Raw genomic sequence first — 72089 nt, forward strand, 5'->3', positions numbered from 1 at the left:
TTTGGTTCTTTGAGCAACTTTAAGAAAGTAGATTAAAGTCTTTGTCTAGTAGATTCACCATCAGATCTTTTTAAAAGACAGTTTCTATTGATTGACTTTTTTCTACAAATGGGTTACAGTTTTGTATGTCTTTGCCTGTGATTTTGTTGTTCTTGAAAGCTGGACATTTTAATTTAGTGATGTGTTTTCTCTGGAAATCAGATTCTCCCACTTTTTCAGGGTTTTCTGAGTCTGTTGTTGTTATTATTTATTTGTATTTATTATTTGATTATTTTAAATTGCCTCTGTGCCAATGATCAACCTGAGGTGAATACTTAAGATCTTCTGAGTTATTTCTGAGCCTGTGCTCTCACTTTCAAATTTTCCCCTATATACAATTGCTTTTGACTGTCCTTGTCTTAACTATCTGACTCCCCAAAAAAGAAAACAGGGAAACTAAAGAGGGGGAAGTAAGGGAACTATCCCTTTAAATCTCTGGAAAGTCCTGTCCTTGGAGGTGAGGCTTGTACCTATAAGGGAGGTGTTTCCACACTGGCCCCACCTATTTATTTCTACCTCTGTGATCACAAACAGCAACCAGAGATCCAAGCACAGATACCCAATGTTTGGAGGAGAGGGTCCTTTATGTACCCCTTGCTCCCAAAGACTGTCCAAGCCACTTATTAAATACATGCACATGTGCCTGACATGTGTCTAACTGGTAGTAAAGGATGAGAAGCTGCTATGTGCTAAGAGCTGAAATTAATCAAATTAACCTCAGTTGACTGCCCAAGAGTTCCCTGGACGTTCCAAACTTTAAATAGAACCTGGAAGCCAAAATAGTTACATTCTCTCATCTCAACTGTTGTCTAGAAGGAAACTGATTCTGGGTGCCTCCTATTTTACTTTCTCAGAATCTACCCCCTCTATGAATGTATCTTAGTCTTTTAAGTGTTTCCTAAATTCTCCCTATAAAAGGATTAATTATGTAAAACTTAGAAATAACCAAAAAAATTACTAGTTTTAGAACAGTTTTGGCCTTAATTTTTTCTCTGGGCAATATGTATTTATGCAGGGGGAGACTTTACTTTGTAGATTTTTTTTCTGATAGAGATGCAAAGAAACACAGTGATTAGGTGTTTGGGTCTATTAGATAATAAACAATTTTGTGTCTAAGCAAGAGCCTTCTTTCTAATATTATCTTATTAAATTGCCTATATATACCTAGTTTTTCAAATGGTCGTTAGACCACTTTATTTCTTGTTTTCATTAATTAAAGAGTTAATTAAAATCTTTGAAAAATATTGATATATATATGCTTTTAATCTGTCTGAGAATTACTCTTTCATAATTTAAATCCTAAGAATATCACATATGGACATAATATGAACTGTATTTTCTGACATAAACACATAAAATCTCTGTGGATACTGATAAAGAATTCATTCTTCCAAATAACTTTTCTATTAAATAGGACACTCAGTAGTATTTTATATATCCTTCTGAAATTAAAATTACAGATTTAATGTATATAACAAGGGAAGTGATTCAAAGAATTCCCATGAAAAAATAAATCAAGTAAGTGCTCATTAAAAAATTAAAAGAAGTAAAAAGTCGATTTGGGAACCTTAAAAATAATCAGCAAAATAAAAATCAGACAAAACACACACACACACACACACACACACACACACTCATACACAGTAAAACAGAATAAAATTTTAAATGTCTGTAAATTCAGATGCTGGTTCTTCAAGAAGACTAATAGAAAAAAAAATAACAATAATCTGTGTTTAGTTATAAAATATAACAGAATAAAAAGTATTAGTTAATAATAAGACCAGGGTTATATCTGAGAAAGAATATAAACAATAGTATATTAGATTAAAAACAATGCTGATAAAGTTTAAATATTAATGGCATATATTGTTTTAATGACTATACACAGTAAAGCTGACTCCAAAATTAATGAAAAGTCTAAAAAACTATGTCTTCATGCAACAAACTGAGTAGGAGATTTGAATAAAAATAAATGAGAGTGCCACTTTAGATAAGACAGTGGTCAAGGAAAGCCTCTCTTAGTAGTAACATTAAAGCAGAGATCTTGATGATGTGAGAAAGTGAGTTATTCCAATACAGGTCGTGGTAAAATTTACAGGTAGAAGTAATTGCAATTGCAGACCATATGATCTGGAACAACTTGATTTATTTAAAAAAGAAAAAAGAGGGCATTATGGCTTAAATGAAATGAATAAAAGATAGATATCTAAATATGTCATTATAGATTTGAAATTTAGTAGTATTAATATAATTGCTACACAAATTAGTTGTTATGAAATTACCATTAGAAAAAATCCTGGGATATGCAATTACAAATCGTTTTCAGTAGCCAATTCTTAGGTTATTACAACATTTTCAGATTACAGAAAAATATTGCATCTAGATAATGCAAATCAAATGAGAAACTATAGAAAATATATTTTTAACGATGTGAATATTACATGCAACATTAGCAAAGACTAACAGAAGTATTCAAAGACAATGGAAATATGTTTTTTCAGAGATTCAGATTGCTTAAGATTAGAAGATGTAATAGTAGAATCCATAGCCCGTAATAAATATAAGAAAAAACAAACCATTTCTGTATTTCCTTAAGTATTTGATAAAATTTAGAATCCATTCATATTTAAAACTAACAACAAAAGCTAGCAAAGTAATCTTTAATAATACCAATACAAATAATAAAGTGTGCCTCAATGAGCTAGCATAATTTTTAATAGTAAATATCAAGAAGGATTTCAATTACAACTAAAAACAAAATAAATTTTCCACTAAGATGACTGGTATTTCACACTATTTGACAATTCTAATCAATATGGCATTAGATAGAAACACAGATATTACTTCTAAATAGGAAAATCATATTCCTTGAAGGTTACGCAATTGCTAATTTATTACTATCAAATGTATTGTGGAAATTTAGTGGTTAAGCATAAATAAACAAAAACATTTTTCTACTCTAAAACTTAAAAATCGTGATTTTGAGAATGTAACGGGGAAAAGAGATCCCATTTCTAACAGCAAAGAAGTCTCCATATTAAAAAAAGAAAAGTATAGAAATTCTATAAAAGTTATAAAATATATGACTAAATTAAGTATTAAATATATAGAGAAACAGATTATTATTAAGTTAGGATATTCACTGCCAAAAGTGTGTCTGTCAATTTCCTCCAAATTGTGTATGCATGAAATACAACGGTACTTTAAATCCCGTTATGAATATTTTGTAACATGGCAAAAATTCTACAATTAAGCGGGATGAACAAATCTATAACTATAACCAAGAAATGAAAACAAAAAAAAAAAAAAGAGAAGAATTTGGGGGACAGTATTTTTCTTCTTAATAAGTTTAACATGATGCTGGAAAAGACAGACAAAACAATTATATACTGAAATACAGTTATAACACAAAGTTACTATTGTGAAGATGCAGATGTGGATTTTTTTTAGTGTTTAGAAGTCCAGCTAAAACCAAGCTGTCATTGTGTTCATGTTTAGAGGCTCAAAATAAAATTTCAACCCCCTTGCGAAGAGGTAAGTATAGTGGAGGGTGCCATTTAATGGAATGGAGAAAAGCAGTTAATCAGTAAAATAGATTAATTACATAATAGATCCACACAGTCATTTCTTTGTCTAATAAATCTTAAGAGAGCAGTCAAGATACAGGAATGCCAAGTTGGTTGAGTCAGGATAAGTCACCTGCCTTTCATCCAGGTGCTTGAAACATCATATAAGGTTTCATATGTGCGATCATAGATCACTGTAACCTGGAACTCCTGGGCTCAAGCAATCTCCCACTTCAGCCCCCTGAGTAGCTGAGATTACAGATTCAGATGACCACATCTGATGTAAATTATTATCTTATGACTTTTCAGTCTGATTCATAAAAATAACAATGTTTATTGTAATTCATTAATGTTAAAGGAGATATTTATTAATATTAATATATTTTCAATGAATATTAATACTAATTTATTTGATGAATATTTATTGTTACAGATAATATTGCAAGTAATATGATATATAATTAGTGAAAGAAAAAATTTTATAAGTAGATGCATGTGAGAAACTGGTGTACAGACTACGATATTTTATACTTCACCTGCAGTAAAGAATGCCCACTGGAATGCAAATAATTAAAACCTGAGCCAGAGAAAACGTTTATTATTGTTAGTGAAAGTATTTCTTGATTTTCTCATGCCCATCATGAGGAAAAGAGATATTTCATTCAATTAAGAAAATATTTCAAGTATAGTTTTCAAACATAAAACTTTTAGGGGAGATTGACTTGAGAAAGCAATTGCTCTGATGACATGAATTATTTTGGGTTTCATTTTTTTGGATGTTTGAATAGCAAAGCTTGTTGCTGGTGGTCTGGGACATATTTCCTTGTTCTACTTTTTTTTTCATACAGTTAGATGAGATTGTTAAATAACATGATTTTTATTGTGTTGGGAAAATCTCACTAATTGCTCTTGGAAAATGGTGACTTATTCTAAGGATAAATTCTTACAAATATTCAAAGTTGTAAGACCAACTTTTAAAAATTGACATTAGTTTAGCTACTTATTTTTCTTTTCGGTTCTTATTATTTTGTGTCATATTGAGTAATTTACTAATTTACAGTTCAAAGTCAGCTTAATAAGCTCTGAAACTTTGTAACAACACCCATCATTCATTCAGTGTCAAACCATAATCTAAAACTTAGCTTCCAAAGAATATGCTTTATAAAACTTACCAAAATTTTACTTTTTTTCTGTTTTTATTATATTGTATAATAACAGTTTAGCATACCATTTTTGGATACAGATGTGAAACATTTCACTGTGAAATGTGTATAAATTAATAATTCAAAATACAAGTACAGGAAATACAAACAATAATATTAATATAAGATGAAATGTGAAAAATAAATAGCACAAAAAGTAAATGTTTAAATTATAATATTTTGTTGGAGGTTATTTATTACAATTATTTGTTTATTTGGCCATTGGAAAAGTTACTTTTTTTTTCCCAAAACATCATATTACCTGTATTTCATCTATAAATATTTTAGCACATATCTCTAAATAATAATAACTTAAAAAACATAAATATTATGTAGATAAACAATAACAATTTGTTTGGTGATAGATTGAAAATGGTAACAATTAGCTGACTCTTGCATTACATAGTAGAGTTTATGACCCCTTCCTTGAATTTGGGTAAGCTCTGTGACTACAACATGGCAGAAGTGGTGTTGTACAGGTTTTGGGGTCTACACCTTAAGACCTTCCACTTCTTGCCTCTTAGAATACTTTTTCTGGGACTCTTGATTTTTCTTTTTTTTTCCCATTCATTTATTTTATTGCATTTTAGATTTTGGGGTACATGTGAAGAACATGCAAGATTGTTGCATAGGTACACACGTGGCAGTGTGATTTGCTGCCTTCCTCCCCATCACCTACATCTGGCATTTCTCCCCTTGCTATCTCTCCCCAGCTCCCCAGTCCCCACCGTGCCTCCCCTATTTCCCCCCAACTGACCCCAATGTGTAGTGCTCCCCTCCCTGTGTCCATGTGTTCTCATTGTTCAACACCCATCTATGAGTGAGAACATGCAGTGTTTGATCTGCTCTTCTGTCAGTTTGCTGAGAATGATGGTTTCCAGGTTCATCCATGTCCCTACAAAGGACACAAACTCCTCATTTTTGATGGCTGCATAATATTCCATGGTGTATATATGCCACATTTTCCCTGTCCAGTCTATCATCGATGGGCATTTGGGTTGGTTTCAGGTCTTCGCTATTGTAAACAGTGCTGCAATGAACATTTGTGTGCACGTGCCCTTATAGTAGAACGATTTATAATCCTTTGGATATATACCCAGTAATGGGATTGCTGGGTCAAATGGAATTTCTATTTCTAGGTCCTTGAGGAATCGCCACACTGTCTTCCACAACGGTTGAACACTCCCACCAACAGTGTAAAAGTGTTCCTATTTCTCCACATCCTCTCCAGCATCTGTTGTCTCCAGATTTTTTAATGATCGCCATTCTAACTGGCGTGAGGTGGTATCTCAATGTAGTTTTGATTTGCATTTCTCTGATGACCAGTGATGATGAGCATTTTTTCATATGTTTGTTGGCCTCATGCATGTCTTCTTTTGTAAAGTATCTGCTCATATCCTTTGCCCACTTTTGAATGGGCTTGTTAGTTTTTTTCTTGTAAATCTGTTTTAGTTCTTTGTAAATTCTGGATATCAGCCCTTTGTCAGATGGGTAAACTGCAAAAATTTTTTCCCAATCTGTTGGTTTCCGATTCACTCTAATGACTGTTTCTTTTGCAGTGCAGAAACTGTGGAGTTTGATTAGGTCCCATTTGTCTATTTTGGCTTTTGCTGTCAATGCTTTTGGTGTTTTGGTCATGAAGTCCTTGCCTACACCTATGTCCTGAATGGTTTTGCCTAGGTTTTCTTCTAGGGTTTTTATGGTGTGAGGTCTTATGTTTAAGTCTTTAATCCACCTGGAGTTAATTTTAGTGTAAGGTGTCAGGAAGTGGTCCAGTTTCTGCTTTCTGCATATGGCTAGCCAGTTTTCCCAACACCATTTATTGAACAGGGAATCCTTTCCCCATTGCTTGTTTTTGTCTGGTTTGTCAAAGATCAGATGGTTGTAGATATGTTGCGTTGTGTACGAGACCTCTGTTCTGTTCCATTGGTCTATATCTCTATTTTGGTACCAGTACCATGCTGTTTTGATTCCTGTAGCCTTGTAGTATAGTTTGAAGTCTGGTAGTGTGATGCCTCCCGCTTTGTTCTTTTATTTTGATAAAAGTTCATGAAATAAAATGAGCAAAGACATACTTGGGAATTAGACAGAATCTCATTGAAATTTGATATACTTTTAAAGAGAGTGTTCCTTAGGCTGAGGCAGCATGAATGACACTGGCTGTATTGACCTGTCTCTAGGAGCCAACACACTCAGGGTTTCTTCACTCTCTTTGGCTCCATGTCTAAAAAATAGAATCTAGTATGATAAATTCCTTTTACTCTGTGCTAATCATGCAGTTGGCCAAAATAATCTAGGTCTCATCTCTTTGGGAAGATGATTTACACTATAACATTCAGAGCTAAGAACTGTGGAAATTACTCAGACCAGTCTCATAATTTATGAAATCTGTAGGCCATAGTTGGCATGACTACCTCAAGGTCACACAGTACGAACTTGAAGGAACTATAAAAAAAGTAGTATGTCTATTAGTATCTAAACACCAGAAGTAAATCATCATATAGTACACATAATATGAAATAATAAAGCAATTAATTAATAATAAGCTAAAATAAAGCACAAAGAGTGCTTATGATACAAAAAGTAATGAAGAGGGAAACATGGAAAATTTTGTTTTGGAAGGCATTGAGGCTTGGAGCTACACTTAAATGGAAAGTACTGGCCATGAGTGGGTAAGTGAGTATTTTCATTAAATCAAAATGAAGAGAATATTATATGCTTCATTTTTATGAGTAACATGCTAGTTGAGAGTACTGAACAGACAGAAGAGATAGAATATACTAGCTCTAACATACTCAAGTTGTTAGACTATGAGATTATCATAAAAATTTGCTTTGGATTGTATTTTATATTTGTAATTTATATTATGAATGTTTCTACTCTGAAACTAAAGGCAAAGTAAATGCTGGTAAGATGGGTAATTAGGATGCTCAAGTTTTTCGAAAAGCATGGGGTTATATAGGCTTTGGTGTCAATCTTTTGGTGCAAAATCCTCTCTATTACTTAGTAGGTGCATGACCTAATTACTTAATTTGTCATTATAAAATTGGAGATTTTAAGATGGCCTAGTACAGTAAGTAGTTGGAATAGTAAATGAAATAATGCATGTTGAAAGCTTGATGTTAAATGATCACTCAACAAATTTTATGTGCTATTATGTAAAAGTGAAAAATTTAAATGTGAACATAAGCTTCACTTATAATTATTTTCTTTCATTTAACTTATTTGCTTTTATAAAATATGTTCATAAAGTCACACAAGGCCCACCTCAAAGACAGTGATCTTCACTGATTTCTTCATCTGTCCAGATTTCATTGACATGTTTTTAAGACTTAATTTTAATTCCAGTGACTCTAATGTTTAAATAAATTTAATTAAAAGAGAGTAAAATATTACTAAGATATCTGAGCTGTCTTGGCCTCTGTATTCTTCTAAAAATAAAAAGTGTTCGGGCGCAGTGGCTCGTGCCTGTAATCCCAGCACCTCGGGAGGCCTAGGTGGGTGGATAATTTGAGGTCAGGAATTTGAGACTAGCCTTACCAACATGGTGAAACCCTGTCTCTACTGAAAATACAAAAATTAGCTCGGCGTGGTGGTGGGCGTTTGTAGTCCCAGATACTGGGGAGGCTGAGGCAGGAGAGCCGCTTGAACCCAGGAGGTGGAGGTTGCAGTGAGCTGAAATCACGCCACTGCACTTCAGCCTAGGCCACAGAGTGAGACTCTGTCTCAAAGAAAAAAAAAGAAAAAAAGAAATAAAAAAGATATTATGCTAAGAAAAAGAATTATGAGATAAAAGTAACTGAGAGTTTGGTGGATGAATTCTCCCCTCAAACATGTGTAGCCTAAAACTACCTAAGTCAGCCCTCATTATGCATTTATTAGCCCTGTTTTCTAGAAATTACATTTATATTGATCTGATCTCCATTGTTCATCATATATGTCCCAGCTACCTACCTAACATAGCAGCTCACAGAGTAAGCTTCCAATTACCATAGAGCATGTATTGGTTTTTCAAGAAAATCATATAATAATTTCCAAAAAGTAAGAAGTCACTGTTAATCAGTTTGATTTCTTCCCTCCTTCATTGCCAATCAGAAATCAAATTGTTTTCCCAAAAGATTTATTTTATGTAAAAAAAAGTCAAGCTTTAAGAATTTTTACTCTTGCTGTAATTTTACATAACTAGATTTAATGATCATTAATTTCACCTGCATGGCTTGTGCTTAATTATACAAATTGATTTGATTTGTGGTCTGCAGATTTTCTGACAGGAATTCAGGCCGTTGTTTTAGCTAATGTTCACTTTGAAGTTCACACTCAAAGAAGATAACTGAATATTTGACCTTGTGCTAATGAGAAAAGGAACCAGGATCATAGAGCAAAAAATTAGCTCCGCATAGTATTCATCCTCTACTGCTCCTCACCAACTATACACTATAAGATTTCCATTGCTATGAGATGTCAGAAAGAGATAGCTGAAAATTAAAAAGCTTAGTCAAATCATCCTACAGGTTAATTGAAAGCTTTCGAATTATTTTTAAAGTCAACCTTCTTTAGAATCTCTTTCCCCATGATTACTTTTGCACCAACCTAATATATATTTTACATTTAAAAAAAAAAAGGAATTTGCTCAAAGTATCTGTTCAAAGAGACATCATCAATGTGTTTACTTGTGAGAAAAGTTAGTTGCCTAAATTACCTCGGACTCCGTGTAAGAAATGTATATAACCATCCTCCTTCTTCACAGTGGCCCTGTACAAGTATGACATTTCTTTCCTTAAAGTACAACATAATAGGTGACATATTAATACTGAACCAATTTTCCAGTCAAATGAGTATGCTTAGAGGAGAGCTAATAAAAGCTTCAGTAATAACAATACAGACAATTCATAGGATACTAGGACCTATTAGTCTGTTGCATTATGGTTTTGATATATTTACTAGCCTTCAAATTAATTTGTAGCTCTGCTTATATTAATGCATTCTAAATCAAGCTAGATTTATTGTTGCTAAAGAGTATTAAGATGTAATACAAAACAATGTAATGATCAACATTGTATTTCCAGTTATATTAATATGAAGTGAGATTAAAACCACAATTAATATTCATGAAGTAAACAAGCTCTCATAACATTATGATAATAAATGCATAGGCATTAGGGCAATTCTATAAAATATATCTGCTTTCATTGAAAATTCATGGTCATAAATAGTGATTTTGCAAAAATATGAGTATGCAGATATATATTAAACAAAATGAAATTAAATAATTTTTGTTTTTCCATGACTATTTACATTAATTTATCCCTGATTTTCTTTCCTTATGAAACAAAGAATTATTTTGTTCAATAGCTTCAGTGAATTTTTCCATTTTAAAATATATTCAGCAAAATTAATTTCACTTCTGCTCTGTGCAAAATAATGGCTAGAGCTGCAAAGAAACATAAATGCATAAAAGATAGTAACTGCCACCTCTAAATCTTACATCTCTTGGACAGGAAGACAGACATTTATTTCTGCGATATGATATACTAATCCATACTGAAGAAAGGGAAGTAGAACTGGGGTCATCTATTGTACATGTTTTCTAAGGCTGCTGGCACAAAGCGCTACAAACTCGTGTCTTAAACAATACAAATTTCTTGTACCACAGTTTGACATCAAGGTGATGGCAGGGTAGGTTATTTCTGAGGGTTGTGAGAGAGCATTTTTTCCTTGACTTTCTCTTAACTTTTGGTGGTCTGCCGTCAATCTTTTTTTTGTTATATGTATTGCTACAGTCTCTGCTTCATCTTCAGGTAACCTTTCCCTGTATCTCTGCACATTATCTCCCCTCTGTGCCTGTCTCTGTGTTCGAATTTCTCCCCTATAAAAGGCAGCAGTCAGACTGGATTAGGACCCATGCTAATGACTTCATTTTAACTTGCATATGTCTCTGAACACTCTTTTTCCAAAAAAGGTCATATTCTGGGGTGCCAGGGATTAGGAATTTATCATGTCCTTTTTTGGAGGATAGAATTCAGTCTATAACATCTACCTATACATTTTTTTGTTTTCTTCCAGAATTTCAGTGTGCCTGGTACGACCTGGTCAGTTTGTAAGCTGACAATAAATTATTGACATGGGCTATGAAGAAACCTTCTGGGAATGAACTAAACACCTAGGGAAAGAAACTAGGCGTTAATGAGCTTAGTCCCTCTGATGTACTAATAAATTGCCAAACAGCTTTAGAACTAGGAGAGTTCTTATGTGTTAGCAGCAGCATAAAACGAATATTTATTGTAGGAACCAGGAAGAAGTTATGGTTGTTTCCATAAAAGGCAGATGGAGTTGTTGGGTCTAGTTAAATTTTACTCATATCTAGCAGAAAGAGCAGAGGTGTGCAAGGCACATGTCAGTACCCAGAGAAAAGGAGGGAAGAAAAATAAGAGGAAAGAAATAGTACACACCACGTGGTAGCTCACTTATCCTGAGGTTGGGGAGGAAGCTTGATAGGCATGTACATAAGTGGGACCTTACATTACTAACTTTCAAATTAATTTGTGGTTCTGCTTGTATTAGGACAAGAGGCAGAAAAATAAGGTCACATATGAAAATTAAAATAAATTATGAATATGATTATGAGTTGTACCTAAAGGTAAAGGGGCATATGGCATATGGAAGTGTTGTAGACCAGGGGATATAGCACCCTGTTTCTATTTTAAGTCCAACTTTAATTTTAATTTTAAGTCTAACTCTATCCAGGTAGGTATGAGGACAGTGTATATCAGTAGGTCACTTTGCTTACATTTTGTTGGAACTCACACTGAGGGCCATCCATTTTAACTCAGTACTTCTGGAGCTATGTCTTTATGTTGGTCAGTGCCGGGAATATGTTTTAACTTTACAATTAGAACCCTGACAGGCATGCTTGCTTAGGCTGGCATTGCCTACTCAATCTTCAAGGTCCAATTCAAATGCTTCCTTCTCTGTAAAATTGCCCTTGCCTCATCTTTTAGAGTTAAGGGCTGCCTGTTTGCTGTTGTTATAGAACTCTATTTACCATTTTTATATTTATCTTTGCCAGGAGACTATGATCTTCCTGAAGATACAGAATGTATCATATTTCTCTTTAAATGTCTAATGCCTAGAACAGGTTCTAGTAATTGCTGAATGAACGAAGACATGCATGAATCAAATTTGGCCACAAATTAGCTTGATATTGAATGACATTTTTAAAAAACTTGAACATAGTTTTGCATAAACTATTTTTCATTTATGACTACTAATGGTTGTGAGGTGAATAATATATGATACAAATTTAAGCACAACCAAACTATCAGTGTATATTAAATATACATGTATATACGGATTATACATGTGTACCTGTGTATTTATAAAATCTCAACACTTGTTTAAAATTGTACAAGCAATGCTGTTGATCATTACAGAATGTGCAACATATCATTACCATATATTGCATATGAGGACATTCACAGACCACGTTTAAATGTTTATTTCTCTTTTGGAAATAATAATTATGCTTATAATGTTCTATAGGTCCATTAATAAAGGATCCTGAAGATTTATTTTAAATATTCAGAAAAAAATAATGTTAATTCACCTAAGAAATATTGTTATATGATTATTCATGTTCTCATAATAAATAACAGGCATAATGCCCTCTCTATTACCAGATGGTGTGGGGCAGAGTATTCTGTGATGTCTCATCAACACTTTTATCTGAGAGCAGGTGAATGATATGCTAGCCATCACATTTTGCATATGCAGAGATTCTGTGATGGATACACATTTCAGCACAGGCAGGTTGGAGTAAACAGTACTCCCTTTTCAGCCTTACACATGCAATCATTAATCCAACAGAGCTTTCTTCAGAGTCTGTCATCCCTGCAGACTCTTAAACATAATTTTGTTTTAGTGATGGGAGATGTGAAGCCCTGGTTATGCAGATAACCAGATTACCATGAACATTTCTAAAGTGCTTGGAGGCTCCTTTTAGATAAGAGAAATGTTATAAATATTACTGTGATTATCTTTGTTTTTCCTTGAGATAAATATATTGTTAAATCGCAAGGTTTTACCTTTTTTTCCTATAAAATATTTATCATGTTGATGCATTCTCCAGCCACTACCAATGAAGAAAAATGTTTGCATCTCTCTCTTCACAAACTGTGGGCGGAGAAAGACATCAAATTGAATTAAGAACAAATCGGTGAGCTCTAAATAAATGATTCAGCCTGAAGGCTGAAGTGTTATCTTTTATTCTGTGTCCCATAATTGACACAAAATGTGTGTAGAGTAATTCATAAAACACAGACTATGCAATAGTGGAATATTTTATTACAATGAAGGATCATTATTTTTTACAGTCCAAAAGAAGCACAAACACCCTGATCATTAAGCAACATTCCGTATGCTAACTTGAAGAGTAAGATTATGTGCTGACAGAACGTTTTCATATGATTTGATAACTTAGTAATTTCTGTTTTTTGAATTCTGAGACTGAAAAGCTTAGCATAATGAATTACACACAATTTTTGTTGGATCTTACACTTTTAACACTAAGAAATCATGGCACTCTTTAGGAAAATTATAAAATGTCAAAAATTTTGAAAAAAGTAAAAATGATCTAATCCAACAGAAAACTTAAATGGTAATAATAATAATAATTCTTATGCACACTATGATTTGCAATGCTTACATTACTTAATTTCATAAAAAATACCTGAACAAGCGCCAAAGAGTTTATAGGCTTTGCCCAAGAGCAGCAGAACTAGGGGACAACTAGTGCTAGAATCCAGGGAAGCTGGGCCACCGTTGGAGATACTTACTCCTTTACACTTGTACACTGCAGTAGAGGCTGAAAACTTGCCAGTATAGTAATATTTGTAATAATTCAAGGCACTTGCCACTGGAAGACATTTGAATACTCTTAGCAAAAAAAACACAAAACCCCAGGATTTAATACAAACAATTCTAAAATTTCAAAGGCATGAAATATACAGAAATAAGCTGATGTTGGATGTGTAATCATCTGGCATTTTCTGTGTATCAATTATATGGTGGCTAAGGCTTAGAAGGAAAATTTCACATTGGTGTTAATAATTTAGTTTATGTATTCTTTGTTGTTTTAATGGTTAAGCTTATACGTAAAGTAAATCTGATTATGATATCATTTCAGAACATATCTTCTATTACTAGTGATATTAATTTTTAACCTATAGGGGTTTTATTTGTCACAGAATCAATTAATTGACATTATGAAGACTGCTATAGAAATTCTAGATAGAAAAAGGAGTTATCTTTGGGTTGACCTAAATAGAATTCAAAACATAAAAACAGCGTTGAACATTATCACCCCAATAAATTGTTTAATTAATCATATTTCTCTTGCTATTATCTTTGTCACTAACCAGTCATTATTCTTTTCTTAAAACTCACATATATGTTGCATTGATATTATTCATCTAACATATGAGACTTTGAGTGAGTTATGCTTTCAGTCTCAAGATTACTCTTACTATTTTCTCCAGCATTCGTGTCCTCTGGATTCTTTTCTGTTATATACATATATGTGAGTATACATATATATGTGTATATAATGTATACATATGTGTATAGATGTATGTGTATATATGCATATGTATATACATACATGTATATATGTATATGTATGCAAATGTATATAACCTATATACACACATGCATGTGTGTATACACACATATATATATATACTATATATGTATGTATGTATATACACACGTAAAACCTAAAATGATCTGATCAAATAATTTTAGGAGCTTTCTATAAGATTTTACCTTCTACAGGGTTAGCTTTACTTTGACTAACCGAGAGGGAGTGAAGGAAAGAGCAAATTGCTTTGGAAATATTGGGATCCAACACTAAACATACCATATATGAGAAATTCAGTCTTCTGCTGTCCCATTTTACATAGATATTAAAATAAATATTATTTAAAGATTATAACTTGAAAGCTATTTTTAAAATTGATCTTTAATAGTTGCATCAAATGTAAAGCATTAAAGAAAATAAAGTAACCAAGAATCTATGAAACTATTGCTTCAAATTTAGAAAATGTCTTACCTACTGTTCTCTTTCAATAAGTTTAATATAGGACCTCACTGTTAAGGCATAAATTATTTCAAAGGAAGCTACTCTAAAGGCACTCAGAATATCTCCAAAAAATGTAATAAGGAGAATAATACTTTTGGGATTTATTTTTTCTTTCAAAAGAAAATTGAACGATTAACCACAAGCTATTTTTCTCCCCTTTAGCTATAAGGTTTGTACAGACTTGTTTGTACTAGACTTTTGATACAATTACTTTTTAAAGGAATTGTTAACACTAGAATTTAGGGTATATACAGAGAAGTTGGTATCAACACCACTAAAAAATTATATTTTTTCACAAATATAAAAAAAGTTTACATAAGAACTTTAAGTATTTGCAATAAACATATGTATATAGATAGTACATGTTACTATATTCTTATTTTTCATTTTATTGTTAAAATAAAAGATCATTAAAAGTGAAAAAAAAAAAGGAAGTTTTAGGATTCAATCTGACAAACAAGAACATTTAAAGGACCCTGATCTCCAAACCAGCAGGTTTAATAGTTGGTAGAGGTGAGAGGCAGAGAGGAAAACAGGGCTGTTTGAAAGACTACATATAAAATGGGATAACTGCTCTTCACATTACACTTTCATTAAATCATCCTCACATTACATGTATCACTATCCTTATATTACTCCTTCTCCCACTCAACCTCAAGTGTTAAATTGATGAAGATAGCAGCCCCAAAGAGAAAGCTGTTTCTGTTTCTCTTTTGTAGGATTAAATTCTGATATGAAGGATAAATTATAATAGAAAGTTAACAGTTTCATATGAGAGTATTGCATTAGGGTCTCAATTTCTGATCTAAAAATTTTAATTTTGGTTCAAACAATACAGGATTTGAGCACCTTTATAATTACATTTTGTTTTACTTAATCATTCTTCTCTTATTTAAAAACACATTTTTATATTTTCTGATGTTTTCATAATTTCCTTTGTGGATTAGACATACATTGAGAAGCATATTGTTACATTAATTAATCTTGACCTCTAGTATTATAATACATTATAGAATTAAATTTTTAAAAGTATCATAAAAAAGAAAACATTTTAACCATTTTTCTTAGAAGACCTTTAGGCTCCAACGTACACATTAAAGAACCTGATGTATTTTAATAAAAATTCTAAGGAAAAGTTTTAAGTTGAAAGGCATTGACATTTTAATTATGAATAACAGCCAATTTAGGATAAACAAGTTAGAAACATCGTCAAATACAACAAGAATTTTGTGTGTTAGCCTAAAGTGTGACTGCACTGGTCCTTTATTAATACACATATATTTTATTTTTATTAATATACACATAAAGAGGTACATATACATATATAATATAATATCAAGACACAAATATGCGTACTTTAAAATTTGTATAATTCATTGTCATTTATATGCATTATATATGTAATATATTTACACACACATACATAAATACATATATATTTATTTATACTTTGCTATTATGTTTGATATACATTGGTATACTTTCCATATGTTAACACCACTGTATCTTCCCTTTCCAGCAGTAGGCTGCATGCTGGTTATTGCTAACTACCTGCTCTGTTTCCTCCCTGTGTTGTTACTTACATATATTCTCACTAATTGTACAAACATTGTTCCCACATAAAACAATAAATATCTTGGAAAATAACCACCTCTGCAAAATGATAACAGATGAATCAAATACTTTTGCAAGAATGTGAGAATTGTGCAGAGAAATATGCCAAGTGTACACCTACATTTAAGTTTAACGTTGTTACTCAGTATTGTTCCGTAGAGAAGGAAAACTGTCAGCAGAATTCTAGTAAGTAAGAAGCATGGATGACTTAAAGATATGCCATTCAAAACAAGGATTGACTCTAGTTTTATTCTCAGAAGGTAGATGGACAGAGGACTTAAGGTCTGAGCCAATTTCTAATAGCTCACCAAGCAAAGCAACATTCAGAGACTTTGCATATGACAACGTGCCATCGTGACCATCTGTATATTTTGTAAAAACTGGAGATGGTGCCTCAACCAAGATCTTAGAATGATGTTCCCTTCAGTCAAATAGGTAAGGTTAAATTTTTCCCGAGAATGACATTGTAATAGCAGGAGGAATTTTGGCTTCTACATAAAATTAGTGATCTGACAGTTGTTAGATTATGATTCATGAAGTTTAAAGGTATGTTCATACAATTTTCTTGTTTCAGGGAGATTTGTGAATGCCAAAATATGTTTTGCACTAGGAAATCTTGGAATAATATCCTGTGTCTTATTTGGTTCAATCACCTGGTCTTCCTGTAAGGACTCTGAAACAAGTCTACACACACATAGAAGATAAAACATTCATAGCAGATGGTCTAGTGTCCTGATTTCACTTTCATGGGCCTCCCTGGCTCTTAAAACCATTTCTTCTCCCCTAAATCAAATTTCTATCACTGGTAAAGGAGCTTTCAATATTCTTGGTGTTTGAAACATAGGTAGTAAGGGAAAACACAATGAATAAACTGTCTCAATGGCACTGGTACCGGATGCTCACCCAGGAGTAGTAAATGTGAGAGCTAAGGGTAGGAGAAAAGGTAAGAAAGGGCAAGTGATAAGAAGAGGGTGTAGCCAAACTCTTTCCTCCACTACATTTATATTATTCACAGTCCCTGAAACTTACATGGCTGGTTGGATTAGTGAGAGAAATGGGACTGATGCCAAAGACAGGTGTTTATTCAAAATATGACCATAAGAAATTGAACTGTTCACGTAATGATTCTATAATGAGGAACTATCAGAGTCTTCTTAGGAAGACGTCAAGAATATTTTTCTAACTTTTTCCTAACATAGAACCTTGATTTATAGGCAGTGGCCAATGCACTTACATGGAAAATGCAATTACGTGGCAAAAATAAATGGAAAGGTAAAATGATTTCTATTGACAGATATTATTTAAGAATATTTTGCAAACCCAAACAAATCAATAAAGAAAATACTACAAACAAGAAAAGATAGTCAAGTGACAGCACATCAAATTAGTGAAACCAAGAGACTCTGTGTTTTAAAAAATATTCTTTAAAAATATAACGGAATAAAAAAGTACTCATTTAAGAAGCCTCAGCAAAAACTCTCAGAATAAGCATAGAAATTATGTAAAAACAATATAACTACAAAATATTTTGTTAGGAAATAAAAGTAAACTAGACCAAATGTAAAATATACTTTGTGCTTATACTTATCATATCTCTCAGTGTATAAAGTTTGAGTAATATTACTAAAAGACAGTAATCAGTTTGTTGTTTGTTTGTTTGTTTTTGTCTAAGTACTTTGGAAGAGAAGTAGTTAGTGACAGGGAAGGGGAGGGAGGGAGAAAGAGAAAGCAACTGGTGAGTGTGGTTAATACTACCAAATAGATTTATCAGATGAAAAGGATAGGGGAAAAACCCAGAAAGCAAAAAGAATGCAAATATAGGAAAACAAAGAAGTTGTTATGCATAACACAATCATGTTTCACTTAATGAAGGTAAATACGTTGTTAGGCAACTTTGTTGTGCGAATATCTTGACTGTGCTCACAGAAACCTGGATGGTATAGCCTTCAACACACCTAGGCTGTATGGTATAGCCTGTTACTCCTAGCCTACAAACTTTTGTAGCATGTTACTGTATTAAATACAATAGGCAACTGCAACACAGTGGTAAGTATTTATGTATAAACATTAAAAAGATACAAAAATTGGTATTATAATCTTGTGGGATCACCGCCTTATATGCAATGAATTTTTGACTAAAACATAATTTTATAGTGCATTATTGTGTATAAAAATCTCCACCAACCCAAGAGAATAATGGGAAATGAATTATAAACAGGAAAAGAAAGGATGGTGGTCTTTAAACATATAAAAATATGATCAGCTTCACTCAAAGCAAATCTTATTAAAACGAAAATAAATTATTTCTCATATATGTCAAATATTCAAAAGTTTGACACCCTATCTTATTAGTGTAAAATCCAACAGGGAGGCATTTGGTGAAATTTAATATTTCATATGAATTTTTCTTTGACCCAGAATGATCATTTTAAGAATTTGTCTCAAGTAAAAATACAGGATAACCCATGCAAAAATTTTGCATAGTAACACTATTTTTAACAACAAAATATTGCAAATAACTTGTAAGTCTCTGAAGAATGAATTGGCTAAATAAACTGTAGTATAGCTATGCAATGCTGCTGAAAATTTAATGGGGAAGACCTCATAGAGTATTGTAGATATATTGTTGAACATAAAGCAATTTGTAAAATTTTTTAATAGCATTCTAACATAGGAATAAAACGTATATGTGTATTTATGCACATGTTCCTCTGTGTAGATATATTTATTTGCTTATAGTTTAAAAACAAGAAATTAAAGGGTGAAGCAAAAAAAAAAAAATGTTTCTCAGACTAGGCGTGGTTGTCACATTTGTAATCCCAGCCCTTTGGGTGGCTGAGGTAGGAGGATCACTTCAGGCCAGGAGTTTGAGACCAGCCTGGGCAGCATAATGGGACCCTGTCTTTACAAAAACAAAACAAAAGAGCCAGGTGTGGTGGTGCACACTTGCAGTCCCACCACTCAGGAATCTGAGGTGGGAGGATGGCTTGAAGCTAAGATGACAGGGCTGCAGTGAGCTATGATTTTGTCACTGCATTCCAGCTTCGGTGACAGAGCAAGGCCCTGTTTAAACAACGACAAAACATTTGCTTATAGGAGGATGAAGTGAACAGAAGTAAATGTATATATTTGGAAGCTAGATGTCTAGAAATTGATTTATAATTTAAGATTTGGAATCATTTAAATATTAACAAAAATTTTATATCTCTTATATAACTAAAATTAATAAAACTATTTTCCTCAGGCCGGGCGTGGTGGCTCACGCCTGTAATCCCAGCTATTTGGGAGGCTGAGGAAGGAGAATTGCTTGAACCCGGGAGGCAGAGGTTGCAGTGAGCCGAGATCACACCACTGCACTCCAGCCTGGCGCCTGGCAACAGAGGGAGACTTTATCTCAAAAAAAAAAAAATATGTCTATATCTATATCTATATATATATATATGTATATATATTCTTCAGATAAAATTAAAGGCAGGGTGTGGTGGCTTATGCTTGTAATCCCAACGCGTTGTTGGTAGCTTGAGTGGGGAAGATCACTTAAGGCCAAGAGTTCGAGATCAGCTTGGCCAACATGGCGAAACCTCATCTCAACTAAAAATAAAAAAATTTAGCCAGGTGTGGTGGCACATCCCTACTAATTCCAGCTTCTTGGGAGACTGAGGCATGAGACTTGCTTGAACCAGGAGGCAGAGGTTGCAGTGAGCCAATATCATGCCACTGCACAGCCTGGGTGACAGAGCAATACTCTCACAAACAAAACAAAACAAAACAAAACCCTCAAATACAAATAGATAACCTTAATTATACAAAAACGGTGACATAATCACAAAGAGAAGAAATGCTCCATATGTGTTAGCTGTTTGAGAGTACCGCATAAGTTTTTGAATAATCTTAACAAAAAGATTGCTCAATTTTATTTATTAGTTTCTATTTTTGGTGATAAAATTGATATTACTATTTTCAAATTACTACATGTATGTTGAATATAAAGTAAGTAGGTAATTATATTATTAGAACCAAGTTATTCCATGAAAGCAAAGAAAAATATATATAAATTTACACTAATAAAATCCCTACAATTTTAATTTTCATTTGAAAATCATGATACAAACATACAATTTTTTCTTTTCATTGAGTGCACACTTGCTACTGTCTGAAAACCTAATATTCAATATGACGGCATTCGAAATGAGCTCTTTTAGAAGTGATTAAGTCATCCTGAATGGTATTAGTGACTTTATAGAATAAGACAAAAAAGATCCCTTGCTCTTTACACCACGTGAGGACCCAGTGAAAAGGTACCCTCTATGAATCAGGAAGCAGGCCCTCAGAAGACATTTTGATCTTGGCTTTTTCAGGCTTCAGAAATATGACAAATAAATTGTTGTTTATTGTAAGTTACCTCTTCTATGGCACTTCATTGTAACAGCCCAATTGCTAAGACAATGCTGTACTGTATTTATTTTATATAAATAAAAAAATTTATATAAAATATTAAACTATATATGACTATATATGTTTATATGCTATACAAACATGTCTATATGTTTATATGCTAAAATGTATAAACATATAAACACGTTTATATATTATATGTTTATATATGTTTATATGTTCCCTTGCCCTTGAATCTAACTGGTTTTAAAATCCTCTCATGTGTACATATTTATATATAGTATATATAAACATATATATCTTTATATAGCACAAAACATATGTTTACATAGCACAAAACGTATATACATAGCATAAACATATATGTACATATGTTTGTATGCTATGTGTTAACATTCTATAAAGGACTATATGTATACGTTTATGTGGATGTCATATACATTTACATCACCACTAAGAAGGATACTAAGGAACATATTTAATAAATCTGTTATAAGTTATTACTCATTCAGAAAACTCTATTTTCTCCTTTCCACTACTCAAGGTTTCAGGTTTTTCTTTCAAAACCAACCTGCTCTGATGCACTTTCCACTTTAAATTGTTTTTATTATTTATTTTCCATGAGTTTGTGGAATTTGTCTAGCAGAAGATCCTTTTATTCCTTTAAATCAGCAAGCCAAAGCTAAACTCACCAATCTTGCCGCCGCCCAAAAGCCCACTCTGCATGGTACCTGTTTTTGGTAACTGTATCATTGTCCTGTCACTCAAACATAACATACTTTTCCTTGCTCTTGAATCTAACTGGCTTCAAAATCCTCACATTGTTTTCCAAAACATATCTTATGTTTTCTTATTGGCTCCATGTTTGTAGCCACATGGCTAATTCTGTTTTCTTCATCACTGCTTCAATGTTTCTCTGTCTGCCTCAAGCTCTCCTTGCCTTACCAACTCCATTGTGTAACCTATGGCTACACTAAAATCTTGGGAGTATCAAACTATTTGTTCCATTCCGTAGTATTTAAGAATACATACAACCTATTATGCTTGTTGTTTTTAATTAGCATATAATGGCTAAAAATTATGCTGAATGAAGTCAATGTTTTTGCCCTACACCTATGGAAACCTTCTTTTTCACAAAACTGCATCTTTATTTTTATTTACTTAGTAATTCTTATTTATGTATTGTTTTTTAAATTGAGACAGAGTCTCACTTTGTTGCCCAGCCTGGCATGCAGTGGCGTGATCTCAATGTGATTCTCCCGCCTCAGCCTCCTGAGTAGCTGAGATTGCAGGCACATGCCAACATGCCTGGTTAATTTTTGTATTTTTAGTAGAGACAGGTTTTGCCACGTTGGCAATGCTGGTCTCAAACCCCTAACCTCGGGTGATCCGCCTGCCTTGGCTTCCCAAAGTGGTGAGATTACAAGTGTGAGCCACCACGCCCAGCCAAAACTCCACTTTTAACCAAGTGCTTACCTTTTTCCTGTCTTCAGAGTATAGTCAAAAATCAGTGTGGGAGTACCTGTGAAACAGTGATTAGCTTTGGGAAATCAAGGGATGTATATTGGTCCAACAGGTCTAGAAAGAAAAGTTTGGTTTTTATGGTTGACTGTGGTGTTTCCCACTCATTTCTTCCAAGGATAAATAACAAATATCCCTAGGTGCTGACAGCTGCTGTCTTTAGCCATGAAGAAGCTCCACTTGAAGACAAAGCTAACATCTTGAGAAGAACAAAACTGAGAGAATTGCATAGAAATATATCTAAAACAGTAAATTCTTCTCATTGGAGTCTGCTTACCTCTGGACTTCTTGTTATATGAAATGATGTTCCCTTATTGTTTAGGCTAGTTTAAATATGGTTCTGTTACTACAGCCTGAAGTATTCTTACAGAGACCCCTTATCCATATTTGCCGATAAGCTTCTGTCTGTATTAATAGCACCTTTTTTCCTCTGGTTTTCTTGCCACCTAATTTACTTTCTCTCTACTTTAAGATGTCTTACTCCTATTGATTAAAAGCTATAGGTGGCTTTTATGGATTTCCCTAGGTAGAATTTTTTCCTAGACTCCTATAACATTAACCAGCTCTAAATCATCATGTGTACGCATCCCATTTTAATACATTATATGTTTGTAAATTAGGATATGCATCCAATTCATTTTATTTTTCTCCTTTGAAATTCAAACAAAACAATTCATTTATGTAGATTATCAAGAGCTAGTCAAAGGCTTTTTAGTAAATGAATGGTAATTCACTTGGCTTTTTTACTAATAGGAGTTGTCAGGAAATATTCAATTGGGATTATCTATCTATCATCTATCTATCTATCTATCTATCTATCTATCTATCTATCTATTTATCATGTATGGTAAAATCCTTTATCATGTCTGTTTTTAGGTATTCTTCTATATGCTCTTTATTATTGCTGCAAGTTCTCATTTTCTTCTTCCTCTATTTTAGAGATGTTCGAGCTTCTCTGACTTTTAACATTATTCTTCCAAAACAATTGCTATAGTCTCATAGACCCTTTTTCCAACATTAAATAGCATATCAAAGATAAAAGAATTTGAGCTTCTCTTTAGGAACTGCTATATGGGCAGTATATATGGTGTTTCATTTAAAAGTGGTATGTGTTTTTAACTAGAATGCTCTCTCTGGATCCTGGGCAGTAAGGACTTTTTCTTCAAAATAAATGCTTTAAAGCTCTGTTTCTTACCATAAAGTGAAGAAAACAGCTAATAAAGGCTGCTATTTTAATATAAAAGGTGACAGTCACGAAAAAGTACGAAGTAGAATTATGAATTCTGATCTTAGAAGAGAAATACAGCATTATTGTACAAAGAAACAAAAATAAAATGAGAAAAAGAAAAACGTGTTGAAGCAAAGACTGAGAAGTTTTCCAATGAATTTAATTTAAACTTTCCAAAAGCCTTATTCTGATGCAGCAAGATAAGGCAATTTTCAATACAGGACCCAGAGAAGAAAGAGTTGGCAAATTGGGAACTATTAGTGAGCCACCTCAGAAGGACTGTCATTATTTCCTTGGCCCAAAAGAACTAAACCCGGTTCATCATATGAGATAAAAATAGATGAACAAATTAACATAACAAGAGCCAAAATGTCTCGTCTCAGTCTGTATCAGTGGACTGAAAGGGATGCTGTAATTACGAATTTACCTCAACAACTTAATCTCTTCTGCTTTTATCTCTACTCTCCTGCAAAAGGTGTTTAAACCTTTGTGTTAATATTTAGTGGACAGGAAAAGCATAGAACCTGGGATAGAAAGAGATTTATAATTTTAAAAAGAGATAGTTAACATACATAGTAAATATCTAAAGGAGAGGGTAAAGCCTAACAGGTTAGAGCAGAAAGAAGTTTGTTCTGCTTTGGGGTAAACTGGTGAAAGAGAAGTTTTATAGCGTATATGATACATTCAAGTTGAAGATAATAGAAAAAAGGATGGAAGTGATTATTGGGAATCAGAACTATAAAACTGGATTTTCTTTAATAAATGATCAAAGATAGAAACAAACAGTAAAATTTTGAGTATACATTTTACATACCTAATTCATTTTTATATGTGATAACACTGTAAGGTAACACTATATAATCACATGGTCCATAGAATTTGTAAAGCTAAAATAAAATGTATTTAATGTAGACAAAATAGAACATTCGTTCATTCTAGAGTGGAGGTTATAGCATATTCAACAACTTGTTCTTGGTGTTAGAAGTGAATCGTGTATCAAATCACCTTCAGTTAATCTGCATAAACACATGTTTGACATATTCCACTGGAGAAAAAAGAATAACAGCCACCCAAAGACATCTATTAATCCCCTAGAACCAGTGAATATGTTTTCTTAGGTGACAAAGGGGATTTTTGCAGATATGAGTAAGATAAAAGACCTTTTAATGAGATTCTGAGTTACTGAGGTAGGCCTAATCATTCATCTTTAAAAAGCCTTTTCCTGTGGCAAAGAAACATGTCATAACTATTAAAATTAAAAGATAGTGATGCTGGTTTCTTTGAAGATGAAGGAAGCAGCTGAAGAGCCAAGGAATATGGGTAGCCTCTAGAGGGTGAAAAACGCAGGTAAACAAGTTCTCCCCCAGAGCCTCCAAAAAGGGGTGTAATTCTGCCAACATATTGATTTTAGCCTCATAAAACCAGTGTCAGACATTTGGCCCACATGACAGTATGAATATAAATTTGTGTTGTTTTAGGCCACTAAATGTGTGATAATTTGTTACAGCAGTGGTAGAAGACTCATTAATATCTATTTCCTATGCAAGAGTCTGTTTACATGAGTACACAAAACATGGTAGTCAATAATCTTTTATAGAATTCTCTCAGGCTGAGCTAGACTCCTAGTTCTTAACCTTTTTGCCCCACAGTAATACATATTCACATGAGTAATTCTCATGAGCCTACTCAGATTTTGACTATTAGGTTGCTATATTCCCAGTTATGTGCATTCTTGGTGAATAAAAGGTAACTTTATAAGTTTTTAGCATGTTAATGTAGCATTTTAATGTGTTATGATATTTTAGTGGAAACTAGTTGTGTAATAATTCAAAATGGCAGTTCGGAATAAACTATCTTCATTGAATTAAATCTAAATGTATTCATCTTAATATTAATAACTAACTTATATTAAATTGACTTTTGTATGGGGTACAAACCAATGAAGAAAAAGAGAGCAAACCAATAAAGATTTATGAAAAGATGATCTTGGTAGAATTAAAATTGTACTGATAACATTTAAGCTCAATTTGAAGCATAGCGTGAAGGGTAAAAAAATGAATTTCATCTCAATTAACAAAGAAACTATTTGGAAACAATTGCACTGACTGATATTTTTGTTGTTAATCTGGGAAAAAAAACACATTTTTAATAATATTTTATAAACTGAACAATAAAATACAAAAGGAAAGGAGATTAATTTACACGGATGTGAATAGGAAATTATTTTTTCAAATATCCCATACACTGGGAATGACATAATAAGGAGAATAGTCTATTTCCCTTTACCCATTCACGGGCGGGAACATAGTCTCAGAAAGAGTAAAGATCCATTTCTCTTAGATTGGCAAGAATTTACAGAGCGCCATGGTTGGGTAAAAGTATCCTAGAGGGCCGGGTGTGGTGGCTCACGCCTGTAATCCCAGCATTTTGGGAAGCCGAGGTGAGCGGATCACGAGGTCAAGAGATCGATACCATGCTGGCCAACATGGTGAAACCCTGTCTCTACTAAAAATACAAAAAAAATTAGCTGGGCGTGGTGACATGTGCCTGTGGTCCCAGCTACTCGGGAGGCTGAGGCAGAAAAATTGTTTGAACCCAGGGGGTGGAGGTTGCAGTGAGCCTAAATCATGCCACTGCACTCCAGCCTGGTGCCTGGTGACGGAGTAAGACTCTGTCTCAAAAAAAAAAAAAAAAAAAAAAAAAAAAAAAATCCAAGAGTTGGTTTTGTTATGTAGAGAAGAATGTCTACTGCTTAACTTCCATGAATCTTTAATTCATTTAAAGATTTAAGAGTGCTGGAAGTTAAAAGAACTCACTTATTTTACTTTAGAATATTTGAAATTTGTTCAGCAAAGAACAGAAATTAATAGGCAAAAATTCAGATATGAATTGGAAAATATATGTATTTATTTTTTTCTCTCAGGTGGCATATATGAATATCGATTTAACTAAAAATCATGGAGACCTGAGACCTCACTCAGATCCGAAATAGCTGTTCAAGAAATATGCCTGCCTTCGCTGCCTCTCTCATTTATTCTATTGTAATGCTTGATGCCTCCATCAATCCCACTACACAGCTGCCTCTTTTTAAATGATTTTTTTTAACAACTTACTGTCCGTCTATCTCAGTCACAGTCTTTTTACAAGGGTTGATGCACATTTTGATTTTTAATCTTTTTCCTTATTTTTTTCTCCCAACTCAGTTCACAAATCTCCCTGAAAATATCAATACAGCTTCAACTCCTACAATAATGTATGTTGATTTTATATCATATGTTATTAAAAAGAAAACAGGTTGCGTCAGATTATCAGTAATTCTGGGATGGTGGCTTTTGTCCATTGACAAAAAATAAATTAGAAGACTGCTAAATATCCAGTAGATTTTTTTGATAAAATTAACAACATACATATTTTAAGTCAATCCAAAAGAGAAAAAGTTCTGATATATCTTCTTATAAAAATTTGTATACACTTAATAAATTAGATAATTGGAAAAGCTATTATTAACTTTCTAAACTAAACTGCTTTAATAAGCATTTCAGGTTAAGTTTGATAGGTTAAGTTGATTTTCAAGTTAAATGTTTCATAGCATTTAAATAAGCAGACAATCCCTAATTTGTCTTTATGTACTTGATTTTGAAGACAACAGAAATCTTCATTCATTTTTAATAGTTTATATTCATTTCTAATGTATTAAGATTGTGACTCATTACAATTTATTTTGTTAGAGAATTTTTCAAAGGTGAAAATCAATGCAATAAAACATGGCTTCAATTATGCTCTAAACAACTTCTAAGGAATAAATTATTCACGTTTAAATTTGCTTTGTTAAGTAGTGGCACTACCTTCATGAATTGCATTTTCTTCAAACTGCAGTTCAAGCTTGGCATGTTACTATTTTGTGTGAATGTTTAAAAATCCACTGTGTACCTCATTGCATCATTCACACAGCATATCTAGCTTGTAAAACTGGTATGGATGCCAATCACATAGAAGGCATAGCTATGCTTTGCCAGCTTGTAGCATTTACTGTGATTTATTGATTGAGGATTTTATAAAAATACTTGAGAATTTATGCTTCATAGAGTGTTTGCAAATTTATCATGAAGATTCACAGACCAAAATTTTCACAATAAAGTATCTTTATTTAAAAGGATACATGGACTTTTTTGTAAATCCATATGGAAAATTAAATATAGCATCATCATCTGTGAATAATAGTAATGATTATTACTGACAGGCACACGAATTTAAATCTATAACTATGTAGGCATTCCTATGCTAAAAATCAGGAAGAACATTAAATGATAGGATTTGAGAATTTCATATTTGCTCTGGAGAAGGTACAGTTCTTATATTCACAATATGTTCTCATTGGTCTTACACAATGGAGTGTATTCTCTGTTGTCCACTCTCTCTTATTCTTTCCAGCACATACACTTTAGTCTTGCATGTTGAGCATTTCTTCCTAAATTGACTGCATTTTCCTTTAAAATGCCATTGTATATCAGGCTTACAATTTTTTAGAATATTCTACCACAAAAGAACATTAAATTTTGCTAGCAGTGGATCTTACTTATACATTACTCAACAGCTTTTCTAACAGAGGAACTAAAGAGAAGAAAAAAATGTATAAAAGAATAAAAGGTGCAGTACCAAATGCAGCACTTTAAGGAGCACCTCGACTAACTTAACAGGTTGGAAGAGTCAAGAAGCATCCATAAATTACCAGTTTTATTTATGAATCAGCATTGATTCAGTACCATGTAATTAAATAAATCACCTTTACATTTTATGTGCAGTGCAAGTCACAGAATACACATCTTAATGGCCATTTCCTTAATTGTCATATGGTGGAAACTTGCACTGAGTATCTTAATTTTTAAAAGTGGTAATTGCACAGGTATGACTACTGATGAGAAAAATGCACATTTCATGCCTCTTGAATTTTAAAGAAACCAGTTGTTGAGTTTAACACTTCATTAGTCACTTCATACATCACAACAAGCTCTTTATTACTTTTTTTTTCTTTTCATATCAAAAAAGATTTCCACAGCAAGTAAAAAGAGCATAAAAGAATATCAGGGATTTATGTCATACATGAAAGAAAAATGTACATAAAGAGAAATGGAAAAAGAAATAAACAGGATGAAAGCAACATTTCAAATGACATACCCCAGGGTGTGTTGTTCCCCTCTCTGTATTCATGAATTCTCATCATTTAGCTCCCTCTTATAAGTGAAAACATGTGGTATTTGGTATTCTATTTCCTATTCTATTCCTATGTTAGTTTGCTAAAGATAATGGTCTCCAACTCTGTCCATGTTCCTGGAAAGAACATGATACTGCTTTTTTTAATGGCTGCATAATATTCCATGGTGTATATGTACATTTCTTTATCTAGTTTATCACTGATGGGCATTTAGGTTGAGTAGATGTCTTTGCTACCATGAATAGGGCTGCAATGAACATATGCTTGCATGTGTCTTTATAATAGAATGATTTATATTGTTTGGGTATATACTCAGTAATGGGGTTGGTAGGTTGAATGGTATTCCTGTCTTTAGGTCTTTGAGGAATTGCTACACAGTGTTCCACGATGAATGAACTAATTCACCCCTCCAACAACAGTGTATAAGTGTTCCTTTTTCTTCACAACCTCACCAGCATGTTATTTTTTGATATTTTAATAATAGCTACTCTGACTTGTATGAGATGATATCTCATTGTGGTTTTGATTTGCATTTCTCTAATGATCAGTGATGTTGAATTATTTTTCATATGATTATTGGCTACATGTATGTCTTCTTCTAAAAAGTGTCTGCTCATGTCTTTTGCTAACATTTCATGGAATTATTTTTCTTGTAAATTTGTTTAACTACCTCATAGATTCTGGATATTAGATGTTTGTTGGATGCATAATATGCAAAAAATTTTCTCCCATTCTATAGAGGTTGTTTGTTTACTCTATTAATAGTTTAATTTGCTGTGTAGAAGCACTTTAATTAGATTGCATCTGTCAATTTCTGTTTTGTTGCAATTGCATTTGTTTTGGGGTCTTCATCATGAAATATTTACCCATGTCTCTGTCCTGAATAGTATTGCCTTGATTGTCTTCCAGGGTTTTATAGTTCGGGATTTTACATTTAAGTCTTTAATCCAACATAGTTTATTTTTGTATATGGTGTGAGGAAGGGGTCCAATTTCAATCTTCCGCATATGGCTAGCCAGTTATCCTAGCACCATTTACTGAATAGGGAATCTTTCCTTGTTGCTTGTTTTTGTCAGCTTTGTCAAAGATCAGATAGTTGTAGGTGTGGGGTCTTATTTCTGGGTTCTCACTGGTCTGTCTGTCAGTTTTTGTACAGGACCATACAGTTTTCATTACTATAGCCTAGACAATACTTTCAAATTGGGTAACATTATGCCTCCAGCTTTGTTATTTTTGCTTAGGATTGCCTTGGTTATTTGGGCTCTTTTTGGGTTCTATATGAATTTTTAACTATTTTTTTTATAGCTCTTTGAAGAATGTCAATGATAGTTTAATGGTGATAGCATTGCACCTATAAATTGTTTGGTGCAATATGGCCATTTTAATGATATTGATTCTTCCTATCCATGAACATGAAATTTTTAAATTATTATTTGTTTGTGTTATCTCTGATCTCCTTGAGGAGTGGTTTGTACTTCTACTTGTAGAGATCTTTTACCTCCCTAGTTAACTCTATCTCTAGGAATATTATTCTATTTGTGATAATTGCAATGGATTTTTTTCCTGATTTGTCTCTCGGCTTGACCATTGTTGGTGTATAGGAATGCTATTAATTTTTGCACATTGATTTTGTATCTTGAGACTTTGCTGAAAGTTTTGCATCTTGAGATTTTGATGATTGTTTATCCCCTTAAGAAGCTTTTGAGTTTAGACGATGGAGTTTTCTGGATATAGAATAATGTTATCTGCAAGCAGGGGTAGTTTGACTTCTTGTTTTCCTATTTGAATGCTCTTTATTTCTTTCTTTTGCCTTATTGCCCTGGCCAGAACTTCTAATACTATGCTGAATAGGAGTGGTGAGAGAGGGCATACTTGTCTTTTGCCAGTTTTCACGGGAATGCTTCCAACTTTTTCCCATTTAGCATGATGTTGGCTATGGGTTTGTCATATATGGTTCTTAATATTTTGAGGTATGTTTCTTCAATACCTCATATATTGAAAGTTTTTAACATGAATTGATGTTAATGTTACCAAAAGCCTTTTCTGTATCTATTGAGATAATCAGGTGGCTTTTGTTTTTAGTACTGTTTATGTGATGAATCACATTTATTGACATTCATATGTTGAACCAACTTTGTATCCTGGGGATGAAGCCAACTTGATTGTGGTGGATAAGCTTTATGATGTGGATTTGATTTCCCAGTATTTTGTTGAGAATTTCTTCATCAATGTTTGTCAAGGATATTGGCCTGTAGTTTTCTTTTATTTATTTATTTTTTTCATTGTATCTCTGCCAAGGTTTGTTATCAGGATAATGCTAGCCCCACAGAATGATTTAGGGAGGAGTCCCCTCAATTTTTTGAAATAGTTTCAGTAGGAAGAGTATTAGCACTCCTTTGTACATCTGGTAGAATTCAGCTGTGAATCCACCTGGTCTTAGGCTTTTTTGGTTGGTAGGCTATTTATTACTGCCTCAATTTCAGAACTCATTATCGGTCATTTAGGGAATCAGTTTCTTCCTGGTTCAGTCTGGGGAGGGCATATGTGTCCAAGAATTTATCCATTTCTTCTAGTTTATGTGCATAGAGATGTTCATAAAATTCTCTAATGGTTGTATTTCTGTGGGGTCAGTAACATTCCCCTTACTATTTCTGATTGCACTTATTTGGATCTTCTCTTTTCTCCTTTACTAGCTAGAAGCCTATCTATTTTATTAATATTGTCAAAGAAACAGGTCCTGGATTCCTTGATCATTTGAATCGTTTCCATGTCTGTACCTCTCTGTTTTTGTATCTTCTTGAAAACATTCCTAAAAATCATTGTATTGGGCTTTTGGTTTCCATTTCCTCATTACCATTGCATGTAATAGCACATACAATTGTAAAATTGATTAAAAATTATTAAATGTTGATCTTGTATTTGTAGTCTTGCTGTACTGCTTATTAATATTTGAACTTTTCTGGAGTTTCTTTGGAGTTTTTACGTGTACCAGGCTGTCATCTGCACATACAGTTATTATTCCTCTTGGGCATATATGTCTTGTATTTTCTTTCCTTATTGTGCATTTTACGACTTCGATACTTTGTTGAATAAGACTGGTAAGTGTTGACATTCTTGTTTATTTTCAATCTTTGAAGAAAAGCACTCAGCTTTAGGTCGTTAGAATGATGTTTTCAGTAGTTTTTTTTTTTCTTTAAAAGTCTACCATCATGTTGAAGAAATTCCCCTCATTCCTACAGTGTCAGAGAATTTCATCATGACTAGTGGTTTTCATCAGAAGCTTTTTTTTTGTCAATAGATATTATTATGTAGGTTTTTGCCATTTAATAGTTTACATACATTGATTTTTTAATATTGGACCAGTAGTGTAGGAATGAAAATATTAGCTCTTTACCAGGTCATCTGTGGCACTATTCCTATAAGGGGAAGAAGTGATTCATGACAGACAAGCAAGTGTGAAAGTCTCCCCGCTCTCCCATCGCTGATGGAGCTGAGTATGGAATCAGAAGAATTTTTTGATGATATTTGGTTAGAGTTTGCTGGTTTTTGTTAGGCTGTTCCTTTTTTTTTTGTATTTGGACTATTAAGAACAGGTAATTCCTGTAAACGCTTTATTTCTCTACTCATTGCTATTTCCAGTTGGGCTGATTCCCTAGCAGCTAGTGGGATATATAAAAGAAAAAATAATCCAGGACCCGGGAACTTACTTCCATGTTTTTCCTCAAGTCCTGAGGTACATAGTCAATATGTCTTCTTCTCTGTCAATTTCAGGATCTTACGTTTGTTTCGTAGATGATGTTTGGGAGTTTTAGCTGTATTTATTGCTAGGAATAGGTAGAAGTATACGTATTCCATCTTGATTAGAATTGAAAGTTGGCATGTACCTTTTAAGAGCTTAATCACATTAATTGTTGTGCTTTGCTTTGCCAGTAAATCTAGAGCATTTATTGCCACCAGATTTTTTAATCCTTTCAGAAAAAAAAAGTTCCATTAAAAGCAAGTGGTAGATAATTTATACGTAAAATAGAAGAAAGAATCAACACTTTATAAATTTATCTTAGACAAATGTCTGCCCTAGAATTTGACAGGCACTGTTAGTCACTATGGAATACAAAAATGAATAAGAAAGTGTTATTTCACCAAAAAATGGTGAAGAATTGATTAGTAGATACAGAAAAATAACCACATAATAGAAATAAAATGTGTCCAATATAACAAGCGAGGTCTGCCTATGACAATACCTAAGTACTAAAGAAGGGAAACATAATTTGAGCCAATAGTTTCCAAACAGCATTGAATATACCTACTGGATTCTAAAAATCAGAGATGCTAGACACTAAGCCAGAGTTTCTGGTTTAGTGGAGCCGAAATCTCATTTTTAACAAGTTTCCTGGTGTTGCTAATATATTAGTTCAGATACCACATTTTGAGAATTACTAGTACAGGAACTCTGTAAAAAGTTTCTGGAGAGCATAATTCCTGCTACTGCTTAGAAATGAATTATAGTTCACTAGAGAAATCAGAGTACAATGCATGTCTGTCAAAGATGTTCTAAAGATGAGCTCTTAATAAAGATGTAGGAATTAAATATTTTGCATGAAGCAGTTATTCTAAGTCTTAATTTCACAGTGCAGAAACTTTGGTTGAGGGAGAAATGTTATTAATACATATATAAATAAGAGAATATTCCAGTTTCAGACTGGGGAGCAAACAACAAAAGTCAGATATCATCAAAAGGCATCAAAAAAGTTAAAAAGAATGAAGCTGTTACTAATGTATTAGTAGAAAAGGGGTTATATGTCTTTAAGTTGAAACAAATTTTGGTTCCATTTAAGGATAATTGTCAGCTTATTCTTATCTGAACAGTCTAATTAAAAGAAGGTAAACCTGTGAAGTTAAGACCAATGCTAGATTTGCTAAGTAAAATTATCTTTCTTTCCCTGAATCATATTTTAGAAATATTTGATTGTACAATGCCTTATAATTAAAAACTTCTATCAGATGCTTCATTTCATTTTCTTCTTACTAACACCCTGAAAAGACTGTTCCTCTTTCTCTCTGATGCAAATCAGAGACAAGTACCAGTAAAGCCTGGATACATGGGAAAGTCATTTTGTTGTACTTTCATAAATTTCAGGTTCTCATGCTGTATATTTTTAGGTTAACGATACAATTTTATACAAAGTCTCTTTCTTATCTTTCATTTTATTTTACTTCTTCAGTATATAACTAATTCCAAAAATTTGTTTAACTAATATTACTTTTTAAAATCATTTTTACTTTTCAAATTTAAATTATGAAAAAGGCAAAGGTGTCCCTATCTTAATTATATTATCCTTCTATTATTTTTGTAGACATATTTGCTTGGGAAGATTATTGGCCAGAGATGCAGGCTAATGAAATATAAAACCTGCCACAAAGTAGGTATTACAGAGATATTTGTAGAAATGGATGAGATAATTTATTGTTTGATCCAGTATAGTTCACAGCCAAGCCACCTTTAGAGTTTCTGAAAAATGTTCATTAGGAAGTTAAGGTCTGTTAAATATATCCTCTGTTTATGGACAAAAATCATAATAAAGTAATTTTGGCTGTGGAATGTAGAGCCATAATTCAGTTGTGATCTCAACACCTTAACAGCTGTATGAAGTTGAATAAGTTAATTAATCTTCTGTTTCAAAATACTCATCTGTAAAGTTAAAGTAATGATTATAATAGGCCTTTTGCCACAGGCATGTTGTGATATAAGATTTAGATCAATATATGTAAAGCACTGCACTTTTTACGTGTTCAGTAATGTTACTGATTACCATAAATAAAATTATCCAAACACCACCCCACCCCATAGTGCACCATGTTAAATCACATAGAGAACTCATTTAACATAGGTCACCAATGAAACAAGAACTTACAAAACTAAGATAAGCCAAACAACCTACTCGTGACCCATCCCCCTGGGCCCTCACCTGAATCCCAAAATAACATTCGAGTGGTGTTTAAAGGTAGTTTTAATATGGGAAAGGGAGGCTAAAGCCGCAGAAGAAGCTAGAAGGAGAACAGGTATTCTTTGAAGTGTATAATAATGGAGCCCAGTGTTTCCATCTGGGACTTTGGAGGCATAGACAATTCTGAACAGGCAACATTTCTTTTGAATATGATTAGTCTTTTGAAAAACTAAAAAAATAAAACCATCTGGGAAAGCTTATGCATACAAGGGAACAACTAGATTCATAAAGGATGTTTCCTCTTCAGAATTGTGTCTGCCTCCAAAGTGCCATGTTGAAAGATAGGACTATCTTGCTCTAAACTTTAAAGAATAACAGAGCCTCATTCATGTCCTTAGATTTTTACCTGCCCACTAATTTTCATTTTCTTCTTTAGTTGAAATAAGGAAAGGGACTCATGGTAGGGGTGAGTTGAAAGGAAGCAAATGATGGCTTGTGGTCATCCTCTGAAAGCACCCGTTAGCTCCTAAGCAAGAGAAAAGGATGCTAGGCAAATTATAACTGGCAATGACTGGACTATGTCTGCCCATTCTCTGGCTACGACAATATGGGCACTGATTTTCTTCACATATTCCTCTAGAATTTACACATCATTATTAATTAGCACACTACACATGTGAGCCAACCTGCACAGTGTGACATCTTGGCATTGGCCATTGAGTACAGAGTATTATACCCTGATTACACAAAACAGTTATTATTCATTGACATAAGCATCTTGTGTCTCTACTCTCTTTTAGTTTTGGGCAAATTTGTCTCTTTCAATTTTGGACAAGTTTAGGGTGACCTGACCACTGTTGCCCCATAGTCCACAAGGCAATATTCACAAGTTATGAATGACCTCATAAATAAATCTTGAGAACACAAATTTATAGAAAAACTTGCAATAAAGATGGGGTCAGTCATGTGCATTATAGTTTTTTAAAAAACAACCTAAAAATTTGTATTGCATTTTGACAAATCAAATGGAAGGAGTTAAAGCCATTACTTGGTTAATAATTCAGAGAGGAAAGAAACTGATCTTTGGGCCTACAGGTTTCTATAAACCCATCTTCAATTATACCCAAAGGTCTAAAACTTAGATATGCATATTCTTTCCTAGAGCAGCCTGCAGTGGTCATTGGCATGAGAAGTAGTGATCTAAACACACTTTGTCATCTCTCACCACACACTTGTTCCCAAACATCTTTGCCTCTAATTTTGCATTCTTGTTCTTTCCAAAGTTTTGACCTACCAGTCAAGTTGTATGCAAAATTTCAGGCATATTGCTAAATTGGGATGCTTCTCTTTCATACCAGCTTATGACCTATATATTCCTTAAAGCCCTGCTGACTTGGGAGATTCCCCTCAACAGCATCTTCCAGCGTCTTGGCAATGTGAGGCTATAGTGCAGCAGCAGTGCCTTTTTAGCTCTCGCCATATACCAAGTTGTCCCAATCATAAACCAGGACCAGGTTTTTATTCCACCCCACTGGGAATTAGATAACATCCCAGAGGACCATAGGTATCTGTTAATAGAGGCACTTATCAGACAATAGTAGGTGACGTGAGGGATCCGTTACTACCTCTTATAAACTTACTTATGTTCTCTGAGCCATTTCAGACCTGATACTGAATGCCACTTTTATCATACTATGGTTTGCTAATATGCTCCTCTGGCTGTATGACTTGGTGGACCTAATTATATACTCATTTCTGACTATATAATCATATGATGTTTCATGTCAGGTGCTCAGTATTTACTAGAGACAAAAAACATGGCAGAAGCTGCTTTTCAGGTGGTAAATATATATCCGATGAATGTGGCACGGCATTGTTCCAGAGCCTTTAGGGATCCATGCCACAACTCCTCTAACAGGGCTCCAGAAATTCACAGAATGCCCTGTGTACCAAAAATACATGTAAGATCATGGGATCTGTCATGCCACATAGCCCAGGAAGCAAGGACAATTTGCATAACAACCTGAATCTCTCGCAAAACTCTCTCTTATGCTCTGGTGCCATTCAAAGCTATTGTCCTTTCAAGACACTCAAGAAATGATTTCTGCATTATTGTCAAGTCCGGTTTGTACTGTCTCCAAAATCTGAACAGGCCTACAAGTGATGTGTTTCTTTCTTAGTGATTAGCATGTATGTAGTCTTTACTTTGGAGCCTACGCCACAACATTCCAATGACACTTAAAAACTTCAGTGATATGGGTTGCTACTGAATTGTTGTTCTTTGGTTGTGCAAATGTTTCACTAGGGCATCCAGAGAACTTACCATTTCTACTCCCAGATCCGGTCAACATACTAGTAACAATATTATAGATCAGTGTGACCCCCCAAAAACATCCAGATAATTAAGTTCCCTTCGGAATATATTGTCAAAAGATCTATTATTTGGCCATAAAAAAAGAAGGAAGTTTGAACATATTCTACAACATGAATGAATCTTTAGGACATTATGTTAAATAAAATAAATCAGTCACCAAAAATCAAATATTATATGATTCTACTTATACGAGGTAGTCAAATTCATAGAAACACAAAATAAAATAGTGGTTGGCAGGAGCTGGAGGTAGGGGTTAATTAAGTATTGTTTTGCAAGATGAAAAGTTGTAAAGATTAGTTGCATAACAATGTAAATATATGTAACTCTCTGAACTATACATTTATACATGTTTAGAATGGTAAATTTTATAATGTGTTTTTTTTTAACCATGAGTAAACATAATTTTAAAGAAAGGATGGAAGCCCTTTCTGTCTATGACGCAAAACCTAAGGCAAAGAATAGAAGATTGAGAATTTTGACTGTATTTTTCACAATCTTCTGCGTGACAAAACACACACATATACAACTAAAGTCCACAGACAAAACATGAACTGGGAGAAATATTTTCAGTTTATATCTTAGACAAAAGACTCCTACCCCAAATATGCATATTGCTTGAAGAAAATGAGAAAAAATGACCAAGGACCCAAGAGAAGAAAAGAGTAAAAATCATGAACACTTAGGTCACAGAAAGAGAACTACAAATAGCCCCGAACATATGTAGATTCTCAACCTCCCTCATAATTAAAGAAATGCAATATTAAAGTACAACACACACCTATCTAAAGGTTAACACTCGAATGATACAAGCACTCTATGTTGCATGTAGGAATCCAAAATGGCACAACCCTTATGAAGGGAATTTGGCAATCTCTTGAAAAATTGCATATATATCATATGAGTGTATATTGCCTGCTGTGGTTGTTGTCGATGATCTTTTTGTCTTTTAAAATAAACATTAATGCATTTTTTCTAGTGTACTTGCCAACAAGTGGCTTGTGTTCCTTTATTAGCCTGTCTATTGGAGAAGTTTCCCAATTTTAAAAGGTCATTGATTTAGTTGAATGTCTAACAAAGTAAACAGCAATCTTGAGCACTCTTTCTTTGAAATAAACCCCATTTGATCTTCATCTCACATTACCAAAGCACATAATCAAGTGACTCGGGAGTGAAACTAAACTTTATATGTTAGTTATAATGACCAGTATAGCAAGCTGAATATTTTACTAAGGATAAAACTTCTGGACCTCGTAGAAGCCAGGCAAGAAATAAATATTTGAGGAAATTTTTGTCACAAACTATAGTCCGTAACACTTAGATAAATATCTACATACTCGTTCATATATGTGTTTTATCATAAGTATTGTGTGTATGTACATAAGTTTGTGTTGTTTTAATTAACATTTTCTTTTTCAGAGCTGAAAAAATGTTTAAAATATAGCACATCTACATCATTTTCAGTCACCTTATTAAAAACAATATGTTAATTTATTATTTTTAATTATCTGGCATGAAATCTGCATATTACTAAAAAAATCAAAATTGAAAAAACTCAATAGGAATTCACTTTAAATGCTTTCTAGATCTTAAAACAAATGTTAAAACACGGCACATCTTCTGGAATCAATTACTTCTGAGTAAAAAACAGTCATTTTTGTCATGTTTGCGTTTTTTTCCTTTAATTATTTTGTTCTTTAAAGTGTTCATTGAAATGAAATATGATATAAGCTTTGCCATCACTTACGACTCAAAAAAGTAAGTGTCCGCAAACCATGACTGAAGAAATGCTTCTAAAAAGCTTTTGATGATAAAACCTCTTAATAATGACATGTAAATTCTAGGGATACCTGTTAAAAAAGTTTTGTAATTCTCTCTCCAGTCCATTTTGTCTTGGCTAAGTGAAGCAATAGTGTTAAGCAATTAGTCGGGTAATGTAGGAAGAAAAACACCAGTTATGTAGGACTGTGAATTTGACTTTGGAGGTCACAGAATGAAAGGCATTGTATAGGTAATTATTTTTTTCACTCTGACGGAGTAAATGAGGAAAATAAAATGTTAAGCTTTTCTGTTTGCAAAAGGCTGAAATGAGACCAGAATGTAAGATGTTTTTCTTTCCTCCTCTTCTTCTTTTTTTAGTGGGTGGTGATAGTGTTGAAATTACCTTAATCTTTGAACATCCCCCAACTTTAGATTCTTTTTTTTCCCCCATTTATTTATTCTATTGCATTTTAGGTTTTGGGGTACATGTGAAGAACATGCAACATTGTTGCATAGGTACACACGTTCTTTAATGCACAGCTACTCAAATACTTCTAGCAGTGGCCACCATTCTTCTAATGCGGTTTCTTTTAGCATCACAGTTAGCAGTAGACAGCTGGTTGACAGTCCCAGAGAACATCCTACTCTAATTAAATATGAGATTATTCTCTTCCATGGTGCATGTTACTGTGTTTAACATCAGCAAATGACATTCATGATGTCCTTTTATACTCAGTTACAAATAGTATTCCAGAAGGACTCTGAACCACCCAAAATGTAGTAAGAGAAATGCCTTGCACATCACAATAAAATAATTGTAAAAAATATGTATTTGTCAAAATTTTTATAATTATTTCATTAAATCTGTAAATCACTAGGTATTGCGTTGCCATCTTAACAATATTAAGTCCCTCAATCCATAGATACAGGCTTTTTCATTTATTTATATCTTCTTTAATTTTTTAAACAACATTTGCAGTCTTCAGTGTATTAGTCTAACATATTTTTGGTAAAATTTAGTGTTAAGAATGTTATTATTTTTGGTGCCACTGTAAGTGAAATTGTTTTTCTAACTTCAATTTTGTCTCCTTACAGAGACACAAGTAATAAATATGTATATAACGATATACATATATTAAATACAATAATATACATACATGTATATTATTCTATGTATATAATAGTTATTACAATTATATACATATATAAATTTAATAATATATAATATATAAGGACACTGATTTTTACATTGGTTGAATTTGTCACTTAGGTGTACTGTAATATTTAGCAAGTTTTAATGTTTATCTTCCTACAGTTATCTCTTCTGCCCTAGATAAAACACTGAATCAACCTAGTCAGACGGTTTCTAGAATTGCCCTATGTCCTTAGCTTAATGTTGTTAGATAATACAGGGTTTCCAGCTGAGTTTAAATTTCAGGTATGCCACAAATAATTTTTAGCATAAAGACACCCTGTGTAATACTTGGAGATGTTTATACTAAAATATTAGTGATGGTTCATTTGAAATTTAGATTTAACTGTGTGTTTTCAATTTTTATTTACTACAACTGGGAACTCTAACTAGGTCAGACACCTAGATTTTCTGTTTTACCTTATTAAGCCAGTGTCTATCATATAGTGAGTTTTAATATCTTAGCTTTCCCTTGGATTCTGTTTCTGAGTTCTTCTGTGGTAGAAATTGGCAAACTTTTTTTGTAAACATCTAAATGGTAAATATTTTAGAGTTGAAGCACCACATGCAGTTTCTTTTGCAAATTCGTCATTGTATGTTTTTTGCCCAACTTTTTAAAAATGTGAAAAATAAAAATGTTCCTGACTTATGAGTCACACAAAAACAGACTGCAACCTCAAAACAAATTGTAATTTGCTAACTCCTAACACTGGAATTATTAGATATATTTTCAATTTCTAGAAAAGAGGTCCTGGTTTGTTCTTTCAGAAAATCACCTACCTCTTTTTGGTTTGAAGACTTGATCTTAAACAATTATTGTGAAGGCCCTTTTGAGATCTCCTATTGCCTGTAAAATGCCTGCATTCTGGAGTCCAAAGCAGTTCTCTACTAACCTTCATTCTACATCTCCTTTTCATATGACAGGCAAGATCCTACAGCCCATCTTCATCCTACAGCCATGTCTTATCTTCCAGCTGAATGTACGCAATCATCTATTGCTTTTGTTAATCCAGCTTAGCCATGGAACAGACCCTGAGATGGGAGTAGATATCAAAAGTTTTGTTAGATAAAAAACATGTTATGAAATTCATGGGAATGAAGCCAAAAACTATCTGTCTGCAATGCAGCTGTGATCTTGCAAAAGAGAGATAGAAGGAAAAAGGGTATCTAGAAGCTGCTTGGATTGCAGCTCAGATTCATGAACATTCAGTGGAATTGATGGGGTGTTCCACAGCCAAAGACTGATCTGAGAACTCTCTCTTGTCTCCCGGGAATAGACTTTAGTACTCCTGCCATCTTCTGTTATTGCCAGTGTGTTCTTAACATAAACAGCATGATATTAAGTTTCAGGGCACAGTAGTTGGGACAATCAATCAATTAGGCTTCCTACAGTCAGAGATCTAAGAGGTACATTGTCCCATGGCACAGGCCAAGTACCACAGAATATCATAAGAGGTAAACCACTAATGTTTTTCCACCCAGGAGAACTCTATACTATGCAGCTTGCTAGCTACCTGGATAGACGGATTGATAGGTGGATTAAATAGATAGATGTGTAGATAGATAGATAAAGTATCTTTCTCTCTCACCAGAATCTCCCATCAGTAACAATCTAAACAGAGCCCCCTTGTCACTAACAGAGCTGACAACTATCTGTACCCTATTGGAACTAATTTGTGTGAAGAATCTCTTTTTCAATATCCTAAGCCCTCAAAACATAGGTAAGGTGGTAGACATTTTTCTGAACAGTGTCACTGCCTTAGTGAAATCACCAGCCCCTAAACTGATCAGAATCACTCAAAATCCTCCTCCCCAGCCAGTCTCTTCTAGGCTTTGCCTTTTGGCCAAAGCCTTGTTAGCTGCAGAGATGTGCTAGATATACTTTCAATTCTAGCCTCTCAAGACAGTAATGCTGTGAACTTTAGTGTTCCACTAGTTTAATTTGCAAGAGATGTTTATTTTCTAGCTTACAAAACAAAAACATATGTAATTTTTATGTATGTGGAAATGTTTTCTAAATTACTCAATAAAACATAGATAGCCATTATTGTTTAAGTGATTTCTATAAAACTGTAGACATGGCCGGGCGTGGTGGCTCACGCCTGCAATCCTAGCACTTTGGGAGGCCGAGGCAGGTGAATCACGAGGTCAAGAGATCGAGACCATCCTGGCCAACATGGTGAAACCCCGTCTCTACTAAAAACAAAAAAAAAATTAGCTGGGCGTGGTGGCGCACACCTGTAGTCCCAACTACTTGGGAGGCTGAGGCAGGAGAATTGCTTGAACCCGGGAGGCAGAGGTTGCAGTGAGCCGAGGTCGCATCACTGCACTACAGCCTGGTGCCTGATGACAGAGTAAGACTCTGTCTCAAAAAAAAAAAAAAAAAGAAAAAAAAACTGGACATGTGGGTTGTGACAAATATTTATTAATAATATTACTAATAACAAATGTTTTACAAAATATATATGTTTTTCTCTGAGGCATAATTTCTGGAATGTTTCTGATGCTGGAGTTTGTCATGTGTTAATATCCTGCTTTCCTTCCTCAGTCACAGAGTGAGTAAGCAGAATGTGAGGCATTGTAGATCCCAGCTAAGTCACAAAATTCAGCGGGTAGAAAATGTCAGGAACACAGACATAATCATAGTGAATATAAAGTTGGCTTGTAAGGATGAGCCTAAGAATTTGTTATGCAAAAAGGGGTGTATCCAAGCCTGAAAAGTAGTTGTAAGGGTTACCTACATTTTGTGAAGAAAGCATGTCCTATATTTCAAATCTGTACATGGACTATCATTACATACACAACTCTGCTGTTCATTAATTACTTTTTTCTTTTTTTGAGACAGGGTCTCACCCTGTTGCCCAGGCTGGCGTGTCAGTGACACTATCTTGGCTCACTGCAACCTCCGCCTTCTGGATTTGAGTGATTCTCAATCCTTAGCCTCCCAAGTGGCTGGGTGAACTGGTGCGTGTCACCATGCCAGGCTAATTTTTTTATTTTTAGTAGAGAAGGGGTTTCACCATGTTTTCCAGGCTGGTTGTGAACTTCTGACTTCAAGTGATCTGCCCACCTTGGCCTCCCTAAGTTCTGGGATTACAGACATAAACCACCACACTCAGCAATTAACTACTGTTTAACCAATCAAATTTCTCCATTCATCATAAATGCAGCACCTTATCTATTCTCTTGGTAAAAACCTTTTTTTTAGTGTTTCTCAAGAATAATCAATGAGGATTGGAGAATATTGGCATTAAATGCACCTTAATTGTGAAATTTCTTGCTAGCCCGATCCTGTCGTTAATTCTCTTTATAGCTTCTTCACACCTCATCTCCGTGTGGTGGAATCTGAGAAAAATGAGTTGTCCATCTTCTCTTTATATTTTCGACAATAAGGAGTTTCTTACTATATTTCTATTATATTTTTCCTACTGTGCTTTTTTGACTGACAATCTCACTTTCATTCATCCATCTCAATCCTGTTTTATGATATCAGAGAGAGAGAAAAGTTTGTAGATGGTACATTATGGTAGCCTATCAGATGCCTGAAGAGTTTGTTAATGTCCCCTCTTAAACTTTTTCTTAATCATAAAAGGTAATTCTCAGTTCTTCTTATTATTCCTTATGGCAATTTCTAGGCAACTCATTATTTCCATCAAAATTCTGGAATAAATTCCGGTTTGCCCATTGGAAAATTCTCATCTACAGCCATAGTTTGCTATGGCTCTAAGAATACAAGAATAAAACTTGTAAAATAAAAAAAAATATATTTCTAAGTGTTATCACTACCATACTGTATACAACTGAGCTTTTTGTGTGAGTAGTTAGATCACATTAAGTGTGAATGATTCTAGTCTAGACAAGATAATAGTTTACCTCAAACTGCCAAAAATGGCATAATTAGGAGGGGAATAGAAATCGTAACTGTGAAGGGAGGCCAATGATTCAGGCCAGCTTCACGCATTAAGATAAAATACTGCAGCAAACAAACAAAAATGTACACAATCATAAGCTAGGAACCTCCTGGACAAATGAGGGGAATTGGAAGGTCATCAGAACAGGGAGTTCTTCATGACTGTTTCTTGTGGTGCCTGCTGCCGGGACCCAAAACAGAACTGTGAGAAGTAAGATGCCATTTCTGAATGTGCCCCATTTAGGAGGTTTCATGTTCTTGTATGCACTTATTTAATCTTTGCAATATTTAAAAGGTAGGTATTTGTCAACTCCATTTATGCGTAAGATTGCAGAGCACCTGAGTTTGCACACCAAGCCATAAGTCAGAGATTTAATAAGCACTCAGCTCCAAATCCCACAAGAATACCTGATCTCATGTATGATGTCCTATAGGCCCTGCTGAAAATTGCCAAAGACAAAAAGTTACAAGTAAAGATATAATCGCTAGGTGCAGTGGCTCACGTCTGTAATCCCAGCAATTTGGGAGGCCGAGATGCTTGGATCGCGAGGTGAGGAGATCAAAACCATCCTGGCTAACACAGTGAAATCCCATCTCTACTGAAAAAAAAGATTAGCCAGGCATGGTGGCATGCACCTTTTAGTCCCAGCTACTCGGGAGGCTGAGGCAGGAGAATCACTTGAACTCAGGAGGCAGAGGTTGCAGTGAGCTGAGATCGTGCCATTGTACTCCAGCCTGGGTGACAAAGTTAGGCTCCGTCTCAAAAAAAAAAAAAAAAAAAAGATATAATCACAGCAATAAGGAGTCCCAAGGATATGTCAAATCCAATCAATAGATGTCAAAAGATTTTTGTGGGAAACGTTAATTCATTTTCAAATTCGTTGAGAATAACATATGGAAAGCGGGTTAAAAAACTGTTTGGGAAACTTAAAGTCAAATAATAAAATATATAATTAGTTAAGCATTTATCATTTGCTTAGTGTGTGGCTTGTACAAAACTTGTACAAAACTCTCGAAAGTAAGTATTACAACCACCCTTTTACAAATGAGAAAATGAACTATGGGAGAAGCTGATTCAAGTTGTTAAGATCGTACAAGTTTTAAGTGATGAAGGCAAAACTAAAATTAAATTCTATCTTATCTAAATACCTGTGATGAAGTTGCTATGCAAATGACAAAATTTCTGAAAACACACCCTGTTGACCTATTTTTATATGGATCCCCAGAAAATATATGTGTCAATATATTGATAATGATATCTAAAAACAGACTTTTTTTATATTGGAGCTTCTGAGACCTCTTTAATTTCCATTATTTTCTTACTCTAAAAATCTTCTCTTGGGTTGACAACTATTCCAAAAATAGTCACAGAAATTGAGAGTTATAAATTAGAATTTGGAAGTGATAAACTATAATAAAAAATAAATTAAGGTATTTAAATTATATTTAATGTGTTCTACATGAGGAAAATAAACTATGTTAGCCTTAATCATAATATAATATGGTAGATGTCTAAAATAATGCTAGGAGAAGCTTTCTGCCATACAACCAGAATAATTTTCACACATAAATTAATACCAGGCTGTCATCTAGCCACATAGCAGATTAGACCACTGGGAGTTGGAAGATAAAACATTGATTTTATATCAGAGAATGAGGGAAAGTTCAAGCAGAAAGTGATATCAAATGGAATATATTTAAATAAAAAAGAACCAGTAAAAACACAAACTAAAAAAAAAATAGGAATGTTATCACATTTTTAAGGTTTGGTATTCAACAACCTCAACCATCTGCAGTGACTGAAATATAGAAAGCAAACAAAAATTTCCTGTTAGTAATAAAATAATGTGTGAAAGATTTTGTGGTTCACTCCTAGAAGAGACCTTCAAAGAGATCTTTGCACACAATCCTACAAAGGAGATTATCTCTTTCTCCAGGCCCCAAACACGTTTGAGGGGGCAAATTAGCAGGTGCAGAAATAAGCATTTATAAAGCAGTAGCAAGAAATGAAAACCCATGGCCTCCAGTTGAAGTGAGAAAGTAAATATCTGTGAAAATACAAAATAACTCAGTGTCATATAACCATAATAAATGGTTATTATAGGGCAAACTGTTCTGTATTCCTCAATAGCCCTGGAAGACATCATGTATGTGTAATAGTTTACTAAAGGAAATGTGCTTATATTAATGTCTCTGTGTCATTAGAAAAAGGTAAATTGTACTCTAGTTACCAAAACAGAAAAATATATAATACCTTTAAGACAGCACAGTTTTGTTTTTCTATCAAGAATGCCTAAGTAGGAAAGCTAAATAAACAAACACCATTCATCCACTCTAAATTTGACCTTTAAAAATACAAGACTCAGTTAGCAAGAAATATACTTGGAAAATGAGACATCTTTACAGGCACACACATGGGCAAACACATAGGAAGAAGCATGAGCAAGAGAAGAAAGTTAATGAGAGGCTGAGACAGAGTAGGTCATTTTGAGTACTCAATCTGGCTTGGTCACATGTAATACTTAACTATTAATATTTTATGAGGTTAAAAAAAATAGAGACAAAAAAGAGAACACATTTGCCTATCTAGGGTATTTCTCTCATCGTTTAAATATTTTAAATCACTTTCCTGTGTAGTAATTCACTTGCCTCCCCTTCCCTCCTCAGTCCTGCTATAGCTGTTAACAGAGCGTAAAGAACTCCGTGAGGCAAATAGACAAATCCATCCTTCCCGTGATCAGCTCTTCTGTCAGGCAAGCTGATGCAGTAAATCTTTCAAAAGACAAATTTGTCAGATGTTACTGAAACAGCATGTGAGTTCTATAGTCAGTGTTTCTAAAAGAACACAAAGAACTTGGGAAAAAGTTACATTGAAAGTTACCACTATGGGAAATGCATTAGAAAGAATCAGGTCAGAGAGGCAAAAACGCAATTATAATCCCCCAAATTGAGATGGCAAAAATCTCAACTGACTCAAATATCTTGGCTCCTATGACTAGCTACATTTATACTGGAAATGAGTTGAAACTCGAGCTGTGCTGGCAGCCTAACACCTGCTCCCTCCTTTCCCCCTGGGTGGCTGAAGTAATTACCCACCTCTACCTGCACCAGCATAGATCTGTGAAATGCTGGTCATGGAGAGTCAATCATTGCCTTGTTCTAGGACGCCAAATGATCATCTGCTAGTCAGAATTGCAACACTGCTGGCAGGCAAATCTATTAGTTTGTTCCATTTTTGAGTCTGGTCATGCCCAGATATTTGCTGGTCAATTTGCATTTGTTTCCTACAGTATGCACCCTATGGAAAGAATTATAGTTTAGTTGAACTGTGCTTTCTATGTGTAAGCCTGTAAAGTGATTTTTACACATGATTACATTTTAGAAATGTCTTCAATTACATCTTTGAATATAATCATGATTTCCACAGAACAGAAACACACATAGAGGAGACTATGGCTCCTCTGTATAAGCACACCAAAAAATGTGGCGGCTCTGTGGAACATCTATCAGATTTACCATGGCATACTTTAATTTATAGTTCAGACCTCAGCCATAAATCTGTCCTACCTGGGCAAAATCATGAACAAGAGTAACAGCCAAGTTATAACATCACTGTGTATCCCTGTGAGGAAAATATCTAAGCAGGAAATGATTGAAAGTTTGTTTTCCCATTATACACCAAATAACCATGAGAAAAATCCCTAAGTTTTTCTGTTTCATTCCACATTTTTTTTTTTTTTTTTTTTTTTTTTTTTTGAGATGGAGTCTTGCTCTGTCACCCAGGTTGGAGTGCAGTGGTGCAATCTCAGCTCACTGCAACCTCTGCCTCTTGGGTTCAAGCAATTCTCCTGCCTCAGCCTCCTGAGTACCTGGAACTACAGACATGTGTCACCACGCCCAGCTAATTTTTTTTTTCTTTTTTGTATTTTTAGTAGAGACGGGATTTCACCGTGTTAGCCAGGATGGTCTTAATCTCCTGACCTCAAGATCTGCTCGCCTCAGCATCCCAAACTGCTGGGATTGCAGGCATGGGTCTGTACCCGGCCTGTTCCACATTCTTGACTAGTGGAATAGAACCATTGTTTCTCATCAGAGGACATTTTGTAGAATACAATGACAAAGCAAGAAAACATTTTTTCCCTCATCTGGAGAAGAGGCAAAAATGGGCTCAAAAGCCTGAAAAATAACTGTAGAAATAAGAGTGATGACGTGATAGAAAATCTTAAGTTGAAGAGTAAAGAGTTCATGGAATTCATAACATATTACCTGAAACTATTTTTGTAAGACATAGTAATTACATCTGCTGAGACAGAATTGGGGTTGGATTTAGGTAGTTGAGGGAAGAGCAGTTTATCCGGGCATACTAACAAAGGGAGGAACACATGAGCAGGTTCAAGTTGATCATGAGTTTACAATTAAAACTATGGTTTGAGGCTCAAGTCTTTAGACAGATATGTAAAAACACGGACCTGTATGATATTTGATATCATAATTAAGCTTAAGCTGCTGAGGCACTATTGTGTCTATCCTTCGACAGTGATATTATGGAAAAAGATGGAAATGCTGAAGAGATGTAGAAGGAATCCACCCATTCAAAAGTACCCAGTATGTTTTCAAACTTACACTAAAGACTTTTTATTAATACAATCTATGTAACAACTTTCTAAAATTGATATAACTTTACATAACAAATAAAGAGCCTAGAACAAGAAATTGGTATCAAGCTTACACATCTAATTTAGTAAAAGTCACTATTTCTGCATGCAGGAAGATGTAAAACTGAGTGAAATTACACGGGCTGAGCTATATATGGAAGGACTCAAATAGTAGAGAACTAGGCTTTTAATTTAAACTGAACATTGGGCTTATCCCCACTGTAGTCTCCTGTCCTTCTTATGTCGACATATCCCTCTAGACACACTTATCCGTTCTATATTCTTTGACATTAATATCTTCCCTTTGATATGTTTGTACCTGAAAGAATTATTTGAAAAATTTTAAGAAACATGTTCCTGCCATTAAGGAAAAACGAAGATGCTAAGGTGTCTTGTGAGCTTAATCCTCTTACAAACGCAGTTCTTAATTTATAGAAAAGCAAGACTCATTTACTAGGCATTTTTTGAGAAAGAGCTAATTAATCATTGTAGTTTAAGCATTTGAAGTAGTTACTTATGAAGTTCTTTCAAATACAAGAAGCTAAATAAAAGTTTAAAATGTCGAATTACATTTGAAAACTTTTAATAAAAACTGAATAAATTAGTACTTTGCAGGTTGTATTATATAAATTATGTTAACATTTAATGACTTCATTTTACATCACTGCTAATTTTAATACTTTGTATAGAGGAAGATTATAATTACTGCAAACCTAAATGCAACTGTAATTATTATTTTATGATTATATATACATATAATATAATAAATTATTATAGAATGAACTGTTTCCTATATGTAGTTTTATATTTTTATTTATTAATATGTGTACCAAATACATTAGTTATTAACTTTGTAAGATAGGGCTGGTACTATAAACAAATGTTTTTAATTCTCTTCAGTTGAAAAGAATTATTGTGCAGCTTTTACATTGCAAGCCCTATACTATAAAATTGATAAAAGTTGTTTTTAAGGTGCTGTCTACTGGTTACTAAGACAGACATACTGTAATATCATTTGGTGTGAGCTGAGAAAAAGAAATAAGAAATGAAGCCTTTGGATATTTTGTATGAACAAAGACATGATAATTTAGGTCAGAGCATTCTGTAATGGAGGATGTAGGAAACATCGGGAATAGATGTGGTGGGGAGTGGTCAGTGGTTACTGATATCTAAGCAAAAAAGGGAAAAAATCATACTTTTATTTATCTGTTTATTTACCAAATATAGTTCAGATACCAACTGTGCACTGAGCATTATCATTAGTGTCTTAATTAATAAACATGTCTCCAAGAATTGTTATAGAGTTTTGCATAAGAAAATGGTTTGATGGCATCAACTTATGGGTGGTTCTGGCTGACTACTGTAGAAAATCCTGATGATTCTCCACACCTTCTCCTAAGGCATCTGCCCTAGACTCTCAGGATCAGACAACCTCAGGTTTTATCTTAGCTCTGCCAGGTGTGTGAAACAATTTATTCAGTTACTGATTTATTCTCTATACATCACAAGATTTTCATGCTTTAAATAAGTGTAACATGTTCTTGTATGAGAACTTTCTTATGCTGCTATGAAGAAATACCTGAGACTGGGTAATTTATAAATGAAAAGAAGTTTAATTGACTCACCATTCCACACAGCTGCAGAGACCCCAGGAAGCTTACAATCACAATGGAAGGAGAAGCAAATAAGTCCTTCTTTATGTTGTGGCAGGAGAGAGAAATGCTGAGCAAAGGAGGAAAAGCCCCTTATAAAACCATCAGATACCCTGAGAACTCACTCTCTATCATGAGAACAGTGTAAGGGTAACCTCCCCATGATTCAATCACCTCCCATCATGTCCCTCTTATGAAATGTGAGGATTATGGGAACTACAATTCAAGATGAGATTTGGGTAGGAACACAGCCAAGCCATATCAGTTCTTTCACAAGATTGTTAAATGGTCAAAGTTAATGAGCAGCTTTTAAATGCATAGACAAAAGAATAAGGACTTAATATTAATCTCTCTAAACCATATGAAATCTCCTTTAATAATATTCAATGTGTACATTTATAAAGATAACATGCTATCATTAAAAATTTTTTAAAACGTAATCTAAGTTTTTTTTTTTTTTTAAGCAGTGTTAGTTCTATAGAAAGATTAATAGAGTATTTGTTTAGCTCTCTCTTAGTGGTCTGGTTGATTAAAAGAAACAAAGATTGGGAGGTAAAATCATATCTGCTTGAACAAATAGCCTAATAGTATTTTAAATAAAATGATGTCAGTCTGGAAGGACATCTGTTATAAGGTGATTGTATTTCTTTACTCATTCTTACCCCCATTCAATTTGTGTATTGATTGATTGAGAATAAACTTGATGGCACATATAATAAATATGTGGTCTGCAAAAAGCTGATGGAAATAGTAATTATTTTATGTAGAAGAATCACATTTCACAATAGATACTAACAGTTCAAGCGGATGATCTGCAGTGTCAAAAGATAGAAAATAAACCGCAGTATCAGAGATTACATATTTATATATTAAAATGGCATAAACATCAGAGATTATATATTTATTTCTACATTGAAATGACAGAAACATCATTGAAAGAAATAAATAAAGACCCAAGTAAAAGAAAAGACATTCTGTGCTCAAAGGCTGAAGATTCAGTCTCGTTAAGGTAGCAATATTCCCAAAGATGATTTATATATTCAATGTAATTCCTATGAAAATTCCATCTTTTTTCTCCCAGAAATTGATTCATATGTAAATGCAAGGACACAGAATAGCCAAAACAATACTGAAAAAATAACAAAATTGGAGAACTCATATTTCCTTAATTTCAAAAATCACCACACTACAATAATTAAGACAATGTAATACTGGAATAAGGATGGGTATATGGATCAATTGAATAAAATTGAGAGTCCAGAAAGGACTCTCATTAATAAATAATGATTATGGCATTATTTATGCCATAATCAATTTATGTTCAACTAGGATTCCAATGCAATTCAATTGTAAAAGAATAGTATTTGCCAAAAGCAGTACTGATAAAATCATACATCAACATGCAAAGTATAAATTTGGAAATTTACTTCATACCATATACAAAAATCAACTCAACATGCATCATAACCTAAATCTAAGAGGTAAAACTATAAAAATTTTAGAATGAAAAGAATTTGCAAATATTCATGACTTTGGGTAAGGGAATGATTTCCTATATATGACACTAAATATATATGCAACAAAAGGAAAAAAAATAAATAAATTAATTTTATAATTAAAAACTTCTTTGCTTCAGAAAACAACATCCAGAAAGTTAAAGAACAATCCATAGAATAAGAGAAAGTATGTTTAAATTATATTCTAATAAAGGATATCCCTCTAGAATACATAAAAACCCTGAAACTTAAAAATAAGATTTATAATATAATTTTTAGATGGGTAAACTGTTTGAATATACATTTCTCAAAAAAATCCAAATGACCAATAAACACATAAGAAGATGCTTAACATCATTAGTCATTAGGGCATTAAGTCAAAACCATAATGAGACACTACTTCACACATACTCTGACTATCATCAAAAACATATACAACATCAAATGTTGGTAAGGATATAGAGAAATTAAAACCCTGATACATTTTTGATAGGACCATACATTTTGCAAATTCTTCAGGAGACAGTTTGTTGTTCCTAACCTAAACCCTAAACATTGCATTACTACATAACCCAGCAGTTTTACTACCATATATATAGCCAAGAAATTGTAAATTTATGTTTCCAAAAAAATACAGGAATGTTCATGGAAGCAATATTCGTACTAGCTAAAGAGTGGAAAAAATAACCTAAATGCCTATCACATGATGAATAGATAAACAAAGTGTGATATATTCATACAACAGAATATTTTTCAGCCACCAAAATGAATAAAGAACAGATATATTCCAGAACGTCGATGTAACTTGACAACATTATGCTGAGTAAAACAAACTAGGCATAACAAACCACATGTTGTGTACTATCACTTTTATTAAATGTCTACCAAAGACAAATAATATCAACAGAAAGTTGATAAGTCATTGTCAAAGAATGAAGAGAGGGCTGAAAAGGAGTCGTTACTGCTGTTGGATACCAGATTTCCTTGTGTGCTGGTGAAAATTTTCTAGAATTAGTGGTCATATTTGTAAAACTCTATATATACAAAAAAACGCAAAGTTATTCATTTTTAAAGGTTACAATTTAGGATATGTTGTTGTATCGCAATAAAAAATTATATACAGCTTCATAATAAATAGCTTAAATTATTAATAATTAGTGAGTAAAGTATATAGGCTTTTTCAGAAATCATAAAATGAATTTTTTTGTTGTTTAGATTGGCTGAATCAATAGTTCTCTAATTCCCTTGATTTGTGTTGAAAAATTCATTACATTTTCTACATGACATGTAATGATGGATACCTGTCATTATTATCAAAACTCATAAAATTTACAACTCCAAGGATAAACTCTAATATAATCTATGAACTCTGATAATAATGTATCAAAGTTAGTTCATTGATTGTAACAAAAGTTCTACTCTGACGGGAAATGTTTATTGTGGGGTTAGCTGTGATTTTATGGGAGTGTGGTGTATAGGTGAACTCTCTGTACTTCCTGTTTTTCTGTGAACCTAAAACTACTTTTTTAAAAAAGCTATTAAAACATGACATATTGTATTTGACCATGCAAATCATCTTTATAATGGATACAGCTAGAAAGGCATAAAGACCTCCTCAACTATGAATATCTAATTACATCTTTATGATTTCTAAAGTCTCAAATAATGTTCATTTCTTTGCACATTCTCTTAAAGTCAATTACTACACTAAAAAAACCTATGTTGTATTTTGTGTTTACTTTCATCTAACTTCTTAAAATGCACTGAGATATAAAATGAATAAACTTGAACCCTCTCCTAAGCTTATATTATTCTTTAAATAAATGGATTAAAAGGTGGCTTTATCTAGAAAAGGGTAATATTGAACATTAAATCTCCAAATCCATAAATTTTCATAATTGTGGTTTAAAAAATAATTTATCATTTATTACTAGTGAAAGATTTGAAAAGATCATTTTGTTATATATCTCTTCAATGTCTATGACTACTTGACTTAAATATTTAGGTGCTAATTTTAATTTACAGGTCATTTTCTACCAAGAACATAGTCTGTAAAACTGTAGCTAAACTGAAAAACAATACAGTCTTATATGTTTTAAAGTATCAATCTGGTTTTAAATTTCAATAAAGAATATCTAGAAAATCATCAAAACTCCCCAGCTTATTGTTACTGAGTTTCATAAATGCCGTAATTAACACCATCTACAATTAGGTCAAATTCCTGCTGTCATGTAACTTTTTAATCCAAGAATAGGTAGAAGTTTCTCACAGGAAAATATGAAATAGACTTTAATTTCAAAAAGTTCAATATGATTAACATTTTAAGCAGCTATTTATATAATTCTGAAGATTATGACTCATATTAGTCATTTTTAAATAGTTTAGAACCAGAACATTGTTCTTATCAGAAATCTCAACACTTAAAAATAGACAAGTTGCTCCGTTTAAATGGGAATATGGGTGGGCATTTCATGGATTTCTGGGATTACTCTTACACCTTCAGCCCTGACAGTTTCTGAGTTACATCATCTGGACCCTGAACATCCAACTTAGACGTTCCAAAATCATGGATATTCAAAGCAAAATTTTAGCCTTTGACTTTCTCCTGTGAGAAAAATGTTATAGGCCTTCAATTCCTTGTCTATATTGGTTAGAAATGGGTTCAACTTTAAGCAAGTAAATGCATAGCTTTATTTATTAAACCATTGATTAATAGTTTAAAGAAAGAACAGTTTTTCCTCATAACTAGGGAGTCTGGATATAGGTGGTTAGTTGCCCAAAGATGCCATCACCAATTCAAGCCGTTTCTAATATTCAGATTCAAAAATCCTTGGCCATATTCAAAGTGGAACTGAAAAAGAGGTTGAAGATAAATCTTTCCATAGGTAGGGCCGGGCGCAGTGGCTCACGCCTGTAATCCCAGCACTTTGGGAGGCTGAGGCGGGTGGATCACGAGGTCAAGAGATTGAGACCATCCTGGTCAACATGGTGAAACCCCATCTCTACTAAAAATACAAAAACATTAGTTGGGCATGGTGGCGCGTGCCTGTAGTCCCAGCTACTCGGGAGGCTGAGGCAGGAGAATTGCCTGAACCCAGGAGGCGGAGGTTGCAGTGAGCCGAGATTGTGCCACTGCACTCCAGCCTGGGTAACAAGAGTGAAACTCCGTCCCCCCCCCCCAAAAAAAAAAAATCTTTCCATAGGTAGAGTTGAATCGGTTTTTTTGTTGTTGTTGTTTGCTTGTTTTAAAAGAAGCCACACACAGTTTCTTCTCAGTAAACTTCTGTCTTGTTGGCCACAGTATTTTCACTTTCTCATCCTTACATTAATCACAGCTATGGTGGTGAGTTTTCATGACAGATTTGCTAAATAACGATTTATTCTTTTGGGATTCATCAATCGGAGATCACTCAGCTTAATCCTCTGTGCAAATATACCATAATTATGTTATACTTTTAAAAAGATGTGTTTGGCAGAAGGATATGTCTGTGGAATAGGCTACTGCATTGTCCAACAAACATTCTGTATGACACAATTACCTTTCTGAATTCTCTAAAACATTAGCAAATTGGAGAGTTCAAACTAATATCAATATTTGAGATACTCTCAAAAATGTCAAGCATTATATTTCTGTGAACTTTAATGTTCAGCACAGTAAAGAAATTATCAAAACTCTGCTTCAGATCTTGGCGACTTAATAGAGATTATCCAGTTCCTAAAATGAGAAAATTGTGTGAGGTGAAAGGAAAAGCAGCTTTGGATTGTACAGTGTTTTGGGGATTATGCTGTTGCATAGGAATACTATAGGAGAGCAGGTTATGATTGATAGATTAGATTAGAAATCCATTGATTTAAAGTGATAGAATTAAACAATTCATGACATGAAATGAGTTCTTAGGACATAGAAAGAGAAAGAAACTGAGTTTGAGTTCTTGAAACTAGAGCTTAGGAGGAGTTGGGAATAGGTGGCTTGTTTGAGAAGTGATTTCAGAAAGCAGTGCTAAAGAGTATGATGTAGAGAAAAATAAATCTGGTATCAGCATGCATTAATGAAGCCAGTCTTATGGGCAGTGGAGATTGGGAAGGTGAGTCCTACTGGAATTTCCAGAGACCCAAATATAGTGTTTGTCTGAAGAATGGGAGAACAGGATCTTATCCACTGTCTCTCCTATTCTTGGGGGTTCTTCTATTCCTCTATCACTGGCTACCAGAGTGGCAAAGAAGGCACTGGTAAACAGTAAAAAGATACTCAATACATCCTTGTGCTGAGATTTTGCTGGACTAGGATAAGCCTGAGTTGACAGTGTCTACTGTAACGTCAGCTTCACAAAGCAGTGGGCTAAAAACAAATAATGTGTGCAAAGCACCAGAGAAGTGCTACGAAATGAATGAGTTTTACAGCCTATGCAATTTAAATTGTTATGCATAATGAAATATGAAAAATATTGTTTTAAAGCAAAGGAGGGAAAAAAAGCACTATTGACAATACCTCATTTGCTGGTGAAGACACAATCTATGTTATTGAAAGCTCTCAACAACCTGAAGAGGTAGGTATTGCTATCTATATTTCAAAGAGAAAGTGTGCTCTTTAGGTTCTCACAGGTAATAACAAATAATTCTAGAACATGAACCTTACTTGCTTGTAATATTTAACTGCTTGTTCTTAAAATGCACGTACATTTTCTTGAACCAATTAAGTCCTTACCTAAAGTAAATTCTGTCATGAGTTTCCTGTTTGATACAGGCAAAACACAAACTTTTTTGCTAACTTCAGCTTTTTATTTAGGTGCCAGGGATACATGTGTAGCGTTGTTACATAGGTATACTGGACCCAGTTGGTGAGCATAGTTCCCAATAAGCAGTTTTTCAACCCATGCTTTCTTCCCTCACTTCTACCTCTAGTAGTCCATAGTATCTATTGTTCCCATATTTATGTCAGTGTATGCTCAATGTTTAGCACCTACTAATACGTGAGAACAGGAGGTATTTGGTTTTCTGTTCCTGCATTAATTTTCCTAGTACTATGGCCTCCAGTTTCATCCATGCTGCTGCAAATGGCATAATTTCATTCTTTTTATGGCTGTGTAATATTCCAACACTCTCTTTGTTTGTTCCACCATTGATGAGCAGCTAGGTGGATTCCATGTCTCTGCTATCATGAAGTACAGTGGTGAACATATGAGTGCATATGTCTTTTGGTAGAATGATCTATATTCCTCTGGGAATACACCCAACAATGGGGTTACTGGATTGAATAATAGCTCTGTATTAACTTCTTTGAGAATTCTAAAGACTGCTTTCCACAGTAGCTGAATTACATTTCATCACAATCAAAAGTGTATAAGCAGTCCCCTTTCTCTACAGTCTCACCAGCATCTGTTGTTTTAGACTTTTTAATAAGAGCAATTCTGACGGGTATGTGAGAATAAAAACCCATCATGGTTTTTATTTGCATTTCTCTCATGATTAATGATGCTGATCATGTTTTTATATGCTTGTTGCTGATGTATGTCTTCTTTTGAGAAGTATCTGTTTATGTAATTTGCCCACTTTTTAATGTGGTTATTAGTGTTTTGCTTGTTGATTTGTTTAAGTTGCCTATATTTTGGTTATTAGACCTTTGTTGGATGCATGGTTTGTCAATATTTTCTCCCATCTAGTAGGCTGTCTGTTACTCTGTTGATAGTTTTTTTGTTTGTTTGTTTGTTTGTTTGTTTTCTGTGTAAAAAACTTAAGGAAACCTCTTTACATAGGTTTCTCTTGTTTATTTTTGTTTTTGTTGCAATTTCTCTTGGGGACTTGGCCATAAATTATTTGCCAATGTTGACATTGAGAAGAGTATTTTCTAGGTTTTCTTCCAGAATTTTTATAGTTTGAGGTCTTACATTTAAATATTTAATCCATTTTCAGGTAGTTTTTATATATGGCGAGAGGCAGAGATCCAGATTCTGTCTTTGGCATATGGCTAAGCCATTTAACTCGGCACCATTTATAAACTAAGGAGTCCTTTCCCTAGTATGTGTTTTTGTTGACCTTGCCAAAGGGCACACAATCTTGATTCTTCCGATTCATGAGTATGGAACATATTTACAATTATCTGTGTTGCCTCTGATTTCTTTCAGCAATGCAAAATACAAACTCGTAATAGTGACTCTCGAAGTTTCTCCTTAGTCTTGTATCTTACTTCTTTGATGTCAACTCACATCACATTCTGGTTCACATTCAGTGAAATGGGGCCTCAGCACAATGGGAAAACAACTAGCCCAGTGGCTGGACACAGCCATGCTCCTAGCAGTATTTCCTTACATGATGTTCCCTCTAACTGTAACACTATACTTCAGATTCCTTTCCTCCTTTACATCTTAGCATAGATGCTCCCTCTCTCTGGAAATCTGTGACAACCATTCCTAATCCAGATCAAATTAGATACTTTTGTGGGCCTCCTATCTCATTCCTACAGCTCCATGAAAGCAGGAAAGTTGCCTTTCACTTTTCACTGTTAACTTACCCAGACGCCACTCTCATTCTCCTACTGTCACTTTGGAAATTATTTCTAAATTCTTTTCATGTTCTGCTATTTAAAAAATTTGGTTTTCCCATGGATTTATTCTGGGATCTCTGTTTATACAAAAAAAAAAAAAAATGCTGTCTCTGGGAAAAACCTCATTCATTTCCCTGATCCCCAAATCTTTGTAAGCATCCAGAGTGCCGTGAATAACAAAAAGCAAACTCCTCCAGAGGATGTCCTTGTTACTTCTACATTGTTGTGCCACAATCCCATAGAAATCAAACATACAGAAACAGGATTGGTAATTTATACAGATATCTCTTCACATTTTGTAAATTTGTTCTTTTATCTGGCGCCTTTTTTACTATTTCCGTTAATCCTTATGTCTGAAACTAGTAGGGTAAAGTTGATGTGGAACACAGTATTTACGTAGTGTCAAAGTACCTCTCTATAAATGAACTATTTATCAGTAACACTTTCCTTAGTTGGGAAACCTGGTAGACAGGACCTTAACTAAGTGATCAATTTAACATCATGAACAATGGGACAAGCCCACAACCTGTGCCTCCTGCTATGATACACTGAGAAGGACAAAGCATTACTTTCTCTAATGTTCCACTGAAAGATGCGAAATCTAAATACAATCATCTGGTAAATCTATTTCAGCTCTATAAAGTAACTGGCCTGCATTTTTAAAAAAAAATATTGACATCATAAAATACAACGTCTGAAAAGTTGGTCCAAAATAAACAAGATGTTACAGTGAGTTTGGAAAACACAGGATCTCATACTAAATTTAGATTTAATGTGACACCCTGTATACAACCCTGGAACTTAAACAACAACAACAACAACGAGAGGTTGGATGCAGTGCCGTATGCCTGCGAAGCTGAGGGAGGAGGAGTGCTGGAGGCTAGGTGTTCCATACAAGCTTGGGCAACGTGGCAAGACAAAACTAAAATTAAAAATTAAAAAATAGCCAGGTGGGGTGGCACGTACCTGTCATCCCAGCTTTTTGGGAGATGGAGGTAGAACTGTTTGACGCTGCAGTAAACTATGATTGCACCACTGCACCCCAGCCTGGGCAACAGATTGAGACTCTGTCTTTAAAAATAATAATGAAATAAAATAAACAATGAAATTAAATAAAAAGCACAAATGATTTTTGAAAAAAAAAATTGCTCAAATTCATAAACAGTTTTCATAGATAATTTTTGTTATTTGTTTACATGTTTTTCCCCTGAATGAACTAACATAATTTTTTGGTGACAGACACTATTATGCTCAACTTTGGTGAATCCTGACTTGGATAGCACAATGGATGCTATTAATAAGTTGATTATGTTCTACGTTAATATGCATGGTAGATATACAGATATAAACTTTTAAAAATACATTTTTTATAGTTTTAAGGGTAAGAGCCATCTATAACAAACCCACAGCCAACATCATACTGAGTGGGCAAAAGCTAAAACCATTCCCCTTAGAACTGGATGAGACAAGGCTACCCACTCTCACCGCACCTATTCATCATAGTACTGGAAGTTCTAGCCAGAGCAATTAGGCAAGAGAAAGAAATAAAAGACATCCAGATAGAAAAAGGAGAAGTCTAATTATCTATCTTTTCTGATGATATGATTATATACCTAGGAAGTCCTAAGGACTGATGAAAAGTTTGTAGAACTGACAAACAACTTTAGTATATTTCCAAGATACAAAATCAATGTACAAAAATCAGTAGCATTTCTATACACCAAAAATATCCAAGCTAAGCGTGAAAACTAGAACACAATCACACTTACAATAGCCACAAAGAAAATGAAATACCTAGGAATACAGTTAACGAAAGAGGTAAAAGATCTCTATTAGGAAACCTACGAAACACTGCTGAAAGAAATCAGAAGTGACACAAATAAATGGCGAAACATTCCATGTTTTTAGATTGGAAGAATCTATATTGTAAAAATGGTCATATTACCTAAAGCAGTATTTACAGATTCAATGCTATTTCCATAAATCTCCCAGCGACGTTCTTTACAGAATTAGAGAAAAATATATTCTAAAATTCTTACAGAAATGAGAAAGAGCTGATGCAATTCTAAGCAAAAAGAACAAAGCTGGAAGCATTATACTACCAACTTCAAACTTTAATATAAAACTGCAATAACAAAAACAGCATGGTACTGGTACAAAACAGACACATAGAGCAATGGAACGAAATAGAAAACACCAAAAAAAAACTACCCACCTACAACCTTCTGATCTTTGACAAGACCAACAAAATACGCAATTAGAAAAGAGCTCCCTATGCAGTAAATGGTGGTGGAGTAACTGGATAGCCATATGCCAAAGATTGAAATTGAAATTTCACCTTTCATCATATTCACTCAAAATGACATTAAAAATGTAAATGTAATACACAAACTATGAAAATCCTAGAAGACAACCTGAGCAATACCCTTCTCGACATTGGCCTTGACAAGTAATTTTTGGCTAAATTTTCAAAAGCTATTACAACTAAAACAAAAATAGACAAGTGGGACTTAATCAAAGTAAAGAGATTTTGCATAGAAAAGAAAGTGTCAACATAGTAAACAGACAGCCTACAGAATGGGAAAAGATCTTGACAAACTAAGCATCCAACACAGGCCAATATCAAGAATCTATAGGCAACTTAAATCAACAAGCAAAACACAAATAACCACATCAAAATGTGGGCAAATTCATGAACAGATGCTTCTCAAAAGAAGACATGCATGCAGCCAACAAGCATATATATAAAAAAGAGTCATCATCACTAATTATCAGAGAAATGCAAATCAAAACCGCAATGAGATATGACCTCACGCCGTTCAGAATGACAGCTATTGAAAAGTCAAAATATAACATGCTGGCAAGACTGTGGAGAAAAGGGAATGTTTATACAATGCTGGTAGGAAGGTAAATTGGTCCAGCCATTGTGGAAAGCAGTCTGGAGATTTTATAAGGAACTTAAAGCTAGCATTTGACCCAGAAATTCCATTACTGGGTATGTACACCCAAAAGAAAATAAATATTTCCACCAAAATCACACATACACACATATGTTCATCATTCCACTATTCACAATAGCGAAGACATAGAATCAATCCAGGTGCCTATCAATGGTAGGTTGGATAAAGAAAATTTGGTACGTAGACATCATGGAATACTATGCAGCCATTAAAAAAATGAATTCACATCCTTTGCAACAACATAGATGGAGCTGGAGGCCATCATACTAAGTAAATTAATACAGGAACAGGAATACTAATACCTCATGTTCTCACAGAAAGTGAGAGCTAAATATTGAGCACACATGGACATGATTAAGGGAATGATAAATACTGTCTTCTACTAGAGAGGGAGAGAGAGACAGATGGGTTAAATTACTACCTATTAGGCACTACGCTCACTCCCAGGGCGATGGGATCCATACGCCAAACGCCAGTATCACACAATGTTCCTATGTAACAATTTTGCACATGTAACTGCTGTATTTAAAATAAAAGTTGAAATTTAAAAACAAAATTTAATGGATGAATTTCAGATTTTTATGAAAGGAAAGTTTCATTTAGATTTTTAGAAATTGGGCATTTGTCAGTTTTATTTTTTTTTATTATTCCTGTTATTTTGTTGTTTTGGTTTGGTTTTCTGTCTCTTTTGTACAGAATATGTATATATTTATGTAGTATAATGTGATACTTTGTTGTACATTGTAGAATGATCATTACATTTAGGAAATGCAGACTTTATACGCTATAATTCAATTAAAATGTTATAATCATCATTATCACAGTTACTTTTTAATTCTGTCTGATAACATCAATAATTAAGTCATATCTAAGTTTATTTATATTGACTTTTTTTCTTTTGATTTCAGTCATTTAGACTTGTTACCTGGATGTTGGTTAATTTTATATTGAATGCTAACATTATATATGATAAATGATAGAGAGAATTTGATCTTCTTCTGGCACATAGATAAAATATGAGCAAATTACCTGAACCAAACTAGGATTAAAACAAAAAGAAATTTAATGGATGAATTTCAGATTTTTATGAAAGGAAAGCTTCATTTAGATTTTTAGAAATTGGTCATTTGTCAGTTTTATTTTTTTTATTATTCCTGTTATTTTGTTGTTTTGGTTTGGTTTTCTGTCTCTTTTGTACAGAATATGTATATATTTATGTAGTATAATGTGATACTTTGTTGTACATTGTAGAATGATTAAATCAAGTGACTTGACATATCATGCACTTCACATACCTTTTTTGTGTTGAGAACACTTAGAATCTATTCTCTTAACAATTTTCAAGTATACAGTAGAAAATTATTAATTGTAGTCATTATATTGTCCTACAGATCTTTAGAACACTTACCCAAAAGACCTGAAAGCATATGAAGAAATGCAAATTCTGTTCTGAACAGCAAAGAAATTGTCCTTTCTCTTTCAGAAGGCATCCATTAAATAGTACTGATTCCTTTATCCAAGTTTTGAACAAATTAGTGATTTGCCAAAAGGAAAGGCATGTGACATTGAAACCTCTTTGTCACTGATTAAGTGTAACTTGACAACTTAGAAAGTTAGCTTTATTTTTTTCATACAGGTATTGATGGATTAAGGCAGGCTTTCCCGAATGAGGTGACCTCCTTAGGTAAGACGTTTGTGTAAAAGCAGGGAGTCTCTCTTGTTTACCATCACCAATTTTCTCCAGACTAGATAGACATAGAATGATTGGTCCATTTTTCTTTCTAAAGATCAAGTCAACAAACAACATTTCATTTAGAAGGTTAAATCAGAGGTGGAGAAAACACAGAATAATTATTCCTTAGGTAGTTTTAGTTTTAATCTCAAAGAATATAAGAACTATATTTTGTGAGTCCTGCAAGTGTATCTCATCTCTAAATAGCATATATCCTAATAGTTTTCCCAAAATACAGTATCGGACAATGAAAAAGGAAGGTGAGGTAATGCAAAAGAGTTTGGCAAATCTATTATGAAGTATAAAATCAAAATGATATTTTTCCTTTAAATTATAACCTCCAGATTTCATATAATATATAAAACCACAATAGTATTGCTCAAAAACTTTCAAAATCTTTCTTTGAAAATTGCTTTTGATATTACATGAAGAGCTTTTTTAGGAGATTATATTTTTTGAAAGATTTCAAATAATACAGAAGAGAGGTTTTTTATTATTTAACTAAATAAACATAAAGATTGGGTAATGCAGCTTTGGATTTAAAAAAAACCTGCAAAGTAGCATATTTAGACTGATTAAACGAGAAACGAAGTGAAGTATGTTGGCTATACATTGATTGAAGATGCTTACAAGAGAAAAATATTCAACATTTATTTTTGGAGCAAGGGGAATTTGTTTGCCCATAACAAGTTTATCAAGGTACATCTTTTGAAGGCTAGCACTCTATTGAATGCGTAAACGATGATCTATTTTTAAAAAGCTCCTGCTGCCTTAAAAAGCTACACTCCTATTCTCATCATTTTCCAATCACACACTAATTTTATATTGCCTCAAATCTTTATCTAAAAGTTGAAGAAAGTAAAAATCATACGTTTGGACAGCTTTTTAGGGAATCCTTGTTAAGTCATGCTAAAAAGTGCTTTCCAAAATATTCTGTTATTCCAGATGATTAAAATGTCCACTGATTCCCACAGTCAGATAATATTAAATTAGTCTTTGACTAAGGCAAATCCTACAACTACCTGAAATAGTTCTACTTAATTTGGGCATCAATGAATTGTTCAAGGGCAGCAGAACTTCCTTACCATTTTTTTCCTTCTTCTTCCATAATACTTTAAATAGAAGGTTTTTATTTAGTCCATCACCAGTGCTTGACTAAATAAAAATTTAGTCAAGCACTGGTGATGGACTAAATAAAAACCTTTTATTTAAAGCTAATTTCATATAGTATAATATTATCTAATGCTTCTGAATGTTTACGGCATAATGCAGTGTTAATGGAATTGAGGTTATATTTCATTTAACTCTGAACAGAACTGGCATAGCAATCAAAACTCTATGCTTTTACGCAAGTAATTACTAAATAGTAATCCATCAAAAATATTTATTAGGAATTACCTCACTTAATTACAAAAAGCAAACATTGCATATAGTCCAAATGTCAAATAGACGATAGTAACATCGAGCTCAATACTGACCAAGGATATCAAGGTGCTTGAGTGAAGTGAAGTTACTTTAAAAAAAAATCACATATAGAATCAGAGTTTTAGAGTTAGGTTTGTCTTTTCTCTATAAGCCGAGATGAGCTATTGGCAGCCAGCTTTGGAATACAGAGGGTAAGGAGTTGACCTTCTTTAAATATAGCTGAACTTCATGGTCCACAAGATGGAGATTCTCAAAAATAGAAAATCTTGGCTCTTCTTTTGACAAAGTCTAATTCTACCAAATTGTACAGAGCAAGTGAAAGATAAACCTCAATAAAATGTTAATGTTCATTAGAAAGCCAATCAATTAGAAATAATCACTTTTGCAGATTCCGTCTCTGATTGTGAACCTTAAATATATTTTCTTTATATATTGAATTAAGGTCTTCTTTTCCCTTTCCCTCCCAGCATTTTTTTTAATACCTTCATTTAGATCTGCTTCTACACAGAAGGCCGTCATTGTTCTCTATGTGAGACAGCAGTTATTATTTTTTCCAAGTTAAATGTTCCCAGGTCTTTCCACATAAACCAATATATCATGCTTTGGTTTGTTTTGTCTTTTAATATTGGTACATATTTCTCATAAGAAAAGCTATTGAAATTTTGAGAGAGAGAGTTTTTTTTTATTGTGTTGAATTCTTCAATGCAATGCTCAATTCTTGCTCCTCTTCTAGGCATTTATAGCTCATTGTACAACTGAAACGCAGCCCGCATGAATTTCTAAACATCCCCTGGTTTTGGTATAGTCCTGACTGAAACCACATATGTCCTTATTCTAGGAACGTTATTCTTAAAGGACTCTATTTTTTCAATAAAGTAGATGTCTTTCTAGAACGAAATGAAGTATAACTGCAAAACCAGAACATAGCGGAACCACCCCTTAGCTTTATTCTGAACAGCTATAATAAATTTCATTTTATTATAGGTCAAATGTTTGGCATTGAGCACTTTTTCATATACAAGTTGGTTATTTTTATGTCTTCCCTGGAAAAATATCTATTCAAGTCATTTGTCCATTTTTTAACATTACTTGTTTTTCTGCTATTGAGTTTTAAGGGTTCTTTATAAATTTGAATACTCATCTCACATTGGATATGTGGCCTGCAAATATTTTTCCCAGTCCATAGGATGCCTTTTCATTTTGTCAATTATGTTTTTTACTGTATGAAATATTTTAGTGCTGTTTATTTTCACTTTTGCCACCTGAGCTTTTGGTAACGTATCCGAAAATCTTCACCAAGGAAATGTCAAGGAGATTTCACCCTACATTTTCTTTTAGGAGTTTTATGGTACAGTTTCATGTCTTACATTTAGGTCTTTTATCCATTTTGAGTTGATTTTTGTATATGGTACAACATAAGGGTCCAATTTCATTCTTTTTCATGTGGACACTGAATTTTTCCAGCATCCTTTATTGAATAAATTCTACTTTCCCCAATGTGTTTTCTTGGTACGTTTGTCAAAAATTAGTTGACCATACCATTATGTATTAATATCAGCTAAAGTTTTATATTTTAAGAGATAAAGGATAACTATCTTTCTGAGCCATCCAGAAAATCGGTTAATGATCCAGACTGCTAGACACATCATCCAGCTGCTAGACAGCCATCGTGTATGTCCCTCAATACACTGCTATATTCTTTTCTTCCCATAGTTCCTTCATTTGCTGATTTAGGACGTGCTCCCATATGAGTACCTCCTATGTGCCAAGTACTCTGGTAGACATAATAATGAAGACACAATTGTATCACCAAAACATTTTAGTCATTGGTCTATACGCAGGACACATGTTTCTGTAGATGTGGCTAGGAATGGTTACAATAGTACCATGTAAATAATGATACAAAAAGATAATTCTTAAAGGAATATATGGATGGAGATTGATTGCATTATCTTACACCATGTTATATCAACTCATACCCTAGTTAAAGCAGGAGAATATAATGTTGTTTGGAATTGGGTTTACTAGAGAAAAAAAAAATATATATATATATATATATATTTTGAAGAGGGTAGTCTTGCTCTGTCACCCAGACTGGAGTGCAGTGGCACAATTCGAGCTCACTGCAGCATCTACCTCCCAGGTTCAAGTGATTCTCCAGCCTCAGCTTCCCAAGTACATGGGATTACAGGCATGTACCACCATGCTCAACTAGTTTTTGTGTTTTTAGTAGAGATGGGGTTTCACCATTTGGCCAGGCTGGTCTCCAACTCCTGACCTCAGGTGATCCGCCCTCCTCAGCCACCCAAAATGCTGGGATTACAGGCGTGGCCACAGCTCCAGGTCAAGGAAGCAATTTATATCACATAGTGCTTATAGTAAAAAGTAAAGATTTTCACAAGCTCTATATCAGTTAAAAATAATTCTAAAACATAGGTAACAAATGGAAGTATGAGCATGATTATTAATTTAAGAAGATCTAGGAGTGAATCAAGTACAGCTATCTGCGCTGTAGAGTTGAGAAGTTACCTAATGTCTAGACACTTCATTTACTTCATTGGGAAATAGGGATGCTTGATTAGCTTGTGAGGATTAAATGAGATAATATACAATTTCTAGCACATTCTAAAAAACCAAAAATGCATTTTCTTTTTTAAAAATGTAACTACTTTTGAATGAGGAAAAATAAGCTTTCTTTAGTTAACATATATTTGATACATGTTGGGTTACCTAACAATTGTACATCCAGGTATAGTTACCACATCTCACGTGATTTATTTTACTTGAGATCCACCAAAAAGACTATGAGACTCAAACGATACATACTTATTAGGAAGGTACAAAATATGTACAACAAAGTTACTGTGTGGGCTTACATAACATGTCTTCACATAAATATGTGGGATTATGTCTAGACATAACAAAATGGAATAAGAGAAACTGTATTTAAGGAGACCCTGGGGTCTAGACAAGGGTGATATCAAATCTGATTTGTTCACAAAGATTCCTAAGGCAGAGGGTAGATACTAGCACCTTCCACTCCAGGGAGCATTAGAAAATGTGTAGTGCTTGTATATCCTTTTGTTTATCATGCCTCAAAGTCACATGTGCTTATGTCCTTGGTGTCCAAGGAAGACACAGAGGACTTCAGCAATTACCTGGTAATGATGATGCTACTATTTTAACACAATGTGAGCTTCAAAGTTTAAAGCCCACCTCATGGTCTGTGTTACTATATTAAATAAAATCATGAATGTAATCCACATAGGGTTCTCTTAGGCCAAAGAGGTACAGAAACAGGAGGTGAAAAATTTCCAAAGAAGAAAATGTATGACTTATGTTGTCTTTGATGGTAAATAAAGGAAATTCAGTATCATTCACTAATATGGTACTCAACCTGTGCAGATACCACACTGTGCAGACAGAGGTCTTGAAGCGAGGGCATAAGGAAACCTATAAATTAATAAAAATTTAGAACAAAGGACGTAAAATATAGGCATTTACATTTGTATGTGTATGAACAGTAACAGGGAAATGAGTACACCTTCTTCTTAGTTCCTCATAAACATGGTAATTTTGAAACATGACTGGGTATCCTAGAGTCACTTTGTTCTTAGGATTAGTTTAGGAAGGTTGCCTAGAAGAGATGAAGTTTGGGCACAGGTATTTAGTTCACCTTTAGAAGCTCCGTCATGAATCTGGCTACAATTATTTTATTGATTCCTTATCAGCACCCTTGCCAATTTTCAAGCTAGTTGGATAGACTGCACTGTGTTTGTTTCTATCACCTCTGCATTTCCTAACAGAAGCAGGACAAGAACAATGCAGAACATTTTGCCTTTAAAGTTCAGATTTGGAAATTATGATAAAAGCCAATATTCCTTAAAATAAAACAGTTGATGAGAAAGGGCAAAGCTGTGAATCTATCCAATTGTAGAATCCTTCAGGGATGAAAGACCAAAAGATTAAATGTGGTTCCAATAACGAATATACCACTAATGTGAATACTAATTTCTTTATCCCCAGAGACTATTTTCATTGCAGGTATTATCATTGTAAAAGGACTTTAATTCAGACATGTCTAATTACACTATAGGTTAATTCTATTAACTAGAAAATCTCCAAAGGACTTTAACATTTCTGATTATTAAGTAAGGTTTAAGTGGTCTAACCAAATTGCTAGTGACTGCTTCTCACTGCAAAGGAGAAATTACTTGATAAATCTGCTCTTCCTTCTGGAACAGGACAAAGACTTGATTTTTAGGGCAACTATAATTTCTTGCGATTATACTTAATGCATGGTAACAATGGTGGTATTATGTATAGCCTGTATTTTTTCCAGTGATCACCTCCTTTGCTATTGTCATCCTCATGTGTAGGCGTAAAGAGCCTGTTGTTAGTAATAAAACTAATAATGATAAAATAAATGGGCTTCCTTATTCATATATTCAAGAGAGCCTCGTTTTCATTGTTGCTGGAGTTAGAAGCTTCTTTAACGTAAGGCATCCTGTTACAATAGACAAATATAGCGTTTCCATACATAGTGTGTGTGGATTCTCTGAATGTGTATTTTTTTGCTGTTGTTGGTTTTTTAAGTGTGGCATTGGTCTAGACATTAGAATGGTTAGGATTAGAACAGTTAGCATTAGTTATTAGACTGGTTTGGATTAATTATAGCTGTTTGTTTCATCTTTGCCTGAACATTTAATGAACCCTTATTTGGATGCAGAAAAATGTTATATTCCATTTCTTTTCCTCCTCTCATACCACTGAAAATTTCCCATTCATTGTTTAACTCAGCATTTCTCATTCAATGTTTAATAAGAGTTCAGTACAGTGAAAAACACTAGGAATAAAAATACCAATAAAACACAGTGGCTTATTTCAAGGAGTTTACAACTTTTTAAATGAGATAGACTTGCACTAATAATTGCAATATGGGAACCCATGAGATATTTAACTGGCTATCCTCAGGATGCCTTGCAACTGGAGTCTAAGCATTTATGTCTGGTTCCAGCTTATTGAAATCAATTACTTCAACACAAGGAAGAGTTAGAAATACTCATTCTACAGAATTTTCTGACTATGCTATCTGAGATGCAGATTGGACCAGACATTGAAGGATTTCATATACAATTTTAATTTTGGGTTCTTTGTGCAAGCAAAGGGCTGTAGAAACAATAAACAATTTTAGGGAGAAAAATAGGACTCAGGAGTCAAGTGGTGAGTTTAACAAGAGGGAAATAAGATGCAGCATATAACGTAAATTGGCAATTGCAGAACTACACGGGAAGCTGCAAAAGTGATTAATGGCAGCTACATTAAAAAGAAGAAAGACAAAAGGAAAAGGGGAGGGATGTGAGGAAAAGGGGAGGGGTATGAGGAAAAGGGGAGGGGTGTGAGGAAAAGGGGAGGGGTGTGAGGAAAAGGGGAGGGGTGTGAGGAAAAGGCTTTCCATTGAAGAAATGTGAAATTATTAGAATTAATTTAAGTGATTTGATTCGAAACTATGACTCATCCCCTACTTAGCCATAACTCCCTGATATGTCTACCTTTCAAAGAGGAGTCAATATGCACAAAGTCTAACATATAGTGAATGGGCAAAGTCAGTCTTGTGTTTCATTCCTCCTTGCTGTGCCTCCCTCTCCTCATTATCCTGCTTAGAATGTTAAAATAAATGAATAAATGTGAGGGCCATGGATTGCACTTCTTCCCTCTACTCACAAGTAGATGGGGAAATGATTTTTTTAAATATACTGATGAATAAGGATGCATGTGGGGCGCTTCAGATTGCCAAGGGATGAAAAGAAAGGAACTTTTCTTAAGACCTCTGATTTTTCTTCAACAAAGCTTAAACAATCATCAATAGATAGGAAAAAGCAACTGACAGATGAAAATGAAAGTATTAACTACAAGTATGATCAAAGAAAATTTCAGATGTTAGAGGAGAAAGGGAAGAGTGAGGTAAAGGTGTAGAAAGGAATAAACAAATAATATTGATGTATGTGTTGGAGATATTAGTGTCATTAGTTGAGAATTTACATGCATATAATGATTGGTTCATAACAGCCAACAGTATCATCTATCAAGTCTTTTTATGTTCCAGGTATGATGCCTTACATGTACCATTTTCTTGAATTCTCTGAACATTTTAATTCAATATCATGCATGTAAAGATATCCTTTTTTGTTATCTTCATATTGAGTTGGTCTACTTTCTCCTCTATGTTACTCCTTATGCAACAATAATGGTCACAATCGTCACTTAAACGAGAGGACATTTATTACTTTCAACTCAAAGGTACTTGTCCCAAACAAATATATACATCAAGCAGAGTAGGTTTTCAACTCGTAGTAGTTTCTGTAAGTTGTGAATGTCTCTGAGATGACTTACCTCTAGTTACAAACCTTCCCTAGTCATTGAGAATCAAGTATCTTCTCTCCAATACGCAGTCACAGGACAGAACACTCAGAGGCTAATATTCCTAATTCTAGTTTTACAATTCTGGAGAGATGAAAGGGTATCATTCAAAAACCCCAATCATTGCCAATTGATCAGCAAAATATATAATGTCATTATTCATATTTTTAAGAGTGCGATGAAGTCAGTTTTTCACTCAGCCACAGGTAGCACCGGCAGCAAAAGATTATCTAAGATTGGCCACTATAAGTTTAGTTGGCATCATGTAGAGGTATGGACCCAAAAAGGGAGAACTAAAACAGTGTCATTCAAAAATAAATGAGTCTGAGGAGAGCTTCTTTTTTTCCTTTTTTTCTTGAGTGAATACATCTTGAAGTTGAAAGTCCATTTTCTGAACAAAAAGCAACTTACTAGTTTTAGTGAATGTTAACAATGAACAGCACTTATAATTGCAAATGCCAAGCTTTTATGTTATGCTTGTGTGTATGTGAGTGAGTATGTGTGCACAGGGAGATGTGTGAATGTATATTAACTCTGAAGCATTCTATGTGGACTGCTACAGTGGCAAGTAGGAATAGGAGAGAAAACGAAAGTAAGCTTCTTTGGCTCTCCCCTGATTCCTCATCTCTCATTGCATTGCTTCTCCACAGTCCTCCATACTTTCCTTCCTCATTGTAAGAGAGGAGGCCCCCATTTCTCAGCCTTGCACCCGCCTGATGGAAAGGAGGGAAAGAGAGATAAAATACCAAGAAGCTGAAATCAGCAGTCAGGCTACTTGCTGACTCCACTGACCAGGCCATAATGAGACCCAGGGACTGGGAAGATAACTCCCTTTTTGGTCCCAGCATCCATACTGTCTAGAAACCTTGAAAGTGTTGCAGAGAATGTTATCTCTATTGGCCAGAGCCGGGTGCTGGGTCACGTCCTCACACTTACACATTCCAGACCCCTACTGGAAACACGTCCACCAACTAATGATTTACTGCCTTTGTCTTGTCTCTCTAAGCCCCCTCCCCTGACCATTCCCACGTGCGTTGCATATGAACAGCAAATCAAAGAAGCCAAAGACTGTGCGAACAATTGTCCAGCCAATGGACAATGACACAGTTTTGGCAGT

The sequence above is a fragment of the Sapajus apella genome, unplaced genomic scaffold, assembly GCF_009761245.1.
Source record: "Sapajus apella isolate SASKATOON/1434 unplaced genomic scaffold, GSC_monkey_1.0 scaffold40, whole genome shotgun sequence".
NCBI lineage: Eukaryota > Metazoa > Chordata > Mammalia > Primates > Cebidae > Sapajus > Sapajus apella.